Genomic DNA, 72089 nt, shown 5'->3' with positions numbered 1-72089 from the left:
GACAATCACAAGTCCGCCTGCACCGCCAGCATGACCGATTTTATTATTATCTATGCCAGCTTCAGGAAATAAAGCACCTTCAACAATGTCCTTCACCTTTTGTCTATAACCTGGAAAAGGTTCATTGCTTCAAGATTAGCAACAATAGTATGCAAGAAACTATGTGAATCAAACACGCAAAACAAGAGAGCAAATTATTGGAAGAGAATAATAATTATTGGGCTGATATGTTAGGCAAAAAACAAAGAAACAGAAACAAGAGAAAGAAATCGGATGCTAAACCATTCCTCTTTATCTCTCACTTAAATACATCGATCGAACTGCTCACTTAACATTAAGAGCCAATGCTCAACACAGGGTACAAAAAGAAATGCGTCTAGCAACAGCATTGATTAGATTGAACTACCCTGTTGATCGAATATTTTCGTAAAGAAGAAGAACAAATGACTAGTTTCCTCAGAACATCTCTCCATGCACTAATCACATACTATGATTATCCAATAAATCACACGAATTTCCTTGACTACAATCAAATTTTTCATCTCAATTTAAAATATTCAAACTTCCCTAAAATGGTTAAAAGATTAATAAGTAGTACCTATATACATCCCACTAACATGAACAACTTCCTATCCAATTTAGATATTGAACCATACACAATTCTATTCCGCAGGAAAGTTGAAAAACTATACAACAACAACCAAGCCTTATCCCACTAAGTGGGGTCAGCTACATGGATCAAACGAAACCATAATGTTCTAATCATATACTATATTTCTGTCCAACTCATTAATCTCTAGATAAAGTTGACAAAGTATAACTCCCATTAAAAAAAAAACATCAATGCTTAATTCAAAACATTACAATCCAACTACTTGAAAGAAATCTTATACCAAATTTTTAAACAAATAACTAATATGCTAAGTTGTTAACTAAACATATCTCATAAGAGAAACATCAACAAAACTACAATGATTCATATATCAAATCATATTTACTACAAACTTCAAAAGACCAAACAAAAATCATTAGTGTTCAACCTCTAGTTCCTTCACGTAGAGCCTTTGCAACACGATGTGGTGTCTTCCTAAGACCTTCCCTATTAATATCTTCACCAAGACCCAACAAAAGAATCCTCACAGCATCTTCAATAGCAGCTTTATTAGCCTCATCTTCAACCTCACTACACCCAAACAAACTCACTCCATTTTCAAGCTCACCATTGTAACACACCTCATCAAAACACCCCATTGAAATCACACCCAAAAAATAGCAAAAATTAAGATTGACCCAGATTTGCAGAAAGTATCAAACTTTCCAATAAAGGGTCCAAAAGGGTGATAGAAAAAATTCTCAGAACAACATAAAATGAATCAAAAACATGAACACACGTAAATCACATATTAAAAAAACATAACGAACATTGGATTAAGGTTGATGTTGGAATGTGTGGATCCTAAGGTTTCTCTGTAATGTATTCTAAGAATCAGAATAATAGTAAAAGAGGACCCCAGAATCCATAAAAGAAGAAGATTATGGCATTTGTGGGGAGGATGTTATTGTCGGCCACATAGATATGCTCTATCTCAATAGAGCATCCCTAATTTTCCAACACTAAAATGTCCTCATAATTTTGACATCAAAAAAAGGGACTTAAATGTGTAAAAAGATTAATTCAGGAACCAATCACACCGTACATTAACGAATATATAATTGAATGTGTAATTTACTAAACTCATTCATTGTAGTCAATAAAAGCTAGTAGTCATGCATTTAAAATAATCTAGATCGTTTGATTTTGATCAGACAATTTAGAATATTTGTATATTTATTTATTTATTTAACTATTTAAAATATTTGGATTGAATCTGGACTGTCCAATCAAGAAACAATGATTCCCAATCTTCAATTATGTGATTGTGGGTTCTTGTTGACAGCATGAAATTGAAATCAAGAATCACACATGAAAGAGTAAAATGTGATTTATCATTACTAGTATAGTGACCGTGCCAAGCACGGAAATAAAAAACTTTTTGATCAAATGTATAGATTTTATATTATGTTATCTTAAAGTTATAAGTGTGGTTATAATTTAAATTTGATATGGAAAAAAATATCATCTTAATTTTGTATATATTTTGAAATATCTAAACATTGCACATAACGATTAAAGTATTTGGATTTATACTTATACTAATTATTTGTCGTATAAGATGTACTCATTGTTAAACTTAGCATATGTAATATTTTTGCAAAAATACGCCGACGTACCGTATATTATTATTTGTTGACATAATGTATTTTATTAATCATAAAAACTAAAAAATTTGTATTTTTTTATATAATAGTCGATTGTCGGATGTATACACATAGTTTGTGAATGCAAATGTTAATTTTTTTACGGGTGTGTATAAATATAGTTTGGGCGGCGAAACGTCGATTGTTATTTGTTTATATTTTTTACAAAATCAATGATCTAATGTAAATATTGTATTTTAGGGTAACAACGATGTAAAAAAGAAAGTTTCGCGTCTTGTTATACCCGAAAAGTGCATCAATTAAAACTTAAAAGTCAATGGCGTAAGGATCCGCTTATATAGAAATTGCATGTCCGTAATGACCAAGACGCCTTACAAAGAAATTAAAAAAAAAAACGACTTCCAAACAATACACAACTTTAGTTTTCTAAATTATAGCAACAACAATTCTAAAACATAACCAATGATCATACTTTTTGAAAAACTTCACGACACACAACATTTGTGATCTCCTTGCAAACATTATTATCTTCATCCAAGATGACCAAACTTCAAACCTTTTCTAGAAGTAACTCGAGAGACGGCGACATAGAGTTGTCCATGCGTGAACACCGGCTTAGGAAGATAAACTCCCACTCGAGATAAAGATTGACCCCGACTTTTATTTATTGTCAATGCAAAACAAAGCTTCAATGGAAATTGCATGCGCCCGAATTTGAAGGGTAGTCCCGGATCACTCGGAATAAGATTCATCCCGGGAATGAATACCCCGGTACCGCCCTTTTTCTGTAATTACGGTAGCGGCTATCGTGCTCTTCCCTAGATGTGTAACTGTCGGCCTCGTACCATGACACAATCCATTGACCCGATCGATGTTTCTCATCGGCATAACCGGACATCCCACCCTTAGTTTCAACCGGTGATTTAGAATTCCAAAGCTCTTAATACCATTAAGAAATTCCGCCGTGAACCACTCGCTCTAGACATCGAATTTTCACCCGATCGACAAACAATCGAGCTTAAATACTCTTTCTCTTCACCTGGAATCGGTTGACATCATATATTCGTTAACATGCTCAACCGAATCAAGAGTTGGTGCGAGTATTCCCCTTTCTTGGAAAAATAATGGGTCACCAAGGTTATCATTCAAATCGGGATACACAAAGTCTATAAGTGACATCAACGGATTTGTTGTGTCCGATATGAGCAAATCATCGGGAATTTCTACCTTGATTTCACCATTCTCATCTAAAGCGTCGTTGTCGTCTCCAATTGAGAGTATCCACTTGCCAAAATTAGCAATTTCTTCCCGCTTCCGCAGTACCGAAGATGCACCCAATCTCATATTAACAAGAAGCCTCAACACATTACAATAAGCCCATATCTTTGATGTATTATTGAGGCATCAACAATATCCCGCCTCGTTCCTTTTCGGACAACAGTAATATCCGCCCGAAATCACCACCTAAAACTACCGTCATTCCACCAAAAGGTCTAAACTCGTTTAGGGGATCATTCTTGGACATGATATCACGTATTGATCGGTCAATCGCCTCAAAACACCATCGGTGCATCATTGGAGCCTCATCCCAAATTATCAACTTTTGCGGCACGCACCAGTCTACCCTAGGACTATCCGTTTCCATCTTAAGCGATGATGCCTCATTAATCTCAATAGGGACCGTCGCCGTCAAGTGCGCGGTTCTTCCACCTGGTAATAGAAAAGTTGCTATACCGCCGGATGCGGCATTCAATACAATTAACACCTTCGATCTAACGGCGGCCGACATTGTTGAAAAAGAAACCACCGTCGTCGTAACCAACCGACTCCATGATCTTGTCATGCACACATTTGTTCATCGACCAACATCGGTAACATATCGGCGTGTGTCTTTTCCAGCTCATCTCGTTGTAATTTAGCTCATCAACGATAAGCTTGTTTATGAAAGTTGTCATGTCCGCGGCGTTTGGCACAGGCGTAGATTTGAAGTCAATAAGCGACCGTCCGTTTTCTGAAGCGACATTTCAATTTCAATCAAACACAGTTCTTCAAGTCATCGTCACCGATACGCAGATCTGCATATTAAATGTAAAGTCACGAAATTAATATTAACACCATTGCATGCTTATGCGTGCACGTTGAAGAGAGAGAAAAATATTAGCTTTATATGAGAATCCTTGATATTTAAACATATCATCCTAAAAAGTGTGGAAAATACTGAATGGTATCGTAGAGTTAGTAACTCTTAGTTTGTTCTTTACTATATCCTAAAAAAAGTACCTCTTAACTATACTTAAACTACTCTAATCAGCCTTTACTATATCCTAAAAAACACACCTCGAAAACAACCTTGTCATCAAGGTTGGAATGTGCTAAATTTCTTAATGTGTAATAGTCTTCAAATGTATCACTCTTATCCCTATTTTTTATTAGCGAAGTATCTTGTTTTTCTTCACATCTTCAACAATAACATGAGTAGTTTCTCTCCACTTCCTTTGCATGAGCTTTTCATTTTGAGAAAATGAAAGATAACTGATCTCGTAACCATTTGAAATAAATTATTTGTCTAAGAAACTTTTATAAAAATAATTGCCTCGTCTATGTCATATGCACCCCGATGCTAAAATTGTCATCCCATAATTCCAAGCAAGATTTGACTTGTGTTGCTTCAAAAACAACAACAAAGAAGTACGCAAAGAGAAGTGCAAAGTGGAGACAACACTAACAAAGCATATCTCAGTGGAGACATGTTTCTAGTATGATACCCGTGCTAAGTACGGGGAATTAAGTACTTATAAAATTTCGATAAAAATTATTATTTTATATTAAATTTATTGAAAGTTAATTTATTCAAGCACACTTCACCGTCTCCCACTACCACTCTCCACCAAAAATTTAAATCGCTTATCACCGGTGTAACCATGACTTTATGCCGGTGTGATCGACCGTTAGGGTTGTGTCACCATCAAATCCCAATTTGAGTCGCTCGTCTAATGTTATGATGATGTCTCATTGTGTGACAATGTCATTTGTTGATTTGTATGTTCTCTACACATATTTGTGTATGTTGGTTGGTTCACACTCAATTTTTGTGTGAGAACATATCGTGTTAGTGTTATTCAATTTTTTCACTTTTTAGGTGTGATGTATCTCGCATCTAGGTTCATTGTGGTGTTTCTAGGTGTGGTGTTTCTCGCATATGGGTTATACTTATTGTTCGTTCTTCTAGGGGTTGTTGGCCACATATTTGCTTGTTCATTTAATTTAGTATACCCTTTTTCAATCCGAGTTTTGTTTATTTTGTGAATGCGGGTTTTTCTCGGTTTGTATTACTTCATAACCCGTTAAAGGTTTAGAGTGAAGCATCTTCATATCTACAAACCATATCACCATCTTCAGTGGGCTTTGTTTGATGGGATTGTAAGCTTTACGATATGGACGATTTAAGTCATGTTGTTGCTGTTTTGCTTTTCAATTCTTTGTTGTAGTTGTTGGGATCCTTTCTTCAAATTGGCTTATGAATCTTTGGCCCAAAATGGTTTTAGCTTTAATCTATGGTTTCTTTCACTTAAAAAAAAGACTTAAATGCACTTTTGCCTTCTTAACTTTTAAATAGTTGTGATTTTCGCCCCATAGAAAAAATAGCAATCTAGTCCCCCTAACTTTACAAAACACAAAAAAATAGAAATTTTGGTCCTCTGTTTTTAAAAATAAATACGCACTTTTGAATTCTCATCTTTAAAAAATTATGCACTTTTGAACCCTAATCTCTTAAACCTAAAACCTCTAAAAATAACATGGTTTATGTTCAATTAGATTAGATTTGGATTCTAATAGCAAGAATATATATATATAAACTTTTCTCCCTCCTTGATGTGTAAGGATTGGTATAACCCATCAAAAGCTTGTGTTTTTGCCGCGTTCAATGCCTTCTTGGATCCTTTCTTAGCTCTGTTATAATTTTCCTTAATATTTATACTTTTACACCTATACCACACTTTAAAACATTCTCTTTTGATTCTCATTTTAATTTGAACACTTTGGTTCTACCAAGATTATTTACTCGTAGCTAGGTCCAAAATCTATTAATTCTCCTAGTGTTTCTTTTGCTAATTTTCTAATCTCATATGTCATCTTGTTCCACATATCATTTTCGCTTCTTTGTATCTTCACATAACCTTCCTTTAATTTATTTTGTTTGTAAAAAACACTTTGTTTTTCATTCTTTAAATGCCACCATATTATCCTTGTACCACAACCGTGGCATCTCCTCACAACTCTTCTCTTAACCCTTACATCCATAACCAAATACTATAAGTTGGATAGTCAAACTCTCTCGAGATAAAACTTTAAATTCAAACAAATCTTTATGTCCGAATTCCTAATAAGAAATAAATCTATCCGAGAACATGACATTTCACCCTTGTATGTAATAAGATTCTATTTTCTTTTCCTAAAGTAAGATTAAAAGACAACAAAAAATCTAGGATGATCTTACCTTATGCATTTATCTCTCCAAGGCTATACAAGGGTGGCAAAAAAATCCGTGCCCGCGGGTATCCGCGGATAAAATCCGTCATGGGCACGGGGCAGGTAGCTAAACGGATACCCGCAGGTATAATAAATGGGTATTTAACTACCCGTTACTTTATGGACACGGACACGGATTTGATGATAGCCGTGCCCGCGGGTATCCGTACCCGTTAATAAAAAATATATATTAAAGAGTTTGTGAACTTTAAATTTAACTCAATCTTGGAAGATATGCATGGTGACATTGACATAAGTGGTGAATGACATTGTTAGTGAATGTTATGAGATTTTATTTCAAATATCATTGTTATGGCAATTTATTTGGATTTTTATGTGGAGGTTTTTATGCTTTTATTTTGGATATTTTGATTTTATTTCAACGGTTGCTTTTGGATTTTGGTATGAATTATGAAATTTGAAAGAAATATGTTATGCATGGATGTTTAAAAGTCAAAGTTTGTAGTAATTAAAAAAGTATTTTCTTTGTAAAATCAAAAATCAAATATCCATGGGTACCCGCGAATATCCGTAGGTATCTAAATACCAGTGGATTACCCGTTTAGAAATACCCGCACGGGTATGGGGACGGGTACGGGTACCATATTTATCCAACGGGGTGGGGACGGATATCATACTACCCGTACCCATGGATACCCATTGACATCCATTCACGCCTTCAAAACTTGTCAAACACTCCATACATGCCCATTTAGATCCACTCCTAAAAGAAACATGTTTTCCTTGTGGTATATCTTGAATTAAGCCTTTCAAATCATTCCAAAATTTTAGTTTAGGATATTCTTCCAACCCTACCTAAGGTGCGTAAACAAATTATAACATTAAAGATGTCTTATTTCCTTTCCAAAAAAAAAATAAAGATGTCTTATTCAACTACAAATTTGTGGGCTACAATCAAATTTCCTATCCTCTTTACATCCAAAATATTCTTTTTCCATTCCTTATCCACAATAATGCCTACACTATTTCTCGATCTAACTTTTTCAATGTACTAATACTTAAATCTAGAACTATCTAATTATTTCTCCTTTTCACCCATCCACTTAGTTTCTTGTTGGCATATAAAATTAATCTTCCTCCTAATCATATCGTCAACTATTTCCATATATTTTCAAGAAAGGGTGCCTTTATTCCATGTTCTAAAACAGGTCATACTCTCATGAACTACCTTCTTTACCCACACTGTTCACAAATACGTAGGGACCCTTTCGATTTTTTACCGCATCCAAATGATGATGTATCCACCCTTGCTCATTTAACATTGTACTTGAGCTATATAACGTGTTTCGTGTAGGCACTAACCTAATATTCACACTATTATATACTCGGTCCATGTCATAGAGATTCAAAGTGTTTCAACTAAATTCAAGTGTTCAAATTTTAAACGGTAGAATTTAGTCTAAGTCTTGAAATTTTTATAATGTAGAATTTCATTTAATTATATATAATTTTAAGAACTTTTTTTAAAAGTAATATGTAATTATTTTTTGATCCAACCCGGTAAAACTTGATTGCATCGGGTAATAGATAACCGTGAAAACCGACCTATGTAGGCGTAGATGCAAAAGTGAGTATAACAACACCAAGTATATATAATCACAAATGGTTTGACCAATTTTTTATACTTGCAATTCTACACTTAGTTTGCATGCATTTAAATATCACTTATTCCAATTAGATTATATAGAGCATCCCTAATAGTGATGTTCTAGCTATTTTTCTCTGGGTCAAATAGACACTCTCACCGTGGAATCAAATAATTGAAAGCTTATATAGAATAGTTGCTATGGAAGATCTCTCTCTCTCTCTCTCTCTCTCTCTCTCTCTCTCTCTCTCTCTCTCTCTCTCTCTCTCTCTCTCTCTCTCTCTCTCTCTCTCTCTCATATTAAGTTATTAGGGGACTCATTTTGTAAAAATAACTTGAGGTGCTTAGTTGGAGAGATAGAGTTGTAATTATATAATTCAACACAAACACATATGAGCGAATCCAGGACTATTTGCTTTGTGTGGCTAAAAATTTGTCCAATGAAATTAAAGTTTTAGTAGTTTTATTTGAACTAATTTTAATAACTCATGTCCATTTGTAACCCTAACAATGATTAATTGGAACAAAATCGTAGTCAACTTCTTCTAGCATTTCTTTCTCATAGACATCTTTCACATGTAAGTATATTTTTAGGAAAAATTTGGAGTGACTATAGTTACACCAAACCATATGGTGCATCCGCCCGTAGAAATACACATTCATAAGAATCATCATAAAAAAAAATTAAAATCAACAAATAAATATTAATATTAATGTAATACATTTGTAAACGTTTGGTGTAGTGGTAAAAAGACAGATCTTGGATGTTATAGACAAATCAACAAATTATATTAACCTTAGATAAAATGAAATGGATTGGTTTTCCCTTTGTATTTTAATAATACTTATCAGTTTAATCCATTCAAGTATAATCATAGTTATACAAACTTGTCAAAAAATATTATAGGTATACAAAATTGATTTTTTTATTTATTCTTATAATTATAATTATTAAAATTTGATGGTAAGGAGAACATCCTCGTTAATTTTATTTTCTTATATATTACGATGAGATCACTTATTTGAAAAACCTCATTACTCATTAAGGAGAATACACATTAAAATTAATATTTATTAAAAATATTACGATTTGATAACTTATTTAAAATGTTTGTATCACAATAATACCATTTAAACTGCTTCTAATTCTCTTATATATTTATCTTCATTCATTAGTTTTTATTAATACGAAGAAAAAAATTAGAGTGAATTTACACTCTTCGTCTCTAAGAGAAGCTTGAATTACACTTCTCTCTCCTCTTATGTTAAAATATACACTGATATATTTCTATTCATTTGCAAGTTTCTATTAATACAAAATAAAAATTAGAGTAAATTACACTCCCCTCCCCTAAGAGAAGCTTGAATTACACTCCACTTCCCTCTTATGTTAAATGTATATTCTCCTCTCCAATGAGATGCTTGAATCACAACCATCATCCTTTATAATTAAATACACACTACACTTCAATCTATTTTAACATAAATAAATTTAATTCAAGTGTTGAATTCTTTTAAAAATAAAAGAAATAAAAAATCATAATGGTACTTGACCAAAAAAAATCATAATGGTATAATTGAGGATATTCGGTCGTATTAAAATATTGAATTATTTCTCTAGCACACTACTAACAACACAACACTAAGCTCTATACATCTTTTTTATGCCTAAATCTATGATGGAAAAATAAAAACCAAACATTACAGCAATAAGGATGCATTAATTTGAATAATAATAATAATAAAGAATGAGAATAATTCCTTCAAAAAAAAAAGAATGAGAATAATGAAATTAAGAAATAAAAAATATAAAGAGGTGGAGATTTTTAACAAAAAAAAAGAAGCCAGAAGTTTGTGATTTTTAGTTTTCATCAAACAACGTACCTTATATATAGAAAATAATTGCATTGAATACATAGATACTCCTATTGAATGTTTGATTTTGATTTAATGCAAGATTATAGGAGTATTTGAATTCAAAAATTATTTCAGTGAACGTTTGATTTCCACAGCATGATTAATATTTAAAATATTTAAAACTAATATGTCGGTGGAAATGATGAATTCTTTCGCATTCAATTGTCTTCGTATGTTTGACTAACACCATTAAAATATGATACTCAATTATTTTAATTACTCTCCATTAATTATTTTCATATAATTTGAATTTGAATTTAATTAGTCCAGCATTCAATGCGATATTGTACCACCGAAAAAGAAAATGTGATATTGTGAATAAAAATATATATCCAAGGTGTTATCTCGTTTGGCATAAAGGTATCACACTTGATTGGAGCAAACATTTGAATTAGCTTACTTAGTTTAACATTTATGATCATTGAGAAAATAACATTTTATGATTCAAATGCTTACTTGCATCTAATTTTTCTTCTTCTTTTGAGCGGATAAAGAAATTACATTGTTACTACAAATTTAAACGAAAAATATCTAAAAAAACCAACCAACGTGATATCATATTCGATTGAGCCAAAAAATTATAAAAATAAACAAACAGACGAACAAAAAAAACGATCTACTACAAAAACGGATATAAAAAGATAACAAAATGGTGTCAAACAACCTTATTTTCCATTAAAACCATTTCCAATGATTAAGGCAGATTTTCCTTGTTCAAATCTATCACAAACCAAAGTCGAACGACTCGAACCATGATATTCTAATTTTCTTTCGAATGGGATATATCGGAAACAAAATTGATGTCGGAGCCATTTGGATTGTAAAAGGAGAAATGAAGAAGACGTATAGGAAAAGAAACGAAATAGAAAGAAAGACAAATGGAGATCTGAAGCCGTGATGCGAAGAAACCGTTAGCCAATAGATTTAATTTATAGTATATTTTACAGATAATTTTGTAAAATAACAACATTTAACTTGACCAATCATATTTGAGTTCATATCTTAGCCATTAAGCAATACATATTAATGTTTTGTTTTTGTTATAAAGCATATGATTACGTTTTTTTTAGCAAATTGGTCAAAACAATCAATTGAAATTAACATTATGATATGTTTCGATTATATGGCATCAATTCCGTTTTCTTTATCGTCATTGACCAACAAAGTATATTTTTACCACTATAGATATTATTATTATTTGTAACAAAACTATTATTATTATTATTATTATTATTATTATTACTACTACTACTACTACTACTACTACTAAACCGAACATGAAAATCAAGTACATGTCTCATCCTTGTTAAGGAAACCTAAAAAAAATGGAAACTTTTTTTTTTGACACAAATTTTTGTAAACTTAGCCACTAAAATAAAAATATTGTATTTAAAATTATTACGAAACTAAAATAAAATCTCAAAACTTTAGTTAAGATATTTTCTATTGAATGTATTGATGTGTTGACCTGCATTTTTTTGTAGACAAAAAAAACTCATTTAAAGTACATATTAATGTACGGATTCTCACAAACCAAAGACGAACTATTCGAACCCCGATATTCCAACTTTCTTTGGAAGGGGATACATCAGAAACCAACTCGATCTTTGGGGCCATTTTGATTTGATAGAGAGATACGAAGTTGACACAAAGAAAAAGAAATAAAATAGAAAAACAACTCGACGTTTTCTTGATAAACTAATTGTGGTATACTTTTTAGTCCAATAAAAATAGTCAATATTAATTTACGTATCCGACATTAACAAAATAATCTTATTTTTTTTCGGTGCCAATAAAAACGGTTCTATTTCCTTAAAAAAAATGGTTCTATTTGAAAGTAACTAATGCACCTATTAAATTTAGAAAAAAATTTAGGTACAATTTCTTAAGTGCTTTTCGTATGGTTCTTAACTAAATTCACTTTGATTTTCTTAAATTCATAATTTTCTCAGAGAAATTTTTTGTAGTTTTAGTTAAGAACCATACCAAAAGCACCAAAAGAATTGTACCTAAGTTTTCCGCGGGCTTCTTCGATTTGTAGTAAAAAAATCTTTTTTCTAAGAATGTCTAACAAACTTGTTGCCGTCACAAAAAATTAAAAATATTCAATCCATTTAATGTCATTATTAATAATATCTTAAACAACCATTATAAGATGACTATTTATTCTCAATCTCCATTTATAACTTAATTAACATATTTTTTATAATATAAATTATAATATAAATGATATATATGGTTACAAATATAAATATAGAAAGTTATTGAAATCCAAATGCTTGAGAATGCTTGGTTTCTCATGAGTGTTTTTCAAGAGTGCCACGTGTCAATGTCATATTGAAACTTGAAAAAAGGGTCCTAAATTTATATAATACTAGTATGTGGACCCGTGCCAAGCACGGGTTAGAATTTTGTCATACTTAAGGTAGAGAATATTGTGATTTATCAAGTGCCACCTAAAGCTCAACAATGGATAAAAGAGTGGAAGTCGAACCAAAATCAAGCGAAAAAACTCATACCTAAGCCTTAAAATTTTGGATAAGACGGTGCATCATTCTCACTTGTGTGTTTTCTCTTTCTTCAACGTGTCGATCCACAACAGTGTTGACTCCTCAAGAAGGCCCAACAGTTGTATCATATCCCGGTTCAACATTGTGGGGGAGCAGAGTGGTTCTTGGTGGTGGACCACACACACGGAGAGTTCAACACTTAGCGGAGAGATGTTAATGTGTCGAGTTAAAATTTTAAATTGGATGCAAGATTAGATGTTGCGCAAAATGTAAGTAAGATGACCCATATATCTTTTAAGACTTTGAAAATGAGATGATCCATATACCTAATGTTTTAAGACCGTGAATAATGATGTAATGGCTATCTCACTTACGTGGTTACTCTTAACCGAATATGATGATGCAATTCAATGTATGCTCCCACATAAATCTCAATATTATGATGATTTATGGTTAGTTTTTAGGTATCATTAGTTTAATTTTCTATCTTAAATTTTAGTTTTTGGATATCATTCATTTTAATTCAACTTCTATTATTTTGAATTTTTTTACCGTCGATCTTTGGTAGGATCAGACAATGAAAAAATATATGATTATTATCCTTAAAAAATATATAGTTATTAGACATTTTAAATCGATCTAGCATTTTCTAAATGAGTATGATATTTTGGTAACATAATTACCCAATAATCTCCAATGATCCTTCAACACATTCATAAAATTAACAGAAACTCATTATTCCATATACTATCATAGGTAAAATACACACCCCTTTAATTATTCCCTTATCATTGATATCATGTTCAAATTACTTTTTCATTTTCTTTCTTTTTTTAATTTATTTTCTCTCTTTGCAAGAACAAATGGAACAAAAATATCCCTATATGATGAAACCCACCAACCCATAATTTTTATCATGTTGTTTCTTTGATCTTATTTGGCTATTTCATCTGATCACGTACACAAAGAGTCACACAATTAAGATAAAGATGTTAATGTGTCATGTGTGAGTTAAACATCTACATTTGATGCAGTAGTAGAAATTGTGCAACATATAAGTGAGATTTCCAATACACTTAATGTCTTAATGTTTTGGGTGAATATATGATGTTAATTTCACTTGTGGGGTTTCTATTATTTAAGTGTGGTGATCCATTTACTTAATATATGGATGTCATTTGCTAAAAAAATATATTAAATATAAGTTTTTGGATGTCGTTCGCTTTCATGCAATTTTTTTATCCAACCTCCATGTTTTAAATATCTTCACTTTTGATCTTTGGTGGGGTCAATGAAAAAATGTAGATATTTTATGCTGAATTGATAAAGTACATGCTAATTAGACATTTTTAAAATCGGTAATGCTAAATAGTACGGAGCTTTGCATACAAAAAAAGACGAAACTCATAGGTGTTTCACGCCGGGAGAATTATAATTCCGTATTGGATGGAATAAAGGCAGTATGGGGGTAAAAAATTGGCTGCCACATAATGCATTTTCTTCCCTTAGCTTTTCGTTCCGTACTAAGAAGCATTTCTCTTTTAAAATAACGTGGCATTTTTTAATTAAGTCTATTTTTTAATAAAATAATTAATCATAAATTTCCAACTCCTTCAACTAACTTACAAAATTACCAGTAACTCATTCTATTTTTGATACTTCCTTTTGCTCTTTTCATGAAGGATAGGAACATAAACCTACCTCTATCAAACCATCATTAACCCACATTTTTTTTACCATATTAGGCCTCCGCTTGACCTTATTTGACTATGTCACCAAATCACAAACGTAGATAGTCTCACACTAAGAAAGATATGTTAAAAAAAATTACCAATGAAAAAGAAAAAACAAATTATATAGATTGATTAATTTGTTGATGCAAATTTTTGCAAAAGTAAAATTTTGTTGTAACTTGATAATTTTCCACATTTATAACTTTTTGTTGATCATCGCTCACTCGTTCCCTGAAATCAACATCTTATTTGTTGTCTTTTGAGGCGAATTCCTAATTTCAAAAGACCTTTTATTTGTGAAAAAGAATCTAGAAGAAGTCAAATATACATGAAGGGATTATCATATAGGATTATAAAATTGACACACAACTTAACATTATCCGATAAATACAAACCTTCTTTTAGACCAACTTACTCTGAATAAAAAGGAAATCCCAAAAAAAATGTGGATTCAAAACCAAATCCATTAAGCTACTAATTTAAACTAAAAATATACACTATTAAACAAATTAAAAATAAAATATCTCAAAATCATCATACACATGTAAGTTAATAGTGAACTGAGAAAAAAATTCAACCAATCCTATAATGAAGAACAAAACAGTTGGTTGGAAGTGTCATTTCCTATTAAAAATATATGTTGCTCCTTAACATGTAAAAGAGAACAATTGTTCAAGAAAACATGAACACTTAGTAATATTCTCCTTCTCATAAGGTGTGAACTTTATTTAAATTGTTTGTGTAAAAAAGGTATAGATAACGAAGAATAATCGGAAGAGATAAAAACATATGAGAATGAATCTCTTTTATTTTTTGGTAGAAGAATGAATCTCTTTTTTTTATATAAAAGAAAGAATAAATCAACATAAAAAAAGGTAAATATGACAACAAAATATATTTTAGAAAAAAAAGGTATAGAAAGTAAATATGAATTTTTTTTGAATTTTGACTTGAATACATGTTAATGCTTTTTAATGACATCTATGAGAGAATTATTGTGTGAACATAAAGAATTAGACACTTCATTTGATATCACATACATAAAAAGAACAAAAATAATAGAAAAATAATAATTAAAGAATCATTAGTTTTTAAATGATTATATCATAAGCATTGTTTGTGTGCGACCAAACGAAGTGTCTAAATCCTTGTGACCATCCACGAACTTTTTCATCAATGATACATTATAATGCTTTGAAAAAAAGAAGTAAAAGAAGTAGAAGAACAAATGCTAGAAAAAACAAATATTTATTCATATCCTTTAACCCAGTACTGAGGTAGAAATTTCTAATCGAAATTCATTCCATATTTGTGAATGTAAGACCATCCACAACAGAGCACCCAACATTGGGTGCTTAAGTGGGTCCCCTATGTCCATATCACCAATTTTACGGTAATAATTAATAAGCGCCAATTTTCTCCAACCTAGCACCTCAAAAGGAATTATTAAATAGGCCCTTACAAATAACTCTATCATTACATTTTTAACAAAATTTATTCATTTTACTAAGATTTATTAAATGGAACCCCATGAAAAATGAAGAGAGAGAGAGAGGGTGCTTCCATAACCACCCTCCTCCATAAGCACCCATATGTTTTTTTTTTTTTTTTGAAATTAAGCACCCATATGTTATACTCCACAATGAGGGTGCCTATTTAATGTGGTGCTAAATAGGTGAAGCACCCACCATTGTGGATGGTCTAAGAGCCTTCGCATGGATATGTATATTATCAAAAGATAGTAGAATAACCTTAAAAGAATTTATTGATGAAATGAATAATAAATTTACATGAATTTTGTAATAAAAAACGATGTATAGAGAAATATGATAGGCATTCAAATATTGCTTGTATAGTTGAAAAACAAAGTGTTAATTTCATCATTACTCGTATCAATCGTTTGTGGTCATTCTTCTTATGAAACAATTGAACATAGGGGAAAAACCAAAATAAATTGATTCAATACACACAAAAAGTTGAACGAAAAAAATATGAGACACACACACGGGCTTAAGAATCAAGCACAACATGAATCAAAACAAACCTAAGAAGCTAATGTGTGGTTGAATCGGTTGCGAGTGAACGCCGATAAGTGGCCGAATCTATCGTGTAGTGAATGATTCAACACTAAGAGAATAAGAAAAGTTATCAAAACATTTTCCAAGATTAAAAAAATATACTTAATAATGTGTAAGAAAAATAATTTTGCATATTTTATTTAATTCGCATATGTCATGAATATAAAAATTGTTTTTATAAGTGTACTCCATGTTTCGTACCTATAAAAAAATTGTAAATTAAAAATAAAAATTCGTTGGATGTGTGTGAAGAGAGACTAAGTAAAGAAAAAGTACAGAAATAATTCGAGTAACGTGAGTATATATAGTGAAGACATGACTATAAATTTGAATACAAAATAGGTACCCAAAATCAATACAAAATTATTGTCGGACGTTTTTATTTGCATTCAATACGTTTAATGTGAAAAGGGAAGACATTAAAAAAATTGCATTGACTTCGACAACTTCTATAAAATATTAGTACCAAAGATATCATTACCAAAAAAGAAATAGACCACTAAAGCAATAGAGACATGAACAAATGGTAGCAATTAGAAAAAAACAATTGAAAGCAACTAATGATAGAAAGCAAGATTATGTGCAACATGTACTTTGAAACTCTTGTAAGTTAGATGTATATTATAAAATAGACGGCGTATACATTTAAGATCCACCTAGGTACATAAAATGGGATTTCTATTGTGGATCTTCTTTGTAAAATGTGTTCACTCCCCGAAAAATTGTGTACACCATGAAAGAGTCCGAGATCGAATATCAATCATAACATCCGATGAAACAATTTTAACATTTTTATTATTTGAGTTAGGAATTTTTAGGACTAATTTTCTCAAACTATAAAATTGTTTTAAATATATCTATTCACACCGGTTTTGTTTAAGAAGCAAAAACGAAATTGGGACAACAACATGTACTTGGGAAACCGCCGTATAGAACCCGCTCAAGGGGTGCTTCATATCCAAGTGTCCAATGATTGTCCTATATTGGAGTGCTTAAGGTATTGGCAACTCGGACACAGGAGTTGCTTTCCGTCTCATAAACCATTGTTAATTATTATTGCGGAATCTTTGATTTTCGCGGTGTCGAACAGTTCCGAATGTTTTTTGATGATTTTGGTGGATTTGATGAAAATCAAAGCCATGTTGCTGGTGATGTTGACTTTTTGCAATTCCGTAGACTCGTGCTAAAAGTTTAACGTAAATTGTTGCCCTTTTATTTTTATTCTCTTTTATTTTCAGCTTTTGAGGGTTTTGGCTTAGTCCCCCTCTTGTGTATATATTTTCCCCTTTTTTTAATATTTTTTTGAGTTTGGCGGCATAGGATACGGGATGCGAACCTAGTTGAGATGCCGTTGTTTCCTCTTGATATTTGTCCTTTCTCCCGGCTTACAAAAAAAAAATACTTGAAAAATGTAAAGTTACTAAAATACACCCAACCGGTAGGCACCATTGTTGGATGACAACTTTTTAATGTTCCAAACATACAACAATGTTTATAGTAACTACCATTCATGGAAATTAATCAAGCAAGTATTGACTATTTTTTTTACCGTGTATCCTTTAAGCGTAAATGGAGTCGAGTAAGACCACAATGAATGGGAAAGGTTTCTCTTAGGAGATTTAACATTGTTGTATATTTTAGACTATATTTGAACATATGATTTTTGATGAAGCTTAAGAAAATCTCTTACCATCCCATCCAAATACCCTTGAATAACAGGTATAAATTTTTTATAATTGGAAATGAGTCAATCACAAATAAAGTGTATAAAATTTTGAAAACTGTAAGGATGATTATAGACGGGTAACCAAACATGTCATTAAAAAATGAGTAAATTGTATAAAATTTTGGAACCTACACATTTACCTATAGTAAAAAATGTCACGATCTATAAGTAATTGTATTTTGATTTGGCACAATAAGCAAATGTATTTATTAGGGAAAAATATAAGCAAACATTATACCGTTGTCTTTTTTACAGAGAAAATCATACAAAAAAAAGTTATGTTTATACCGTATGAATTTACAAATTTAACATCAATTTTTTTTTTTGGAAATAAATATAAGTGAATTGGATTCTTAGAACGCTTACAAAAGTAATTTTCAACCATCTGTCAATTACTTACCAATTGAGTCAACTTTCATGGCTAAGAGATTATTTAACTTAGTAATTTTGATTTTTTTGGATTGATGAAAAAGAAATTACCTTAATTTTCCCCTTAATGATTAGGTCCGTATACGTGCATTTTGAATAATTTTGATACACGTTCTGAATTGGTTTTAATTTTGAATGCTTATGATTCATGTTTTATTTTTACCGGAACTTATGATTCATGTTTTAATTAGCGCATTAATAATTTGCGCTGAACAATTTGATTCAGTTTTGAGTAGAAAAAGTGTATAATATTTCATAAATGTTAAGATTGTCTTTTTATGCAACATAAAGATTAAGAATTGATGGACATTTAAAATATATAATCTCATTGACAAATTTGAATGTGTGATGAAGAATATGTTTTGCTAAAGATAAGAAGAATAGGGGATAAAAAAAGATAAAAAGAATACCATTTGTGTTTAATGTGCGTATTAATGGTCATATTAATTTGTGAATAATTTTTTTTTACGTAAGCAGTTAATTAGGGAGAAACAATACACATGTACTTTTGCATATTTAGTTTCATTAAATTAAAAAAAAACATATTAAAAAATAAATGTGAAATTATGAAAAGGTAGCTTATGACCTTATGTTTACAAACATATTAATAAATAAATTTAAAAACATATTTGAACAAAAAAAATTAAAAACTTATTAATAAATAAATGAGAAACTTCCTTAAAAAAATAAATGAGAAACTTATGACATTATGTTTACAAACATTGATTACAGATTTTATTTTGAACAAATACATTAATGATTTTTTATTATGATATTTCTAAATATAAATCAATATAAAAGTGTTAACTTCAATCAAAAACACATATGTGACCAAAATAAAAAGGCAATATACATAAGTTTTACATTAATGATTTTTTATTATGATATTTCTAAATATAAATCAATATAAAAGTGTTAACTTCAATCAAAAACACATAAGTGACCAAAAAAAGGAAATATACATAAGTTTTTTTTTTGTGTAAAAATATAATAAAATTTAGATAATATATATTTTTCAAATTGTTTTGTAATTATATAAGTTCCTCTTTTAAACAATATCATCATTCAATTTGTAAAATAATAATTCGAGTAATATGATAAAACAATATTTTTTTTTGAGGAAATATGATAAAACAATATTGAAATCAAATAAACAAATAAACTAAATTGACCACAAAAGTTTATAAGGTAAATATTTATTTTAAGGTAAGCATTTTTTAAAATAAACAAATATATTGAATTGGTTAAATAATAAATAATAATACAAAACATTATGTACAAAAGAGTTTTGATGTTTATAAAGATGACACTCGTTTCTCTAACATGATATGAAAAAACAAAGTGTATCTAACACATATTAAAAAAAACAAAATATAGCTACAAACTACAACATGTAAAGCAAACAAATGAATTGGATCCTTCAAAAAAATGAATTGGTTGAATATGAAAATAGATGACAACTAAAATACAAATGTATAATCTTCCATTACGGTGTCGTTAATCTTCTCATCCTAACTCTGTATCTTATCATACCATGAGAGTTCTCTAACAGTGACATGGATTTTCTCAAAAAAATAAATAAAACACAATAGTTAGAAAAATAGTTATAATCATTAAGACACAAAAAAACACAACAATACGGAAACTACTATAATAACGATTATTACTAAAGATCATATTTTTTCAAAAATAAATAAATTGCATAAACAATCAAATATTGTTTGGCAAACAAAATATTTCTCATTCACACAAAAAAAAAATTAGCAACCAACGATTGACAAAAAAAAGAAGCAAAGAAACTAATAAGAAAAAGAGAATACATGGAAGAAGCGAGTGTAATTTGCAATGGTCTTTCGAATATCATTTATATAGACAATTTTGCAAGGGTATTTTAGTATTTTTGTTTCATACCAAGCACATTCAAAAAGGAGTCTTTATAACGAAATCAGTAGAAATCTTTTTCTTTTAATTTTGTAACCTCTCTTTAATTCCATCAAGCATTTATATTGATATTGTTCATCATCCTTTTTAATAAACTTCTAAAGCAAACTATTTTTTTTATTCTCTATTTTGGTTTTTTTTTAAATTACAAAAAAATATAAGAAAGTAATTTTTTAAAAAAAATGTAAGGATTCATATTTTTTATAAGTTTTATACATTAAAACAAATTCAATAATTGTTGTGCATATAGACACTTGATATCTAAATAATGTTATAACGATAAATCATCATCATTATTATTATTATTATTATTATTATTATTATTATTATTATTTTTATTTCTATTCAAAATTACAAAAATAATATCAAAGTCATACCTTAAAACAATTTAAATGAAATTAATTTTTTTAATGGTCGCATTGTCATTACCTATTTCACTAAGCCTTGAAATTTGAATTTCAAATGGAACATCAAGTTGAAATTTGAAGTTTTAGGTGTATTAGAGCATTAATTAGAGCATTAATGATGATTAACAATTTAGAGTGCCACGTGTACTTTTACAATTTTTCAAGGCAAATATATATAATAGAGATAGATTCATCAAGAGAGAGAAATAAATTGGGAATTTAGATAAAATGAAATTGGACGGTGAAAAATTACACAATAGTCTCTCATGTGTAAATTATAAAGAACTCATTTCTCACACAATTGAAGCCAAATAATATCCCTATATGGATTAGTCCAACCCATGAATTATTTGCACATTGATGATTTAAATATAAACTCTTGACAATTCGGTTTATTTCGAAATGCAAATAGTTATGTTCAGAAATCATATTCAACTTCCACATTAGATAAAACAATTGTATTTTGTTTCTTGCTTCTCCATGAAATCATATTTCCTCTTGTAAGAACACAGTATCCAGTAAATGGACTCATATCTAAGGGTGGGAATAGGCCGAGGCTGTGCCAAGCTTTGATAGGCATGAGTCCGGCCTACGAAAATTTTTACAGTCCGAGCTCGGCCTATGACCTATCATAGGCCGTTTTTCTTGGTCCGGCTCGGCCTATTTAAAAGCTCGGATCGGCTCGAAAGCCTACTTGCGAGGCCTACTTTATATTAAGGTCATCAAATAGTTCATTTAGCCTACTAAATAAGCTAAACAGCCTTAAAGCCTACTTAAAAAGCCTATTTAACTACAAGTAAATTTTAACTAGATTAAAGCCTACTTAAAAGCCTATAACAACAAAGCCTATTAAGGAACTAATAGATAGAGAAGAAGATATTTATATTTTTAATGTATGCAATTATTTTAATATAAAAAAACATTTTTTAATAAATAGTATTAATAGGCCGCCTATTAGGCTTAACGAGCTTTTCCGAAAGCCTAAGCTCGACCTATTTAACTAAAGAGGCTTTTTAAAAAGCCTAAGCCTAGACCTATCTACTAAACAGCCAAAGCCAGCCAAAACAGCCAGCCGTAGGCCCCTGTAGGCCGGCCGGCCTATTCCCAACCCTACTAGTCATATCCATAACCGTTTATTGTATGGATTGACTTATTTTAATGCTTATGCAAAAGAGTTTATATATTAAATAGGCCAAATACCATTTGCAATCCTTTAAGTTACATGATTATAACAAGTTAGTCTTTTAAGTTTTTTTAGTTACAAATTGGTCTTTTAAGTCATAAAATATTTGCACCATTATCCTAATTTCATCAAACTCAATCAAGAAGTGTTTTGTGGATGTTTAATGTTAAGTTGGTTTGTCCAAATTTATTGCTCTCAAAACTAGAGTTCATATATGTGTTATTCGGTCTTGATTCAAAACAAAATTGACCGATTACTTGATTTATAAATTTGTTGATCAAATACTTATCTCTAAAATTAGGTTTCAAATTCAAAAACAAGAAGAAGAAAATGTGTATAAGTAATCATGTTTGATATCATAAGCACTTTTGGACCTACCATCTTAATGTTAAATGGTCTATAAACACTTTTTAACGATGTTGGCTGAAAAGAGAGATGACAGTGTAAATATTTTACGACTTAAATGACCAATTTGTAACAAAAAATAACTTAAATGACCAATTGGTAACCAAAAAACTTAAAAGGATCAATCCGTTATAAATATATAACTTAAAGGACCATAGGAGGTATTTGACCCAATAAATAAGCTTTTATGTATTATTTACAAGTTTGTTAATGTGGTTCATGTAAAAAGTAAAAACATCTCATGCGAGATATAATTTTCGTTAGCCGTAATTTATAAATTAACATAAAAGCTTATTTATTTGCATAAGTTATTTTTCATATCACAAAATAAGCTAAATCCAAACGGCACATGATTTTATAAAAAAATATTAGGATTAGTAATTTTATAAGAACTTAAATAAAAAAAATGATATGCTTATTTTTGAATAAAAAAATTGATATGTTGTTTTCCTTAAAAGAAAAAATTAATATATTTTATAGAGATTAAGTTTTTTTAAATATTTGTCCCGTGAGTATAACTCAATTGGTAGAACAACGCATTATTATATATAAGGGTCGGGTTCAAACCCCGTACACCCCATTTATTCGATTTATAAGATGAATTCTACCCACTGTATTACATGACCCAAAAAAAAAGTTTTTTTTTTAAATATTTGGCTTATATTAAAAATATATTTCATAAATAGAGGGTTAAACTATTAACCCAAAATAAACACACTTTCTTGTTCGAATCTTGAATGGCTTCTTCTTCTTCTTCCCATGGATGCTCCCGCCCTCATCATAATCACAGTCATCAGCATCAACACCACTGCCCACACTGTCCCCTCCGCCGTCATTGCCACCACTGCCCACTCCACAACAACAACCCTAACCCTCCTCATCTTCTTCCTCAAACTCATTCTCAAAATATCTTTCCTCTCAATCAACCTATTACTTCTTCTCCTGCACAGTAAGTTCCTTTCATTTTTCTCTTTTTTGGTATCAATTAGCGTTTTATGTTTTGATTCCGTCTCTGCAAATTCAAAAAATTGTTGCTTTTTAGTCCCCATGTCAGCACTGTGATTTTAGGGTTTAAAATCATATTTAAACCTTGATTTTATGAAATTAATTAGTATATTCTAACATTGTACCAGAGATTTTATGAAATTGAATTGAAATTCCCTTGATAGTAAGTAAATAAGATGTTACAACTTCATGTTTGGTGAAAAATCATGTAGTTTGTATGTATGACCAAAATTAAATAAAAAAAAACAAATAGTTTGAAACTTTAGATATCTAGTGTTGTCAACTGTAGATCGTTGGTAATAGCCGCTATTTGACCACGCTTCGTACTATATAGCGAATTGCAGAACAATATTAAGGTTTTTTCAATTTCTGCTACGCTATAGTCGTTCTTTGACAGCACTGTCAATAAATTAAAAAAATTTAGGTTAAATCTTACTGAACTAAATTGAAGTTCCACATTTTAGGATTAGGATGCTTACACTATATACAGAACTGAAAGATATTTCAAGTAGCTGGAAATTCTAACAATGTGCCAATGATTTTATGAAATCGAGTTGAAGTTCCCATGACAGTAGTAAATAAGATACTAGAAGTTTAAGTTTGGCGAAAAATTATGTAGATTGTATGATCCAAGTGAGAGAAGAAAATAAATAACTTTGAAACTTTAGGTAATCAGTGTTATCATTCACAAATTGCCAAAAATCGCGGTTTGTTCAAATTACGCTAATTTTGTAGTGCTACAGAGCTGCTATAGCCGCTTCCGTTACGTTATAGCCACTATTTGAAAACAATGTTTAGAAGTTAAAAAAACGAAGTTTAAACTTCACTGAAACTAATTGAAGTTCCACAGATGGTTTTGTATAGGGAAATAAACAAATGCCACTAAATGCACTGTTTGCAAGTTTAGAAAAATATATAGAATCTGAATTTAACCATTGAAAGTAGATTGTGATTTCCACCATGAATTAAGGGAACGAGAATGGAACACTGTAAATTTTTAAAAGCAACTTGTTATGATTTAAGTGATTATGAAAGAAATTGCATATAAAATATAAATGTATTTAGGATTTTTTCGATTAATTGCCTTAACAAGAGTTCCCTTATCTTATCTCAAACCAACAATATATTAACATTTCCTCAAAGGTTTTTCTTTTGATGACTGGCCTGGTTAGTTTGATTTTCTAATATTGCTCAATGTAGCATTATTTTCTGTCGCATTTCATTAGATTCTGGATATTGTGCAGTCCTAGTTAGCCTAGTTTCTAACTGTACATCTCGTAATGTGCATGGTTCGATCTATGTCATAAAGATTCAATTAAGTTTTATGTTTGCTGTCGACTCCCTAACACAGCGCCCTCTCGTAATTCTTTTATCTGGGTTTGGGGTAGCAAGGCTAACTATAAGAGAAATTGTTAGGAAAGACCTAGAGATTAATGAGTTGGATGGACATATGATATGTGATAGAATATTATGGCGTCATTTGATCCATGTAGCTGATCCTACTTAATGAGATAAGGCTTAATTGTTGTTGCATGGTTCCATCTGTTGCCTGATGTACTTTATTGTTATAATTAGAAACCTGTGACATTGATTGAGTCATAGGTTTCCGTAAGACTAATTCATCCATCCTCTTTATTTATTGTATATGAATGTAATCAATCTTATGACACTTTTGGATGACATCAGAATTTCACAAGAGCAGGAGCATATTGAGCTAGACGGTGACGAAGAGGATGATGAACCGATTTTTGTTCTCACCGATGAATGGAGAGAGTTCTTTGCGAAATCTGAAGCCAAGAGGAAACTAGGTAACTCTCATCATACATACTCTATTAATACTACATACAGCCACATAATGCTTTTATGTGTGCTTAATGTAATTTTTGATTCTCAACTGATCTTACTGTTGAAAAGTTGAGCATGTCATATACTGTTTGATTATGAATCTGGTTGGATTGGTTTATTTGAACTTATCTATATGCAAAAACACTTGTGAGACTCTTTGTTGGGCTATGGAAGCAGTTTATGTATGATATGTTCAAAAGCTGTTTTAGGATAGCAGATAGCTTATATGAAAAAAGTTTGAATTTGTTTTATCTTTTCTTATAGAGAAATAGCTTATACACAAGCACTTACTATATGATAAACATTTATGCTACAAACGTCTAATCAAGTTGTTTATCAAAACATGACTTACTTAGATTTGTCCAATCTGCTTTTAAGCCAATTCCGCTGACACTCAGAAAACATAATCAGTGTGATATATCTGAGTTTGAATGATCACAATAAGAAGTTTAGGGAAAAAGGAATTATCAATTACCTAACTCAGTTATGTGACTAATTTTAATATTCATTTTTGTACAAAATCATACAGAGAAGAAGCAGGCTAAGAAAGGAAAAAAGTAAAAGCAGAGAGGAATGTTTGTTGGCAAATTCTGAATGGGTATCAAGAAGAGGTTGTTCAAGGTTATTGACGACGATCCTGCTTTCGAGAACGTTATGTGTTTGCCATGTATGACAACTTTTGCCCCTGGGCTGCACATTTTAAAAGGATGATGAATTAACTACTAATATATGTGTACTTGTACAGATCATCTTTTGTTTTATAAAAAGTATTATTGTTATACATTTCGTAAGCTAAAGACTAATCCATATTATGACTTTTTAATGTTCTTCTCCTTGTGTGTTACCAGAGAAGAAGGCATTGAAGAAAAAAAAAGTTGAATAAAATCGCACTTGCAAAGGGTACATCCTTATTTTGTGTTTATAAAAGGCATTGAAAAGTTCTAAAGAATTTTAAATGCTAAGAATTTGAGCTGTATTAATTTAATGCACTTATGCAAAATTTATTTTTTGGAAAGTGTTCAATGAAATTAGTATTTTTAAGGAAATGGATCCTCTACCTTTACCGCGCCAAAAGTAGGGTGATTTTCATACATCCTTGTCTATCAGATCATTATAAAAATAAAGCTTAAACTAGATCGAAACGGATGAAACCCTATGGCCACCTCTCGTTGCAGCACAATTGGTTCCGCCTCAGCTGTTGCTTTAAACGCCACCACTCCAACTTCCACCAAAGTGTCTGTCAACTAAATGCATTGAAATTTGATGAAAACCCTTTACATCTGATTGGTAACTTCAAGGACAAAAATTCAAATGTCCTATATTTGCGAGGACGAAAGACCTATTTAAGTCAACTACCTTGCCCAATCATCACTTGCCACATGGGCACTACGTCGCTAATGACGAGCCACCTCAACAAAAAAACCTAATTAGGACCAAAAGTCAAATGATTAATATTTGCGGTGGCAGATTGGAAGGATTAGTAACTTCAAGGACGAAAATTCAAATGACCTATATTTGCGAAACGAAAGACCTATTTAAGCCTTTTTAATTTGATAATGAGACTAATCTCCATGTATGATACTTATATCACAATTTAAAGTTGTTTGTCCCTTTTAAAAAATGAGTTATGTAAAGATCAAACCATAGTAGTCAATGGCGGCCGCGCGGTGCGGTGCGGTGCCGAAGCGCTACGCAACAAGCCATAGTGTTGCGGTGTGAGATAGCGCCGCTATAGCGGCGCAACGCCGCATAGCGGTTTTGTGGGTGGGTTGCGCTTAAAACCGCTATTAAATTTTAAGAGAAAATCACAAAATTGTCTTTGTTTTTTTTAAAAAAAAGGGTATTTTTGACATTTTCTTCAAAACCTAAAAAGTTCAGCTTCTCTTTTCTTTTATTCTTACGCAAAACGGCATTTAACTCCAAAACACAAAACGCAAAAGGCCTTTTGTTATCCTCTTAATTTTTTGTTTAACAATCTCAAACTTTGTTGTCCTGTTACTTTTTTGTTCTAATTTTCTTTGTTATTATTGATTCCAAACTTCATTCTGCTCTCTCTATTTCTGTTTGTACAAACAATCCTCTCGTTTTGTTCATATAAAACTCTTTTCTCGCTCTCTATGTTTCCATATTTTTGTTGTTTTTGTGGACAACACGGCCATGGCGACATCGTGTTACGGTGTACAAAAAGTTATGAAATAGCGGTCATAGCGCTATGCGCTATCCCGCTATAGCATTTTTGGGGTCGGCCGCTACGCGTCGCTATCGGCCTATTAACTACTATGGATCAAACCACCATCATTCACCTACAAACTCAACATTGTCTAACCAATTGAACTATACCTATTAAGTTGAAAAAAATTATTTATTCAAAATTTACTTTGATATATTAAACTTCTTTTTTATTAGATATTTTGATATATAAACTTAAAATATAAATTATCAGATGAAATTTGTGCAACACAATCTTTGTTCTAAATGTTTTCAATAAAAACGGTTCAATGCATATAGTTCTCTTGACCTAGATATCAAATTTCACTAAATATATGGATTTGATGTGTCGGGAATGGAAGACCATAAGATGGGGCGACAATGACTAATCTCTATGTGAAACCAAATTATTGGTTGTTGAAATAATATCGAGCTCCTTAGCAAATAACCTGAACCAAATGACTAAGATATTTTGTTTTTCTTTTTTGGTAAAGACACAATTTGTGTAAGGAAAATGCTGCACCACACATATATGGAAAACACTTGGGTGATATTGGGGTGTCAATGTCATGTGACATTGACCAACCTCAATGTTACAAGTGTACAAAATGACAAAAATTTCTTGTAAGTGAGAGAGAAGAAAGCCATGATTTTTATTTTGTACACTTGTGACATTGTGGTTGGCCAATGTCACATGACATTGACACCCCAATGTCACTCAAGTGCTACCCACACATATGTGGTCACAAGCGCACGAAAATCTTCCATCTTGCTATTATTAGTTGGTATGGTCATATATGTTGCTTCCTGTCTTAAATCTAATTCAATCGGAAATCATGTTGTTCCTCATCACCTAAAAAGTCATACCTCGATAAATAGTCGTCACTTCTTTAGGTTTATGTACACGTTGATATCGTTATTAAAGTGGAGATTTAGACTTTCACATGTAATTTAAACGAGTCATGTTTGAAATTCCTTAATTGTTATTTAAATGAACAAATTTCAAACATGAAGCGTAGAAGTTAACCACATACCCTAATTATCTCTAATTGATTAAAGAAATTAGAACAAAGTTCACATGCAATGGTTCATACTCGAGCTAGTCATAAGCTTCCAACCCTAATCTATGGTTAAATCGCACATGCTAGGCATGTCACACTTCCTAGTGCGTGAAGGCAATAAAAAGTATGAAACATCTGAAAATTAAACATAACTCATATCATAACTAAATAAAAGACTTGCATTCAACAAATAAATAGAAATTCATCTTAGAATCTTAATCAATAAATTTTTAATTACTAATGGTAACAAAAAGACATAATACGAAAGAAATGAAACATATTCTTATGACAAAACGGAGGATGATTGAGGCTCCCACGTGATGCTCATAACGATTGCCCTCCTCTTAAACCACCAAGTTTTGAATGAATGTTATTGTGCGGAAGACCCTCTATTTATAAGCATATTGTAAAGTGTTGCCACATTGATTAATAAGATATGACACATAATGTATTTAATTCATTAATAATGTGTCAACACATCATTGAATGTATCTATAATATTTTTTTATATTGACATTGTATATAAATTAAACTCTATAAGAGTTTAGGGTCTAGTTACAAACATACTATGCGATTTTGATCTTTCGTTGAAGAAGAGAAATGGAAAGAAGAAAGAGGAAGAATATGAATTTTAGTTTAGGGAATTTAATAAATATTTTCAGGGACAAAATTGTCTCCAAATATTATTATTGTGGGTCCTAAATGTCCTTGAATAGTTTGAAATAGGTGGAATATCGTACAAACATGTAACATTTTTTATTTTTTTGGTACAATGCTTGTAACATATTTGAAATAAAAATGATGTATCCAATATTTTTTGTATGGGATCTAAAAGTTGATGTTTATTTTCTCATGTTCAACCTGATTTCGTGTTTTATTTTTTGGTACAATGCTTGTAACATATTTGAAATAAAAATGATGTATCCAATATTTTTTGTATGGGATCTAAAAGTTGATGTTTATTTTCTCATGTTCAACCTGATTTCGTGTTTTTTTCAAAATGAATATGTGCATTCTTTACTACTCCCTCCATTTCTTTTCTTTGGATGTTTTAGCTCTTGACACAAGTTTTAAGGAGTAATTAAAGTATATAAATATTTGTGTGTTTTTGACTAATATGTCCTTATTTATCATTAAATTCACATGTGATAACCAAATGTCATAACTACTATAATAGTTTATGGTGTTTTCTAAAATGGGTAAACTTGAGAAAACAATAATACTCCATACAAAAAATACGAAAAAAAACACGAGGTGTGTACTATTTAAGTTTTGGAATATAGTTGAAGTTCTAAAACATAGAAAAAAAATGGAGGGAGTATATTTTTCCAAAAGAAAGACTAGGTGTGTACTATTTAAGACCAAAAACAACATAATTTTAATGCAAACCTCGTATAATGCCATAACCACATTCAATGATCTTATAAAACTTCTATATATATGGTTGTTAATGAAAAGGAGTGGTAACGATCCATGCCTGCCCTACCTTAGGTTCTCTCTTAATATTGACCACATATGACTTACTTCACAAAAATGAAGATAATATGATATGATAAATAATAAAAAAAGATAAAAATGATTTTACTAATTGGCCACATATTAACTAATGGCAAAACGTCATCGTGAGCCTTAATTCGGTTGGTAGAGAAAATGCATAATATATGTAAGGTCCGGAGTTCAAACCCCGACCACCACAAAAAAAACTAATGGCAAAACTATACGAGACTTTTATATTTTTTTTTATAATATTTAGGGGCTTTATCTTTTAAAGTATGAGAAATGCTAATGAGTGTTCAAAAGGCACTCTTTACCAACCTTAAATAGTAAGTTTTTATAGAAATTGATGAATTTAATGCATCAGAAATTGAATTAATTGATTTTTTCAATAAACATTTTCTTAATTAGAAATCCTTAAAGAGTTCCCTTAAAAATATGATGAGTTGCCTTGCCACATAAGATTATTAATAATAATTTTATTCTTACACAATTTATTTTATCAAATTCCCCTAGAAAAAATACAACATTCATAATCTTCATCATTATCTACATCTTCAATCTTTGTCATCGACCTTCATCAGACAAATCATAATCTTTTTTGTTGTTGGATTTTTTGGAAAAAAGATGAAGATTATTGATTTTTATGGGTTTGAAATTTGAGGAAAACGATGATGAATATAAGAAAAATGATGTTTTTTTCTTGGTTTATTTTATTTAAAAAAAATTATATAAAGATAACATTATTATTATTAATAATCCTTTGTGATAAGTGAACTCATAATTTTTTGAATAATAAATGTAAAATAGGATTAACTTGTATACTCTTTAAATAATAAATGACTTAAATGTTAAAAACAAAGAAGATAAATGACCTAAGTATTACAAATAAATACTAGTGATACAAAATGATCTAACTTGTATACACTTTAAATGATAAATGTCTTAAATGTTAAAAAAAGAAGATAAATGACCTTAAGATAAATGATCTAAGATAAAGGGCCCAATATAATTTTGCCTTAACTAATTAACTATTGGTACAAAATGGAGAATATAATAATTTAGAAGTTATGCACATAGCTTATTGCCTTAACTAATTCTTTTGGTGTGCAAATGTGACGCTTATTGGCAGGGGCGGTTTTACCACCAAACTAGTCCGGGCATACGTCTAGGCTCGACCCATATACTCGGTAGCGGATCTGTTTAGGGACACATGGTAACCATGGTATTTCCTAGAGAACCATGGTATTTCCTAGATAATCTATAAATACTATATTAGCTGTTGTGTATCATATGTTTCTATGCGGTACTGTGTAGGGACACATGGTAACCATGGTATTTCCTAGAGAACCATGGTATTTCCTAGATAATCTATAAATACTATATTAGCTGTTGTGTATCATATGTTTCTATGCGGTACTGTGGAAAGTGAAGTATTTTCTCTCAACTAAAAAACGTTTAATGAGACTCGAACCAAGAACCACACGGTGCATTCATGCAAACTCAACCAATTGAACTACTTACAATTTGTGTATTCTGTATGTAACAATTTATATATATTCTATATATTTGGCACCCCAAAAATATCAGCCCATATCCGCCACGACCCATACATTCTTGATGTCACATGTAAATTTACGGTCAAAATTTTGTCCAAGCTCTACAAAATTTATGGCTCCGCCACTGCTTATTGCAAGACAAAGAATACTTACTAAAATATAAAAAGACGTTTTTCATAATGTTAATATTGGAAAACGTTTTCCATATCGTGAACTTCATGACTTTTCTACCTACATAGTACTCGTTTTCAATAATGCTAGAGAATTCAGATGCTATAAATAGATGTGAAGTATTTATGGCTACTGCATCCTCTCAAGCCAACAAGTCTCCATGGATCTTCCTTTTTATTTTCAAATTATTGCATCCATCTTAGCCTTATTGATTGTACAACTTCGGTTTAGATCTATTAGATCACCTAATAGACGTAAAGAAACAATACTCAGCAAAAATCACACCAAAATACCCGAACCATGTTGTGCCTTACCTTTCATAGGCCACCTTCATCTTCTAAGCACTAAAGAGCCATATTTTAGAACCTTTTCAACCATGGCTGAGAAATATGGTTCAATCTTCTCCCTTAGGCTTGGTTGCAACCAAACCTTAGTGGTGAATAGTAGGGAAATTGCCAAGGAATGTCTCACAAAAAATGACAAAGTTTTTGCCTCAAGACCTAATGTAGCAGCAGGGAGATACCTAGGTTACAACAATGCTATTTTAGCTCTTGCCCCATATGGAGATTATTGGCGAAACATGAGAAAAATTTCAACCCTTGAACTTTTATCAAGTCATAGGCTTGAAAAGCTAAAGCATGTTAGAGATTTTGAGATATATTCTCTAGTAAAAAATTTGTACACATTTGTTAAAAAATCAAATGGTTCAATTGAAGTACCTATGAGCAAGTTTTTAGATCATATGACATTTAATATAATTGTGAAGATGATAGCTGGTAAGAGATTTAGTGGTGAAACAATAAATCAAGAAGATAGTGAGGCATGGAGATTAAGGATAATTAAAGATACTACATATCTATCTGGTGTTTTTGTTATGGCTGATGCTATTCCTAACCTAAGTTGGTTTGATTTTCAAGGCCGCGTTGGTTTCATGAAGAGGACTGCTAAGGAAATGGATTTCATTCTTGATAAGTGGTTGAGTGAACATTATAAAAAGAGACATGAGGTACCAAGTGGTAAATGTGAAGATGATTTCATGGATGTATTGATATCAATGTTTGAAGAAGATGATGAAATTTGTGGCCACAAACGGGAGACAGTTATCAAAGCAACTACCTTGGTACGTTTTCCTTCATGCTTAGCAACAGCCATATATTCATATCATACTTTATTTTTTATTTTTTTATTATAGTGTGATATATATTGCAATATTAATCTATTATTTGATGGTTTAATTTTTTTTAATAATACTCTTAGTATAATTTAATCTGTTTTTTCTTCTATTTCACATGTTCCAAACATAATCGATTATTGTCATTCATTAATGTTGACATTTAGTATATTATATGTTATATTTTGCATCAAGTATATTACTTTACTGTGTTTTTATAATATTCATAAAAAGTCCTCGTGAACATAGCTCAATTGGTAGGGACAACGCATAATATATGCAAGGTTGGGATTCGAACCTTGACCACCACAAAAAAAAAAAAAATTCATAAAAAAATTTATAATTTTAATTTAGATATCCAAAAATCGATTCAAATTAAACCACAATGAATTGGATCAAATTTTTTAAAGGACTCGTCCAGATATATTGACTGAACGATACTTTGCTTCAAAATCGATCTAGACCAACCGCAAACACCCTTTGTTGAATTTTGAACTGCAGTAACTAACAATCAAAATATTTTTCATTCGTTGTTTAGGCCTAAATGAACTCTTAATATACATATGTTATTTGTTTCACTATTTAAGTCCTTCTATCTCTAAATACGAAAATATACTTCATCAGTTTTGAACGTTTCAATTATTTTTACCATTAAATATCATACTTATTTTTACTAATGTATCATCTTGAATAAATGAGTTGTACACACGGGTTGAAATTGAGACTTAGATTTAATATTAATATATTATAATATAACTAGTTATCACCTTTCAATTAAATAAATATATGAGAATCAATCGTTTTCATTATATATAAGAAGTCTCTAATATTCAGTAAAAAAGATGTTTCTGATATATTTTATGTAATTAAACTTTAAAATAGGCATAGCTTGGATATGATCATAGCCCTAAATATTTTGTGGTAATTCTTTCTAAAATTACGAAGGAGTACGTGCACAATTACAAATGATAAAAGGAAAATGATCTATGTATACCCATGTTCTCACATACAACTTGAGAGAGAAAAATAGAAAAAATGATGCGACGAAAGCGAGACACAGAGAAAATGAGGTATTAAATGAGTATCAATGAACTATATCTATAAAAAAACTTCACCTATATAAATAAAATGGTTAAATATGTTTTTGCAAACACTTAACCCTAAAAATTTCCCTCTAAAACCAATGCATTAATTGTTGTTAGTGCTAACCCTAAAAACTCCTCTCAAAATTCCACTATCTGAATTTTTTCAAAGTGTTTGGCTGTTTGAATTTCAAATTATTTTATTGGAACTAATTGGCATTTACCAATATACGTTATTAATAGTGATATTTTCCAAAGCAAAAATTTGACCAAGCCACTCAAACATATCACCACTCCCTCTTTTCCTCACTCTCTCTCACGTAACATCATGCCCTTTTCTTCTTCTTCTTAGCATATCTTTTGGTTTCCCACACATGTACCACACATCCAAACGCTCTCTCTTATTTTCTCTCCATCGCTGCTCATCTCTCTCAGTCAATCTCAGCCAATCCATCTCTTTCTCTCATGAGAACAAATATCATCCTTATAACAGCTCCTGCAATTTATGCTTTCTACTTCTCTATTTCCTCCTTTAATTTGATTGTTGCCATAACCAATTTTCCCTGTTACGACGGCGTCGACATATCAAGCTTTCCCGACAGTTTGAATCCCACACTACAATCTTCTTCTTCAAAACAAAATTTCTAAACCCTAACGCTTTGCTGATGGACCGGCGTCCATGGTTTAGCCTTCGTCGCTCGCTCGGTGGTATGTTTCTGATTATTTGCTCTGGTTTGAATAGTTGTCATACCTTCAAAAATTATTTGCTTTCTCTATTATGTTTTGGGTTATTATATTTTCACTCACATGTTCATATCTTTTGGGGTCTAATTTTTGTTTTTCCATAGATGATTTAATTGAAAAGTTGAAACAGTTGCATTTATGTACATTAGGAAGATGACGCCAAGGGGTTTGAAAAATCAGTATGTGGGAGCGGGTTTATTGGTGGTATGGTAGAACCGTTTTGATTTTTTTCTATGAATAATTGCTCCATTGGACGTTTGTCTTTAATTTTTTCTGTTACTCAGAATCATCATATTAGTGTGTGTTTTTCGTCACTGCTACTTCCTCTTCCGATGTTGCATTGTTGCCCTTGCTGCCAGTATCAATTTCGTTCAATGTCTCTCCAATTCATCCGACAGGTATATCTGGCAGCGAAAATTATGATTCAATTTTGAACTTAAGTTTGTTGAATTGAACGCATGGCCTGTTTGGATTGAGATTTGTTATTTAAATTGGTGCAACCCACATGAACCAATGCGCCGACGCCTGAATTCTGCATAATCAAGCTTGAATGTTACACACAGTCATAATTGAGATTCAATGTACCTGCATTTACTTACTGCTCCTCATTTTTTGATTTACTCATATAAAACCAGCCTATATATTCATAGGACTTAATTCATAGCATTGTATTAGAATTTCCATAATTGATGTTGACGAGGAGCATCTATTTGATGTTTTTGTTTTGATTTGTAGTGTTTCACAATAATTTATCTATCAAACTATTATGGCAGCAGCTGATGTTCTACTCAACTCTTAAGCATTTTGGTGTTGGACCCATCTTTGTTTTTCCGTAGTTATATACTATTATTTTCTGAATGCAATTCGAGCTATCATTGTCATGTTTTTGTCAAGTTCACTCCTATGTCAATGGAATGCTTTTATTTGTTTATAACCATTAACCGGTAGATGTCAATTGCAAAAATGATGCTATGCAGTTTTGGTGTATCAATAGTTCGATATGCTTCCATAATTTGAGGAAATTGTTGTCTATTATACAGTAAGGGAAACTATACATTTAATGTGTCAAAATCATTATATGATCAAAGATGTGTTCTTAAGGATGGGGACTAATACTTTGTCAATTTATTAAGTGTAACAAATCCTGACTCTATTATAGCAGAAATCATACATTATAGTAGTGAGGTTTTTTTTTTAATCAGCAATTATAGTAGTGAGGTTTGGGTTAGAGAAACAAAGCTCTGTATGTCATCAAAGCAAGATGGCAACATTGGGAGAAATATTTCAAAGGAGGATTTTACATTAAACCATTTAGCATTGATCGCACCAGTAAGCTGCCAAAAAATCCTCCTCCTTATTTGTTTTGCCTTAGAGTTGGTAGTTACAAATGATTTATATTTATTGCCTCAAGATATCTTAACCATGATTGGCGCAAGATATATTTCCCACTGTTGTATTTTTTGCAGTCAACTGTGTAATTTGTAGGTACAATTTGCTGATGAGTAAATGTACGACCTAGCTAATATTTACCTGAGTTTTGATATCAGAAATCTCAATTACTATTTATCAAATAATGAGTAGCGACATCATAATGCCCATGAGTAGAAATTCTGCTGTCTAATTTAAAATGCATGTGCCTTCTATTGAAACTAAACATCTTATGTGCAAGTTATAATGTTACGGTGGTTTGCAAGTTAGAATTAGAGTACATATTATTATACCCTTCAAAATATGTAGAACACAAGGTGTAAACAAAATCTAATAGAGATAATTTTAATAGATATAATCTAATAGATATAATTTTGATAGAAATTAACATGTGGTAGTTTAATTTATCTACCATCGCCTGTTTTTTTTCATGGTCAATTGTATGTGGTATTGTCAAGAGTTACTTCAAGAGAAGGTTTGAAGATTTTAATATCTAATGACGATGGTGAAGACGATTGTGTAACGTCTAATGTAGTTTATAGAGAAGTTTTTCGTAATCTTTCTTAATCTGTGTCATTTGTATGATTGAACAGATTTATAGTCTTTTTTATTTGTATGAATGATGTAATACACTATCTTTATTATCATACTAATGACTTATTTTTATGAAGACTTATACATATTTCTATATTATTGTCAGTTTCTACAATCTATATGACCCGTGCGGCGCACGGGTCGACGTTCTAGTTCTTTCTAAAATTACGAAGGAGTACGTGCACAATTACAAATGATAAAAGGAAAATGATCTATGTATACCCATGTTCTCACATACAACTTGAGAGAGAAAAATAGAAAAAATGATGCGACGAGAAAGCGAGACACGAGAGAAAATGAGGTATTAAATGAGTATCAATGAACTATATCTATAAAAAAACTTCACCTATATAAATAAAATGGTTAAATATGTTTTTGGTCCCCCTAACTTCTATCTTTAGTCATTACTTAATTTTAATAGCTTTTTTTAGTCTCTACAAAAAAATTTACTTCTAATTTTAGTCCCCGCTAAAACAAAGTTTGTTTAATTATCCTTAAATTCTTAAATTTTTGAATGATTTTTTTAGACAAGTTTAGAACACTATGAAAGGTTCATTTACTAAAATTTAGAATTTTTTAACATGAAACGAATTAAATATGAATTTTTTAAAACGATAAAAGTAAAAGATAAAAGTAATAAAATCCGGACGTAAACATCAAATTTTGCGATAATTTTTTGCGGAGGAACTTTTAGTAATGTTCTTAACACGGATACAAATTTGAATTGGTCAAGGACTAATGCTGAGTGCATATTTTTTTTGTAGGGACTATAAATACTATTAAAATTAAATAAGGACTAAACTTAAAATGTCTCAATTTTATAGGGACTAAACATATTTAGCCCAAAAATAGACGAGACCATACTTTCGACATCCATATATACATTTGCTTGGTCCAATACAAGACTTTAATTAAATATGCCTGTTCTAATAACTCAAGTCTAGTTAGTTATCTATCAAATACTCTAAATTTTAGGTCCTAATTTGCCTTTTTTTTGAAGCTTGCAAGTGCTACTACTATATACTCCAATAAGTGGTACATGAAGACCAATATATAATTTTTTTCTCTCTCTTCTAACTACTATTTTGCTTGCAGATTCTTATCCTTACAGCCTCAGGAAGTACAGCAATAACATTAGGATGGGCTCTTTCCCTACTTATAAACCACCCAACAGTCCTAAAACAAGCACAACAAGAGTTGGACACAAACATAGGAAAAGACAAATGGGTCCAAGAATGTGACATCAAAAACCTAAAATATCTTCATGCCATTATCAAAGAGACACTTCGGTTAAACCCACCAGCACCCTTGACAGGAATAAGAGAAGCCACTGATGATTGCCACGTGGCAGGCTACCATATCACAAAAGGCACTCGTTTGCTTATTAACCTATGGAAATTGCAAAGGGACCCACAAGTATGGTCCAACCCTAATGAATTTCAACCTGAGAGGTTTTTCAATATTCATGATCACATTGATAATTTTCAGAATCAGGACTTTGGATATGTGCCATTTAGCTATGGAAGAAGGTCATGTGCTGGTACAACATTTGGGTTGCAAGTGTTGCATTTGACTTTGGCTAGGTTGATTCAAGGGTTTGATATAAACACAAAAGAAGGTGGTCCAGTTGATATGATTGAAGGAGTAGGATTGGCATTGCCTAAGGAAAATCCACTTGAAGTTATGCTCCAACCACGTCTCCCATTGGAGCTTTATGAAAGCCTTTGATATTTGTATCAAGTGTCAAAGAAAATATAGAATATAGTATTTTTTTTTGTGTGTGTGATAAAATATATTGTTTGAATAATATGATATGAGATGGAGCTCAAAATAATCATATCATTCTCCCTTTTGGGTTATGGGCGTGCATGTATTACAACTAGGATTTCCACCCGTGCAACGCACGGCGAACAACTTTATTGTGGCGTTGTCAAAATATTTCAATAAAAGTAACACAGAAAAAAACCATATAATGCACTATTATGAGAAATCAGGTGTTGTCATCATCAAAATAAATATTTCATCATTTGACATATGTTTAGAAAAAAACTAAAATTACGACCAAAATAAACACATATAATGCACTTTTTAGAAAGTACTATCATATGGTTTGCATTGCATAATCCCTTCCTCTTCGATATATTTATTATTTGCTACTGCTACGACACAAACTTACAATATGCCACAGTAATAATAACATATTTATTGTCAATGTGTTAAAGTAACCAATATTGCACAACCAAACTTTCGAATATGAGCAATGATATTCTAACAACCAAAAATCAACAACTTTTGTGACAACCACCAATTTTCAAAGGAAAAGTAGATAGTGAAACGGAAACCAAAGCAATAGAGAGAGAAAGTAAAAAGATAATGTGAGTATGAGAGATAAAGTTGTCACATAGGTTGTCACAAAATGGTTGTTAGAATATCATTTCTCTTCGAATATATCCATTACAAAATGACATTCAATTGAAAAGAGGTGTAGCAACATAAATTAAAAGAAATATTATTATTAATCGTAGTAGTAGTAGTAATAATAATAATAATAATAATAATAATAATAATAATAATAATAATAATAATATTTATACCTACAATATAAATAGAAACAAAAGCCAAATACATAAAGCTCCCAGATTTGAGAAATATACAACTTTGGACTTAATCCAATACCTATAGCCCCCCATGTTGAACTTAAATCAAATACATATAGCCGCCCGTATTTGAGAAATATTTCATGAAAAATATTCCAAATTCTAATAATTGTCTTTAAAAAATACAAAAACCTAAATTTCTATTATGCCTAAATAACTACTTATTTGCAGAAGTCGAGTGTTACGTCAGTGCTCCATGAACCTATGAAATGAAACATGTTGCACTTTCACTCCTAGTTCCTGCAATTACAATCAACTTTTTAATTGCTAAAAAAAATTAATTACAATCATATACAATATTTGAGTTTTTGTGATGAACTCAGTGGTAATAGCATTGCACCCAATTAAACCTTGTCTTCATTGCCATAAGTCGTTTTCACCAACATCACTAACCAAAATGCATCATAACAATTACCAATTTCTGATATAACTTGTTTGTTTCTTTCCAATTTTTAGGTAAGTGTCTTTAGGAAGACTTTTAGATATATGCTATGCACCAATTTGAGAGAATAAACAATGCTATTCACCAATTTGAGAGAATAAACATAGTGCTAAAAATTAATATAGATTTATGAACTCAATACTGCATAGCACAAATTTCTAAACTCAATACGTTATTGGGTGCATCTAAAATATGGCAAACTTCACATAGGTGAAGAAAATGCATTTGAATAAAGAAACAAAAAAACAAATTCAAAAGAAGATCAACTACACAAATTCAAAAGAAAATCTATATAACAATAAAAAAAAACAACTTTTTATATCTATTATATCACTAAAAAATAAAAAAAATAGAAAAAAAAAGAGAAGGTAAAGAAAAACTGAACACACCAATAAGTGGAGCCTCCAGCAAGTGACATAGTACCAATCTTAGCCCCTTTGTTTTGGATCATAGCAGTGGTCGTAAAGCTTGTCGTAAATCCAAGCTCTTGGTATGAAGATCTCTCAATGGCCCTATATTCACAAACAAAAGAAAAGCATGACCTTAGAAAAAAGCACCAAGAACAACAATTGATTCTCTTTAAAGGATATCCAAGAATTGCCCAATTGTGCTTTTCTTTCCAACAAAAATTTTAGCTACTAAGTAGAACCGATAAAAGGAAAATTGTGAATTTCAAGTATATATAGTTTACACATTGACATATCATATGCATATACAATTCTATGCAAGATAGCTAGTAAACCTAGTTTACCCTCATTAACCATGTCATTATATTTCTGTGTTAATGATTGTTTGGACCATTTTTCTCTGTCATTACTTATTTAAAAAACTGATCTTTTTTTAGGGCTAAAGTGTTGGATCTTATTTCGATTGGATTTGTTCGACTCATTATTGTCTCTATTGTTTTTTGTGTGACATGTGTGATGTAAGAATTGTGTGCAGCATGTGTGATGTCAGCATGTCTTTTAGTGGATATATGTTTGAATTTCAAAATGATAGTGGAGGAAGAAATTGAAATTTGAATTCGTTAGTACCAAGAATTGCTTTTTAATAATAAAATCTGAAGGAAAAAAATGTACTAATAACATCAAAAGATGATAAAAGAGATCGAATGCATGTGCAACCAATGAGTAAGCGTAAATGAAGTAAGAATTTCCATATAGAGTAAGCAATTTCGAATCTTTATGCAAGTATAAGCCTAATCAAGTTTGCAAGGGATTAAAACATAGATTATTCATCCTGCAATCCTTTCCAAGTGATTTTGTCCATAATAATAATAATAATAAGAAAACTTTGCAAACTCTGGCTATTTCAAAAATTATATGCATGTGACATTTTCTTACTTGCATGTGAGGACTGATTGTCACAAGCTTTTTGCATTGCTTATGTCTATGTTGTTAGGATAATATGAAAACTTTGCAAACTCGGCTATTGCAAATATTGTCGATAATAGATGCATGTGAGAAAGAAAGGAACTTTTGCCTTAAAACAAAGAGTAAATCTGATACACATGCCAAACTTACATGGAACGTAGACATTTTATCCATCGAAATATTGTTGAGTCACAGAGAAAATAACAATGGAAATTGGATGAGAAATATTTGACTATTCAATTCTAAAATCTTATTCATCCATGGTTGACATAGTCATAAAATTTGCAGAACAGTAATTTCTATTTATCCTAATAACGGGAAACAACTTATATGGGTTGAAACAAATTGAGAACATAAGCAATGCAAAAAGCTTGTTGAGAATATAGCCCATAGACCAATAAATCACTATCCTAAACCACATCATAATAAACAAAACAACACAACCCAGGGACCAATCTAATAAGATCAATGAAGCTTAAAAACACGACACTAAAAGCTACAAAACAATAACAACAACTATGCAGAAAAACCAGCCCCCAATGTCTGCAAAACCAAAGTCAAAACCAGAATAATAAAAAATCCTCAAGAATTCAAACCAAGAAAACCAGAGCAGCAAGGATGATTCAGAACATTAAATCATGAAACAATAATCGAATTAGGTACCATAAAAATGTCAGTTAAAGGATACAAAGCAAAATTGAAAAATACATGTAATTGATTCTTAAATAACAAACTTCAGCTTTGGTATATTTAGTTTGCAAATTTCCATATAGAATACAAATTTTAGTAACTAAATCAACTTGATGGTATATCTCATGATCATTAATGCCAAAAAAGTAGTTAAGAATGAACCACTATAACAACATAATGAAAGGCTTGAAATTTTCTAACATAGTTCATTCTTACTAAACCAGTATGAAAACATATAAAACCATTATTCACATATTCTAGTAACTTTCATATTAAGTTTAGTCATGAGAGCTATTAAATTAACATCAATTGCAACTCATATTAACAAAAAGTTACTCTCTAAATATATCTTGTCCCTGCCACACTAAAGACTTACTGAAACATTTGTTAATGACAATCAAAATTAATATAATTGAGATTAAAATAAAATTTAATGAGTGTATGTAACAAATAAATTTATAAAAAACTAAGATTGATACAAAGTCAATGGAAGGGAAAAAATAGGCAGTTACTCAAACACCATGTGAGTGCTCAACTTCACAATAAAACATGCTACTTCAAAAGTCAGACCATTAAACTATAAGAAGATGTCGTGGGAAAATAATGAAAGTAGAAAACTCATTGTTGTAGATTATAGCATAATCGGCGATTTAAAAGACTTCGACGCAGTGGTCTTGTTTAAAAGGCTTCAACAATACAAAACAAATGTCCAAATAAACTAAAAAGGGTTATCTCATAATAGATCTTCTAATTTCTCCTTACACAATCAGCAAGAAAATAATCTAAAAATTACTCATTCAACAGAAAATCTTTAAAAGTAAATATATACCAAATTGAAAGAAGGTACAAATAATAACAATCAAACTGAAAGACCAAATACAAAGACCAATTGAAAGAAAGGAGAATCACTAATAACAAAAAAATAAATCTAAAATAAGAAATGAAGTTACCTCATGGTCATTATCTCAAATACAAATCTTGATCTCTAATATGTAACGCTTCAAAATCTGCCAAAACATTGAAATAAGAGTGCACTGAATGAATAACTAATAAGACCTAATTAAGTTGACACCAATACTTATTTCAGCTCTAAAAATCTGAAGCATGATTTTATTATATAAATTACATGATTACAAATAAAATCATTTAAGCTAAAATCATTCATGTCACCTGCATGTTGAATTGTCCCATTGACTTGCCATATCCCAAATCAAACCTCAAACAACAACATCCTAATCCATGGGAAAAGTGAAACAAAAATGATATCCTAATCAATTAATTTTCAGAACAATAAATTAAAAATGAAGACTGATTTAAATAAATTTTAAGATGAAGTCAATACTCAATTAATCACCACTGCTGAACCCTCTAGAAACATGCTCCAAAAAACATACCATAGACAAATCTACACGCTAAAACATATAACTAAATCATGAAAAATAAAGAACAAAAAACGCAGACATTAAAATGAAAATAAGAAATTAAAAGTTCTATAAAGTTTGCAAACAACCATGTAAAACAAATTCATTTATCTATGTAATCTACAGTATACCAAACAACATGATTAAAGCCCTCATTCATTTTCATTTAAAAATTCAGGGCTATGAATCTTTCATATTTCTCCATTACTATAACTTCTTTTAATTGGGATTAAATTTAAACCTCGTGAAAATAAATTAAGAATCACAAAAACCAAACACTTAAAGCAAACCTTGAAGACATATCAATAAGTGTAATTAAAAAAATGATATTTAGAAAAAAAATCCAAAACCCAAATACAGATGATAAAATAAATCAATCGTCATTGCATAAGCTAAAAAACCAAGTAACAATTCAAAATCACATTAATTTATGTAAAACAAAAATGGGACTTGATTTATTGATACAAAAAAGCTTAGTTAAGTGTATATAGGGAGTTAACAAACGGGTGAATTACCAAAAAGATAGAATGAAATCCACTATTAAAATCATGAATGATTAAAAAAACTAAAATTAATTAATAGAAATAACAAAAATTAGTAATAATCAGAGATTTACCTTCAAACGACTCAAGTTGTGTTGGTGGTCTCAACACCATTTTGTTCATCTTCTTCAACGTGTTGTGCGTTTCCGCTGAATCAACCACAAAATCAAGTTTTCAAAAACCAAAAAACGATTTGCAGTGATTGTGATAAAATAAATTTAGGGATTTCAAGTTAGTTACCTTTCGACGTGCTTGAATGATTGGACGAAAATAGCTTCAACAGTGAATCCACAGTAAACTTGGGGTTTGACGTATGACGACGATTTCGGATTCGACGGCGGTAGTGTTTGATTACAGTGAGCGAATTTGGGAGAGAGGGAGAAGGGTTGAGTTTTAGTTCTGTGATTCAGATAGGAGAAATGTTGGAGAGGCAAATGAGAGTGGAAAGAGGAAGAAAGATTTCTCTCATTTTTTGATTGATGAGAGAGAGCGAAGGGTGAGAATGAGAAAAAAGAGAGAGTGAATTCAATTGAATTTGAATTTGAATTTGAGTGTGTTAAAAGCCATTTTACTTGGTGATGCTTCAGAAAAGAGATGGGTGGTACAGAGAGCTTGTTTGTCTCATAGCTTGCAATCAGGTTGGGTGGTTTGCTTTTGAGCGTGAGAACAGGGAAACATTCCCTTTATGTTTTTTTTGCATTTATTGTTTTTGAAAAAAGCTGAAATAGTGTTGGGTTTGAGTGTTGGGCTTAATATTATTGGACCTCATTTCAAATGTGAAATTTTGTTTTTTTTCTTAATAACACACCTGAAAATGACATTTCTTATAACTTAATACATTCAAATTTTTATGATCTAAATTGAATTTTGATGTTTTTTATTGTGTAAATTTGAAATTGTTATAGTGTTGTGGTCCCTATTACTATTCTTGATGATAAAACGAGCTTTTGAGAAGTGATGATTTGGCATTGGGTGCTTAGAATTGTGACACATTGGATTGGAGGTCTATAACATGCTTCATGTTTGTATATTATTAAGATTAAGATTAAGATACAATAATGTAATGTACTTTTTATTTTGGAAATGTGCCAAGATCCACATGAATGCTAGAAATTATATAATACACTATGTAAACATGTTTGGTGTTTAACAAGTGTCGACACACCCCGACACGACATCGACAAATCTAGATACATTAAATCACATATCTCTTTTATAAATTAGTATAACTATGTATGAGTCAATGTCGTGTATGTATTTGTTAGGGGGTGTGAGAATATGTCAGGTTGAGCGACATGGATCTATAATTGACTAACGTTAGATTCGGTTTTGTCCGTTTAATAAAAAAATTAGGTTCAAACATTTGAAAAAGTCTATTTATTTAAATAGTTCAGATATTTTAAAAACCAATTAGATATGTCAGACTAACAGAAGGAACTACACGACAACAATGCTTGCAATGTTTTGAAGAAATATTTTTCCCCAAACACATTTGGATTATAGAATACCAAAAGGAAACAATATATTGCACTAGCAAACAACACATGTATTCAAAATCATGTACAAATATATTTTATAAAAGAATTTAAATGTATTTAAATATATTTTACAAAAGAATTATATATATATATATATATATATATATATATATATATATATATATATATATATATATATATATAAACAGGGCTAATGAACCCATAAACACTACATAAACAGATTAGCACCCTCAGTATGTAAAAGAAAAGTTATGCTTAGTACATAATATTTTTTTTGGTAACTCTTATGTCTTCACTTGAACAGATATTTTGGGAATCAAACAGATAAATGGGTATCCAAATGCAAGAAATAATTAAAGAAATAAAGGTCCAAGTTGCAGTTGGTATTTATACTTTTTTGGTAGTGAAAAAAAAAGTATAAATACCAACTGCAAGAAACAATAAAGTAGTTCAAGCATGGTTAATTTTCCTAGCTTAGTGAAATACGTGGTAGGGTAGTTTGGAACATATATGGCCATTTTTCTCCGTCCATTTCCAAAAGCAAATTACTCTCATTGGTTTAAAGTCACATCCAAGAACAAGTATACGACTAAAAAAATGCCATACTCATATATAGTAGTTGTTTTCTATCCTTGTCCTTTTGTTTAATCAAATATCTTCTACACCATTTTAATTTTTAATGCATTAATTCTTGAAACCGCTAAAAGAAAACAATGATAGTTATCTTCTCAAAAATCATGTAACACATCTTTACTCCCACAAATATGGATAATTTCTTTTCACAACCAGCAACTATAGTACTAGCTATACTATTAGTGCTTCTATACAACATATGGAGGGTAAAAAAACCTAGTAACAAATTCAAAAAGGGTATGAAACCACCAGAACCATCATATGCTTTACCTTTAATAGGTCACCTTCATCTACTAGGAAACCAAATACCTCTTGCAAGAATCTTTGCTTCATTTTCTGACAAATATGGTGCTATCTTCCAGATCCGTTTAGGAGCATACCCTGCACTTATCATTTCCAACCAAGAAGCAATCAAGGAATGTTTCACCACAAATGACAAAATCTTAGCCTCAAGACCAAAGTCAAGTCATGGAATTCACCTAGGTTATAACTATGCTGGCTTTGGTTTTGCACCTTATGGCCCATATTGGACTAAGCTAAGAAAATTAACCATGCTTGAACTGCTTTTGTCTCGCCGCCTTGAATCGTTGAGACATGTTTATGAATCGGAGATCGATACTTTGATTAAGGATTTATCACTGTATGTTAAGGTTGGAAAGGTTAAGGTTGTGATAAGTGAATGGTTGGAAAGGTTAACATTTAATTCAATGACAAAGATGATTTGTGGGAAAAGGTATTTTGAGTATTTGAAAGATGTGGATGATGTTGAAGCACATGGGAATATTGTGAAACTTATAAAAGAATTTATGCATATTTCTGGTGAGTTTGTTCCTAAGGATTTGATTCCAATTCTTGGTTGGTTTGGTTTTGAAGGAAAAGTGCTAAAATCTATGAAAAGAATTGCTAGAGATTTGGATGCAGTTGTTGGAAGCTGGGTTGAAGAGCATGATGTTGAGATTGAGAGTCAAATGAGAAATATGATTTCATTGATGTTATGCTTTCTGCGATTGAAGATGATTCTGCTTCTGGTCATAACCGTGATACTATCATCAAGGCAAATGTTATGGTATGCATTTTCTCTTTGTTTTGAATTTTGCAATGTTTTTATTTAGAAATTAATTTTTACAAGTAAATTGAATTTGTTAAAATTAAACTCAGAACAATTATTTACAAGCAAATAACTAAATTTAACACACAACTTAGTCTAAGAAAGACTTGTTTCATATTTGGTGTAAACCGAATATCTCTACACGTAGCTACAAAGTCTAATCATTTGAACTGAGTAGAATTACAATGAACGACAAAGTTTTCTCAATCATTTTAACGTCATTGTGTTCTTATATCTGTATTTCTGTCAATTTAATCTTTTAAATTTTCTAGCCAACAAGTTATTATTATTATTTGAACAAATTATTATTATTAGTGAACAAGTCAACTTTTTATATTCAGAATCTTATGTTAGCTGGGTCAGACACAACATCAACTACAATGACATGGATCCTAGCCATATTGTTGAATAATGTGAATGCTTTAAAACATGCACAAGATGAGATTGACTATCACATAGGTAGGGACAGAAGGGTGGAATTGTCAGACATAAAAAACCTAGTTTATTTACAAGCAATTGTGAAAGAAACTTTAAGGTTATACCCACCAGGTCCACTATTAGTACCCCATGAAGCAACACAAGATTGTTACATTCAAGACTATTATGTACCAAAAGGGACACGTGTGTTTGCAAATGTGTGGAAATTACATAGAGATCCAAGTATTTGGTTAGAGCCTGAAAAGTTTTTACCTGAAAGGTTTATTAATAAGAATGGAGAAATTGATCATGAAAGTCATCATTTTGAGTACCTTCCTTTTGGATTAGGGAGAAGAGCTTGTCCTGGATCTTTGTTTGCTACACAAGTTATTCTCATTACACTTGCACGTTTGCTCCATGGGTTTGATTTGGAAGTGCCAATTGATGAAGTTGTTGATATGAGAGAAGGTTTGGGTATCACCTTGCCCAAGTTAACTCCATTGCAAGTTCTTTTGACCCCACGATTATCATGTGAACTCTATCAATAATACACACTTTTCTTTTCATGTGTTTATTATTAGTATTATTATCTTGTTACCGGAGTATCTTCCATGTACAATTGTATAGACCGATCATTCAAGAGAGATAAGATCACAACAAGTAGCAAAGTACTCTATGACAGTTTTACGAATAATTAGCTTAGATTCCAAAATTTCTTTTTAAGTTAGAGGAGACTCAAACCATATCATCAAAGCACACGCATGCTTGGGTTTGTGTTTCTTATATGCATGTGCCTCATTGTGTATTTTCTCTTTTTACTCATTCCTTGTGTATTGCTAAGCATATCTTATTGCATGTAATATATAAGCAATATTTGATGCTATCATTTTACAATCTAGTCAAACTTTACCATTACATGGATTTAGTTATCAGTAGGGTCATAATAAAAATAGCATAGGCAGAATTATGACCTTGCCGAAGGAATTTTTTAATTTTATAATCCGAATCAGGTATAAGAGTGAAAAAAGAAACTATCTTTTTAAAATATCGAATAAAAGTAACTAGACCTAACACCTATTTCGTATTTCACTTTTTAAGTTCATTGAGTAAATGATGTATTTGATCTAGATCAATACAATTTATACACTAGTTATTCAATAAATCTAAGTTTTTTCTTCTTCTTATAATTGAGACCAAATAGAATATATAGAATCATTATTGTTATCTTTACCCTTTGGTATGCGCCAACGGCCAAACCACCAAACTTCATCCACCAAATTATCTCTTTGTTTGAACAAAAACTTATCATCACATTGCCTTTTCTGCGATGTAAGAGTCTCACTAACTCTTATGATTAATTTAAACCTCAATTGCTATTGATTGTGTGTTTACCATTCTTAACCCCTTTGTCATATTTACATTCTCTTTCACTAATAAGCAAATAACCTTCAATCTTTAATTTTCATTTATTTAATATTCAGAATGCTTCACTAGGAAGCTATATGGTCATTTACTTTGTAAAAATGTTTTCTATTTTGATTTTCAAAATTCATGTTAATTATACATGCTAATAAGGAGATACAAGATTATTGAAGTGAACAATAGACAACATTTTTTTAAAACAATGAAAAAGTCCAAAGAATTGTTTTCGTTATTTCTTGAAAGGAGTGGGAAAGACCAATTAAAGGTATATGATTGAAAATCTCACCCCAAAATTTCTTTTACGGCAGGCCGACAGGTAACCCGTCGTTTTTTCAAAAACTATTAATTAATATATTGACAAAAACAATGTAAAACATGTAATAAAAATTAAGTATAAAGACAATTTTAGGAAACTAAAATATATATCATGTAATTAACGAACGAGTACAATAAAAATATGAAAATTATTATTCATGCATCAATGTTAGCATGAACTTTGAAACGGATGGAGTATAACAAGTCAACAAGACAACCAAAATAAAACGTTCATGAACTCATCAATTAACAAACTATTAGAAACATGAGGTTAAAATCGTAAAATAAAAGTAATTAAATTTAATGACTTTTTCTCTCTACTCCATGGAAGAGAAAATTAGGAAACCGATTGTGACTTATAAATAAAAACAAGTGTAAAAAAGAGTTTTTTAAACTCGACGGACCAAACCACCCTACCCCATTTTACACCAGATTAGGCGGGGAGGAAAAACTATTAATGGCGAGTTTAAAATCTCAACTCAACCCGCCAAAGAGACGTGTTAATCATTAGCTAACATTTAATCTTCTCTTCACCACAATCATTCTCACATCTTCTTATTGGTAAGTTTATTGGTAAGTTTAATAAGTTAAAATGAATTTATATTTTTGAGAATAGTAATAAAAAAAAATGTTTTCATAGAATAAACAAACTCTTAACTTCACGAAACCTTTCTACTTTTTTTATACTATATAAGTCACACACATAGATTTGAGGTAGCAGCACTTGGCTGCTCCTCCTTTTGGTTTAAAAAAAAAAAGTCACACACATAGATAATTTATATAGTATAACATAGATATAATTTTAATATTTATTTTGCCCCTTTACTCCTAAAAAATATATTTATTTTGCCGCATTTATTTATATACAAAGAGGCTGTATAAAATCTTGTAATAACCTTTTACAAATACATAAGATAAGTTACTTGAATTCTAAAATTATAGTTAAAATTTTGAGGGCGTTACACTCCCGGTACAACCAAGTATATATTTATCGTTTCTCTAATCTCTACTACTACTTGCTCCATCTAATTTTTAACCACTGTCAAATTTTGTGTGAACACAAATACAAACTCAAGCAAAAATACCCATATTTGGTAGTGGAATATTATTATTTTTTTGGATAGAAAATGGGATCAAAGAGGGATTCACCAGTAAATGTTATGTTTGGATGGCTGAGGAAAAGATCAATGAAAGTGAAGATCTTTTTGGGAATAATGCTTGCTTTTTGTGCCTTGGTGGCTCTAAAGTTTACTATTAGAGAACCAAATTTTTTCTTCAAAGCTTCTGAAACAGTCCATATTATTGGCCTTATTGTCCTCATATACAAGCTCTATGTTCACAAGAGTTGTTCTGGTAAATTTCTTAATTTCTCATCATCAATTCCATATTGTCTTTTTTTCTTTTTGTCTTTCCTTGAGGATCAATTGGTCCGTAGAGACATAGAGCAATCTATATTTCATCGAAAGATAATTAACATCTATCTCTTTAGATGAAACACATTAACTAAACCATTTGCGTCTACTTTGGTAAATAAAAATAAAAAATTGTGTCCAACATTGCCTTGATTAAATTTCTATATATATACCCAAATATATATATATATATATATATATATATATATATATATATATATATATAAATTGAGAACTTATTGTAAAAAATAATTGAAAACTTATATTTTTAGGTTTATCCCTCAAGAGCCAAGAGCTTACAGCTTTGTTTCTAGCGACAAGATTAGTGGGTAGAGCCTACGTAATGGCAAACCTCCACAGTGTGTTGGATCTTATACTTCTCCTATCAACATTACTGGTTATTTGGTTGATGAGATTCAAGCTGAAATCATCCTATATCAAGGAGTTTGACAACATGTGGTTATCTCTGTTGGTAAATATTTCTCTTTGTTATGTAATACTTTTTTTTTAAATAATATTTCAACTCATCAAACCCATCAACATCAACACTTGTTATAATCATATTAACAACATACAAGGAGAGTAGAACACCGCCACAATATGCGGTTTTGAGAGATAAGTCACTATCATGATCACTAGAGCGAAAAACAAGAGATGTAGTTGTAAAGGAGAACTTCTCAAACCAAGCTTGTAAAGCTTGTGTCCGACATAAAGAATCTTATTCAACTTACACACTTCTCCTTGATTATGAGAAGTGCCTAGGGGACGTACGATACATTCTCCTTGATTATGAGAAGTGCCTAGGGGACGTACGATACAAACGTCCTCTAGAAGATTGACATTTAGAAAGACATTTTTAACATCCATTTGATAAATATGTGACTGACAAACAAATGCGACAATAATATGAACAAATATTAGTCATCTTGGTCTGATAAATAAAGGTTTCTTCACAATCCATCCATATATCTATTGAGAGAATCCATTAGCCAAAATTGATCCTTTTCACCATACAAAACTTTTGTATTGTGTTTTGTCCAACTTGCAAGCACATGATTGTGTGGGCTCTCAGCAACCCTTCATAGAAGGGGTAGAGTTTTGCTTACTTTGATGTTGGGTTTGGACCTTTATCTATAAAATTTTAATGGGAAATGTTAACGAGTGCTCCCGGGGCACTCTTTAAACACTTTAAATAGCAAGTTTTTAATGAAAAGCTGTGTATTGAATGCATTGGAAATTGTAACAATTGACTTTTCAAAAGAATAATTACTAATTTTAGGATTCTTAAAGAGTGCCCGGAGGCACTCGTTAACAAGACCCAATTTTAATTATTGAAAAAAATAATACCGATCCTTTAAGCATGCTCTTCATAGAAAATAACCGATTTTTTTTGAAACGGCAAAATATTATTAACCGACAAGCCCGTGCGAGAAGCACTAATAAGCTCGGGTGGAGAAAAAAAATACAATAAGGGGAAATTGGTTGCCATGCAATCACCAGGCTCGAACAAAAACCCCTTTAAAAAACACCCAAAAACAAAAGGATCATACCATAAAGTAATGACGCAAGAGTATACATTTGACGAATCACATGCATACCTCTCGCGTCAACACCAAAAAACCACCATAACAAAACGAAGCTAGCTGATCCTCAACCGATAGCATATACTCTATCCTCCGCTAAAATCCTCCCATACGGTAGAAAAATGCCAAAACGCAGAAGAGAAACCACCGTTGAAGCGAGAGAACTAGCAATATCGCCGTCGCTCTCCCAACTACAAATGCTAAAACACCGAGTGATGAACCAAAGAAAAATGTACCGCACACAAAGAAGCAGCCTCCCACCCGCCAACCCGAGCACCTCCTAATCGGCCGGCCCGGCCCAATAACCAACAACATTGGTCAGCCCCTCAAGCAAAAGCGAGGGTTCCAACACCATTCGTAAAACAAACAAGTCACAATTTTCAAACGGGACAAACTCCATTGCCATGACAACACCTTGATTTGGTCCACCAATTCCTCTACCTCCGTGTAGATGTCATTAAAAATCTTGTTATTTCTAGCCGTCCAAATCACCCAAACCACCGCATGCCAAATCAACCAAGCCCCTCTTCTAAGCTTCTTCGCTCCCACTTCTCTAGTCCAACAAAGAGCATGAATAAATAAATTAGGAGGCATAATAAAACTAAAATTCAACCAACACATCACCTTCCTCCACACCTTCGATACCCATTCACAATGGATAAAAAGATGTGTCGCCGATTCATCTCCTCTATCACAAAAGACACACCTTTTGGATACGTCCTCCCCAAAAGGCTTCGCTTAGCAAGATTAATTTTAGTTGGAATTCTATCAAGCAACATAGACCACGAGAACGCCAAGACCTTAGCCGGTGCCTTTGATCTCCAAATTTCCCAAAAAATACCTTTTCCACATCAAATAATGGTGCCTCGACATGAAAAAGATCTTGTAGTAAAGTATAACAAGACTTAACGGAAAAACCACCCTCCCCGTCCGGTTTCCAAAGCCACACATCCGGTCTAACCCCCAAAACCCTCCCATCCAACCTAACCAAAAGCTCATTCACTAGTTCTTCCTCCCAAACAAACAACTCCCTCCTCCACTCAAACCTCCACATCACCCCCTACCTCCGAGGCACACAAATCCCCCACCACCACATCTTGATTAATAGCCAAAGAAAAAAGCCGCGGATAAACCTCCATCAAAGGCATGTTTCCCATCCACACATCCTTCCAAAAGAATATCCGCAAACCATCCCCTACACCTCTCTCCAACTCCCTCCTAAACCACCGGACGTCCCCTACCTCCTCCAACCCCATTAAATCTTTCCACCAATGCGAAGAATGAGGCCCCCACACCTCTCCCTCCCTACGACTTCTAAAACTCACCGAAGGCCCATAAATGTCATCAAGGACCTCCCTCCACAAAGCCGGTTCATCTTCAAGTAACCTCCACTTCCATTTAGCCAAAAGGCTTAAGTTTACCAATTTAATATCTCTCACCCCAAGCCCCCCTTTGCTTTTAGGTTGACAAATTTTCCTCCACTTGACCCAACAAATCTTGTTAGGCCCCCCAACACCTCCCCATAGGAACCTTCTTTGAATACCTTCCACCTTTTTAATCACTCTTACCGGCATCTTAAGATAAGAGAGATAGAAAATAGGTATAGAATTAAGCACCGAATTCAAGAGGACAATCCGCCCTCCTAAACTAATGTATCTATTCCTCCAAGAGCTAAACTTAGCACTAATCCGCTCCAAAACCGGTTCCCAAGTTGACAACTTCTTCGGATTAGCTCCCACCGGTAACCCCAAATACATAAATGGAATCAACCCCACTTTACAATTAAGAAAAGTAGAAGCCATCACCAAGAATTCCTCCGACACATTCACCCCCATAAGACAACTCTTGTGGAAATTCACTCTTAGCCCGGACACCATCTCAAACCCCCTTAACAAAGCCTTAAGAGTCCATAAATTCTCAATAGAAGCTTCTCATATGCAAAGAGTATCATCCGTATATTGTAAGTGAGAGATGACCGACCCACCCCTCTTAACCTCAAACCCCTTAAAAAGATTTTGATTAACCGCATTTTCCATAAGACCACTCAAACCCTCCGCCACTAAAAGAAAAAGGAAAGGCGTTAACGGATCACCTTGCTTGAGTCCCCTTTTAATGTCAATCTCTTCGGTTGGGCTCCCATTCACAAGAATCGACATACCGCCTCCACAAACGCACGCCTTCATCCAAGAGATCCACTTTCCGCAAAACCTATCCTCCTAAGAATGTACTCCAAAAACCCCAATCCACCAAATCATATGCCTTTTCAAAATCCACCTTGAGAATTAAACACTCACGGTTACGAGACCTAGCCATCTCCACCACCTCATTCACAATCATCACACCATCCACCAAATGTCTACCTTTCAAGAAAGCCGATTGGGACTTAGAAATCACCGAATTCATCACTTTAGACAACCTTCCGGCCAACACCTTCGCAAGAATCTTATACACACTTCCCAATAAAGAAATAGGTCTAAAATCCTTAAGAGAGGAAGGGCCTTTCACCTTAGGAATAAGCGTAACAAAGTAAGATAAAAGACACCTTGGGAGCACCTCATTGGCATGGAATTGATCAAAAAAGATTCGTACTTCATATTTCATGGGATACCAAAATTGCTTAAAGAAAGCAAAATTGAAACCATCCGGACCGGGACTCTTATTCCCATCACTTTCCTTAATAACCAACTCAATCTCCTCCATGGAAAAAGGCGAAACTAGGAAAATATTTTCTCTATCGGAGATAGAGGCAAAATTCACCCCATCCAACTTTGGTATTTCCCACTCGGAGCAAGCGACATGAATTTTAAAATAATCCACCACCACCTTTCTAATCTCATTCACACCCAACACCCATTCATTGTCAACTTTAAGCGCTTTAATCCCATTAACATGCATTCTACTCTTCACACAACTATGAAAAAACTTGGAATTTGCATCCCTTTCTTTAAGCCAATTGGATCTAGAACGTTGAAAAAGCAAAAACTCTTTACTTTTCCAAAGCCTCCAAAGTTCCTCAAACTTTTCCTTTCTAACCTCCACCTCATGGTTAGATAAGAAACCACCATCACACTTCACATCAAGCTCCTCTATCTCCTCCCTCAACAAAGCTAACCGCATCTCAACATTACCATACTCCAACTTACTCCAATCTCTAATATCACCCTTTAAATCTTTCAATTTCGACTTTAAAACAAAACCCATCCAACCGCTTCCCCTATACTTCCTCCACGCCTCCTCGACCACCCCCTTGAATTTTTTATTATCCAACCAATGATTTTTAAACCGAAAAGGTTTAGGACCCCAATCAATTGAATCTCCCTTAAGCACCAACGGACAATGATCGGAGACATCTCTTGGCATCGGCCACAAGGTCACACTTCCCCAATATTCCCCCATTCCTCCGAAATCAAGGCCCTATCAATTCGACTCATAGCAATACCATTGGAATTGTACCACGTATATTTTCGCCCCACAAGATTCACATCCTCAACTTCTAAGTTTTCAACCACCTCGTTAAAAAGCTCGATTTCGCTCCTATACATCCCCCTCGGCCCATCATACACACCTCTTTTTTCATCTTGATGAAGCACGACATTGAAATCACCAATAAAACACCAAGCTCCCACCCCCAAAGAGTTTCTAATCAACAGTAGTTTCTCCCACAATCGTTGTTTTCCCACCAAATCGCATTTAGAATACACATTCACAATCAAACATCTCCTTCTCAAGGGTCCCCACTCCAAACAAACCCCCACAAGACCCTCGCACACAAAAGAATAAATAAACTTTGAAATGGATTTACGCCAAATAGATAGAATACCTCCACCATTGCCTACCGACGGTAAGAAAGCCCAATGATAATCATCATCCCCCCATAATTGTCGGCACAAAACTTCGAAATCACCTCCTTTTTAGTTTCTTGAATTGCTAAAAAGTCCACCCTTTGATCTTTAACCAAATCTCTTATCTTCTTCCTTTTTAACACTCCCCCCAACCCTCTAGCATTAAAGGATAACACTATCATTAAAAACCTTCTCTCCTCTCCCTATTTTCTCTATTTTCGACATCCACATCTTCTAAAACAACCAATCTATCCACTACCGTGCCATCCGCCATTGTGAAAGTAATACCGTCTTCTTTATCTACCTTCAACAAATGCTCCGCATCCGTCCTTTTCCTATGTAAATACCCCATCGGCTCCTTTGGAGTCTCCGGCACCCCCGAACCATCCTCTTCAAAAAAGCTTGAACACCGGACACCATAGCTTGAAAGTTTACCTCCTCCGAAATCCTTTGATCAACCTCCACACCCTTCCCTTTATTCTTTTTACGCTTACCATCCAGTTTACTCTCATTAGAGGCCATATCTTTTAAATTCATACACCTAGCCGATCCCAATACAAGGCCTCCCTTCTTAGGCTTTTTAACATACTTCGCCCCTTTTTAACTATTAAGACCTCCTCTTGACCTCCCTCTTTTGAGATAGCAGAATTACCAACAAAAGCCACCTCGGGCCCATTAAGGCTCGGCCCAACAGCAGAGAAGTATCAACTCGGATCACTACCCACTTCTACCAACCCCGGTTCGGCGGCGGCCACCGACGGGTCCCGATCGTTTTATCTTGGTTTTCGGGTGTCAAACATTGATTAAGTTTGAACCTTTTTAAACCGGTGATATCTTATTTTTTCTTGGGAAGGGAAAACGTAAGCAAAACCCTTGAGAATCGAGGTCCGGGAGTTGTTTTCGCTACGGGAAGGTGTTAGGCACCCATAACGACTATAGTACCCTATAGGAACCGTCTTTAATTTCTACGCGCGCGCTTTATTTTTAAATGCTATTTTGAAAGATGATATTAAACCTAAGAATTTTCTAAGTGAAGAATTGGAGGGAGAAGAATGTTTTTGGATTTTTATTTTATTTGAATTGAAGGAATTTTGTTCCTTGCCTACGTACCCGTTTAAGGGATCAAATCCACCGTAGTTCTCTTCCAAAGATGTTTTTGTTTTTGTTGGTTGATTTTAAGTTTGAAAAATGAAATTTTGAAGAATGAGAAGGAGGCCTTAAAGGCATGAGAATTTAAGAAAAGGTGAGGTTTGATTAGTCATTTGCAAAAAAAAGTCAAGTATGATTATTTTTCCATTGAAATTTGATTAAGAAAATGAAAAAGGAAAATTCAATGGGATTTTGATCCCAAGGTTTATTTTGAGAATGATTTGAGTGAAGTTTGTTCATATTTTTTGGAAAATGATTTTTTCTAAGTATAAAGCCTAAACATTCATCTAAACATACAATCCTAAACATACATCTAAACATGCATATTCTAGCTATATACCTAAAGTGGTGTGTGTGCATGTGTCGGTGCTTGTGTCGGTGTACATCATTAGAGTCCATTGTCCTTATTACATCATGCCCTAGATACATTCTATGGTCTTGCAAGAAATTTAAATTGCATAAAAGTAAAGTACACCACCCTAGGTTTTACATTCTAAGTTTTGTCATGAGAATTAAAGTGTAAGAAATGAAACTAAAATGGAAGAATGAAGTATGCTTATGGAGTGTATGAAACATGAGATGAAAATGTTAGTAGCACAAGATATAAAGCAAGTAAAAGTTATCATAACCAAAAGTAAGAAAAATTGACATAAGAAGCAAGCAAAAATAATGTGAAATAGCCCTAAAATCTCATCATCAATGCAAGGCTTGAGTATGACCTATAATCCTCACAATTCAACATACTTTCAAAGCATGAAAATCCAGGTTTTAAAATGAGAATCCAAGTGTCATTATAAACTTTGCATTTTTATGTGAATTTAGACCTATTTGCACTATTTATCCACAAAACAAAACTTGCCAAGCAAGCAACCAATCATCACATGCACATGTCCAAGTAAAAACACCTTCAAACAGTAGTAAAAAACTTCATAAAATCATACATCATGAACCACCAACATTTATCAAGGATTGGAATTAAGTCATGCAATTTTTATGGATTTTTTAACATGAAATTCAAGTAATAAAGCAAGAAAATGTCACAATATTTTTTATCAAGCTTTTCGGTATAAAATCAACACAAAGATATCACAAAAATACTAAGAAAACTCTATAAATCTTTCTAAGATTTTCCAAAACATTTCAAGCATGCCGAGAGGTGCAAATATCAAAGACGGTGTAGGAAATAGCAAAAATAGAAGGAAAAACGAGGTGCGGGGACACAAGGCCCAAACCCAAACCCATGGATGGATCTGGATCATCCAAGAGCCTCGCAGGCGTTGGATTGATCCAGATCTTCCAAAACCTAGATACGACGGCTCCTAAGCCTACAACGCGTGGCAAGTAGACACGTACACACAAGATGATCAAATCCCGGCCGCACATCACATCATCCAAGAAATCCAACGGCCGAAACACATAGGGAGCATGGGAAGCATGATAGAACGGCACGCACATGATCAACACAGTATAAAAGCATGAAACAAAGGGGAGATCCTCACAATTCTCACTCCTTTCTCTCTCTACAAAGCTCTTAGAGAGAGAGAGTCCGCAGACTCTCTCTTCTCCGACCTAACGCCGGTCATCTTCCTCACTTCTCCGACGCGGTGGCCGGCGGTGGCGCCGCCGCGTCGGAACCCCAAACGGAAACCTAATTACATGTTCTTGATGCTCATGAGCCCCTTTCTTCGATTCGAAGCTCGTTTTTTCAAAAGACTTACGAATCAACGTAGATCGGAGAAAAGCTAAACGCTACGTTGATGTTTTTTGTTCTTAAACTCTTTTTAAACGGCGTTTTGGAGAAAGATCTCCTAAAACCTCCTATCTACGTTGATTTGCGAAGAAACAACATGGATATGAGATAAACTAACATGATTTGCAAAGGAAGAAAACGAAGAAAGGACGGGAAGGAAGATTCGGTACTGGACGAAAGAGAGGATGAACTTCTTCGAATGTTCTTCTTCTTTTGACTTCGTGAACCGTTTGATTCTTGATCTGCTTCTTTTCTCTGTGTCTTTACGTTGATGCTTCGGTTCTTGATTCGAAACCCTAGGGTTTCAAATTTTGCCGTGATTCTGCCGGTTTCTCCGATCTTCTTCTCCTCTAATTCGCTTCGAATTCGATCTGTTTTCTTCTCTTCTCTCTCAAACTCTTTCTTGTGATCGCCTTGTGGTTCGAATTGCGGGAAGGAGACGGAGATTCGATGATGATGATTCCCTATGGAATCCGAGAATCTACGAAATTCGAACCGATCTTGTGAATTTGTTGCCGGATTTGATCTCGTTTGTGATGAAACCGACACGAATTTGAAGAATTGATGTTGATTTGAGTTCAAGAAATTCGGTTAGGGTTTGAAGGTGGATGAACATTCATGGTGTTCATGTGATTTTCTGGGTTTTTTGGGATTTTTGATCGAAAAAGCTTGGGAGAGAGAAAGTGGAATGTGTTTATTGAGTTGGCGAGAAAATGAATGGTGATCTTGACCATTGATCGTACTGGGCTATTTATAGGCGATGTGTATATTTGTTGGACCAATACGAACATGACATGTGGCATACCTTTGTAACAAACTTTTGTGGACAAATAAGACTCGACACGTGTACGGAATGGATGACTTGGACAAAAGAGGACTAAACTGCAAAATAATAAAAAATAAGGACCAAAATGAAAGGAAAAAAAGACACAAAGGACTAAAATGCAAAAATTAATAAAAATTGGATAAAAAATGTAATTTGAAATAAACGTAAAGTGAAACGATTAAAATTGACAAAACGGACTAAAACGAACCAATGGCCTAAATGAGGTACTTTAAAGTAACCTCTCTCTCGCCGAAATTTCGTGTGAAATGACCAAAATGCCCCCGGGCTAAAATGACCGAAAATGACTCGGATACAAATTTTAAAATGGATTTTTATCAAGAAGTTAAAGCAAGAACTTATACACACAAAATTAACAGACTCAGAGACAATCTTTAGAATTTAAACAGGGCTTAGACACATGAAAAGACTAAAATGCCCCTAGGGGCAAAACCGACTCAAAATGACTTCAAATGCAATTTTGAAAATGGATTTTGACATAGAATGAAATGAAGACTTATTCAAACTATTTGAAAGGACTCAAACAAATTTTTAAAGGTTGAAAGAGATTTTATCATGGGAAATGACTAAAATGCCCCTAGGGGCTAAACTAACTAAAAATGACTCAACCGATATTTTTTGGAATGGACTTTGACATGAGATTGAAACAAGGACTTATACAAACCAGTTTAAAAGACTCAAACAATTTTCAAGCATCAAAATGAGTTGAATGCAGGAAATGACTAAAATACCCTTCTATGTGAATTTTACAAATAACATTGAAATAGAATGGAGAGAAAGATGTAATTGATCGAAGACATATCAAATGCTTTGAAATACAAGAAAAGAAGAATTGAGTTAGTATTTTTAGGTCCAAAATTAGGGTATAACACCGACCAAAAACCTTCAACCCAATATCCACTTCCAATTCAAATTTCAAATCCGTTGACAAACCATTTTCCTCGGACCCCACCATCGTTGTCAAATCCTTATCACCCTCTCGCAATACATCCACGTGTCTCGCTCCCTCCGGGCCGAGAAGTCAAATTATCCTCCAATGAAACAGCTTTGCATCGTAGGGCCAAAAAGGCTACGAAGGATAGTTTCCCTCCTCACCCATTCGGCGAGACGACACCTCATCTCCCTTGTCCCCAAGACCAAGGCGGCATCCGAAAGGGACTTGATGTGGGACCCCTCTTCTTCCCCTTCGTTTCCGAACATGAAGCAGCTACGATCCTCTCTTCACCGGAATCCTCATCTCCGGAGCAATCGAAACCGTTCGATACCTCGCCGGTGATTCCGTAAAGCGAGTCTCCTCCTCCTCCCAACACCCTCCCCGGTCCTCCCTAACACCTTCCTCCTTCAAATCCTCCCCTTGAGACCGAGAGATGTCCTCCACCACCCATACCTCAAAACCAGCTCCCATGACTTTCAACCGCAGCCTTTTGATTGATGAAAGAGAGCTGGTCTGTTGAAATTAATAACCTTACCACATCCAATCTATTTTTCTCACCGTTGCTATATCAAAGTCTATGAACTCTCCAAACAGTTGCCTATCTTCTTGAAACAGTTCTCCTCCCATACATGCAAAGTGGAACTCCTCTACACTTGACCCACACTCTTCTCTTCTTAGCCACCATATTCGGTGACCACGGTTTGACCATAGCAAAGTTAGCATCCCACCACCGTTTCTTCTTTCCTCTAGCAGCCTTCAAAGCCTCCTTCCTTCTTAAAGTGCAAGAAGCACCAAATTATCTCCCATGTTGGTTACGGTTACTCCATCGATACCTTCCATAAACAGCCCCGCTTGGATCAATCTAGCCTCCCTTGGGTAGTGTAGGAAACCGACATAGCACCCCCTCACAAACCTCCTTACCCCGTGTCGGTATCGGCATCCGTTTAAAAGAAACTTCATTATTCACCAAAGTTGAAGACACCACAGCCTTCAAACCACCTTTCCTCACTTCGGTACCACCTCCGAATCTCTTTTAAATCGGGAGAGATTCACCTTCAGCCTTCCTATCCCCACACCACACATCGCCCAACCTTCCTTCAAGAGCAACCGGATCTTCCACATCTTTGAACTTGACAAACCCAAAACGTCTCCCCCATTTGTTGAGCTTATTTGGGATGAAAACTTCACCCACCGGACCAAACTTAGCAAAAATCTGCCAAAGGACCCCTCTATCCACATCTTCATTGAAATTTGTAACAAAGTAAGATGTTGTAGATTGGTCCAAAAAGGGTAAGAGATCCGTCGGTGATTTTGCTTGCCGGAACTCTCACCTCTCTCATAGTGTGAATCCCTAAATGCCCCACTTGTTCCCTTTCCCCTCACACTCTCTCTCTCTAGATTCTCTCTCATCTCTCACTTTTTTCAATGGGTTTTCATTTAACTGATTTTATTGATTGTGTACAAGGTCGGATTTTGTGCAATTTTGGCAATAATAATCCACCCACTATTTACACATCATAGCTGGATTGCTCGAGTTTTTTGGGTGTTCCCTACGTATTTGGAAACTATTTCAATACTTCCCCAACTTCGTTATATGCAAAATGCAAAGGTAGAAAATCTCAAGCCTTTGTTTTACTATATATAACTTTTTTATGACTTAAGATAATATTGTAATTCTAAAACATGTTTTCAGATCGTTGAAACATTCACAGGATATTATGTATTTGCTCTTGGTGTCTCAAGATTTCTCTCATTGGCTTTTTGGATTATTCATGTGAGATTCATTCTCTTTTTTTACTTTTTTAAATAACTTATGCTATGGTTATTTACTATTATTATTAATATATTTTAGTTTTTTTTCCAAAATTACTAGTGCAAGCAAAAGTTTGTATAGCCATGGTAAATTTGAAACATATTAGGATTTGAACACATTGAATAATTTGAAATGCTTTATAATATTTTGTAGACTTATGATACTCGAGGGAAATATCTCTTTTTTTCGGCCATGGCTATTTCTGGATGCTATCCCTTTTTTTATCGGAGATAATTCAGTCTTTCATCTTGGCAGACTTTTGTTACTATTACATCAAGAGGTAGATTATTTTGTTCTCTCTTCTTAATATCTACTTTTTTTTTAATAACTATTTAAAAAATTACAAAGTGGGTGAGAAGGTCAGGGAGAAGAAATCACAAAACAATATAAAGGAAAAATAATTTTAACAAAATATCGGACTCTTACGAAAATACCTTTAGTTACTGTACATCCTTTTCTTCTTTGTTTGACACATTGCACATCTTTTTCTTGTACCTAACAAAATATTATGGGAAGAATACAAATAAATTTTCTTCTCTAAGGGTAACTTTTTAATAATAAAATTGTAAGGAATTTATTATTGCTATAAAATTTCTTATTTCATTTCAATTATATTGAATAGAGTTTCATAGTTTAGATGGTTCGAACATGTAGAACGGAATTATCTCAAACTTAATTGTGAGTTTTAGCTACTTAGGCTAATGCACAAATCACTAATGTAAAAGAAAACATATTATATGAATTTGGGACAGACTATGAGTTGAATGAAAAGCCATAATAAAATCCGTAATCCTTAGCTCTAAATTTGTCTCAATATCCCAAAGATCTAAACCCTTTCTCTGAAATGAAGTTGGCTTTTATAAATTTCATTCTATGACGTAAAAATCATGTCCCAATTTGCTAAACTGTGCCTCGATTTTTCATTAACTTTCAAATTTTAAATTCGAGGCTCTCTAAATTGTGTCATGATTTGTTCCTTTCACGCCATAGAGTAATGCAAATTGACATAGTCAAATTTTCCTCAAAATTGTGGCCCGATGTACCATTTTTGTGGCAAAATTTTTAATTTTCCTTGATTCTTGAATTTTGTCTTTTCCAACATAGAAACACCTCAAAACCTCTTAGAGCTCTACTAAATATCATGAAAATAACTAATTAAATATCATATGAAATAATGTCATCAATAGAAGTCTGCAAATCAATTTAAAAAAAAAGTACCTTCTTAATTCACATTATTTGGTCGACACACGAGGTTCCTAAGAAAGTAGTAATTAATAAAATAAGAAATGTTAAAAAAGAATGTTAGAGTGTTAGAAAAGAATGTTAGAGTGTTAGAAATTGAAATTGTGAATGAGAATTTTTTTTTTTTGTCTGTATTACTCCTCATTTTCATCTTGTTTTGTTTTCAGCTTCATGCAAGGGAAACTTTTGAGAAAGATGCCTGTTTAAGGATCTTGTTTTGAATTACAATGTATTGAAGAAGAGTTTACAACTGTAACTTCGTTTATGGATTTTATATATCATAATACTTAAAGGTGATATATAAACATTTTTTATTTTCTCCATTTAATCTATATTTATTCTATAAATGTATAATTATAGATATTTAATTTCTTCAAAAAAATTATAGATATTTAAAGTGATTTTTATTTTCACATGACTTAGTTGGTAGGGACATTGCACATATTATATGCAAGGGTCGGTTGTTTAAACCATGGACACCTCGGATTAATTTTTAGTAACTAGACTACTTAAAAAAAACGATTTTCATAATTAATTTTGAAAAAGAAATTCCCCACCAATACTAACCCACGAGCTTAAATATATAAGGGAAATGTTAACCGATGCCCCCGGGGGACCGGTTAAGGATTTAAGGATATGAAAAAAGAAATTTTATAGTAGTTAATGCATTGAAATTGTGTAATTAATCTATAATAAAGTCAAAAACGGTTTCCTTTTATGGTAATAATTCTCTTTTATGGTATGCTTAACCGGTGCCCCGGGGACACCGGTTAGCAGGACCCAATATATAAAGACTCTGGCTTATCAGCTTGGTGAGTAGTCGGGGTCCACCGAGACAAGAAGAGAGGCAACATGATTAAGGGATACTTATGGTTTGATAATATAGTTCTATCAAAAAGTGCATATTGAACTAGACTGTAAGTTAATGGGTGACAATATTGTTGATAGTTATAATAATCTATATCAATTTGATAATATCCTGGCTAATTGTAAAGTCTTGTTGTAACATTTTCCAAATTTAAGTTAAGTCTCTGTATGGAGATAAACAAATTTCGTCGTCCATGGTTTAGCAAGGGTGTCAAAATTACTCGTTCGTCACCAAATATTTGATTTGACTCTATCTTGTATTACTACTATGATGATGAATGAAATAAAATAAGTTTCTTTGGGTAAAAAAGCTTTGTGAGTATCATCATCATCGGCGTGACAAACATGAGCTTTATTTGTAGGGAACAAAATTTGACTCGTAAATATATGCTTACTAGGAACAAAATTTTAATTTTACACGTTTTGGTTGAAAAATCAAAATAATTAATTTGGCCTTTGTAGGAAAATAACTAGTGCAGAAAACACTTTTTAAATCAGGTGAATATGACTTTTTAAATCGGGTGAACATCCGATTTATAGGTAGCCGATTTAAAAAGTGGTTTTGATTTTAAGTCAGCCCCCTTTACCCGATTTAAAATCATTTAATTTAAATCGGTTGAACCGATCTAAAATCTTTTAATTTAAATCGGATGAACCCACTTAAAAAGTGTCAAAAGGGATAAAAAAAAATCGGTATCTTTTAATTTAAATCGGATGAACCCACTTAAAATGTCTCAAAAGGGATAAAAAAAAATCAGTATCATGCATTACTAAATTGAGCAAGCTCATCCAAAATCGCATTCATCGTGTATTGCATCTACAACGTTTGTACATACACATAATTAAGACAAGAAATTCTCAACGAACCAAACACACCCGGAAAAACAACCGGGCAATAGGAATGACCCCCTACACATACCACACCACAACATCAAACCCAGCCCCCAAACACTCCAACGCGCGCAATCCTGCACCACAGCCGGTAGCGGCAACAACCGGTGACAACGAGAAAACAACCAAGAAGAAGCAACTCAAACAAGAAGGCTGAGACCGCTATCAACACCAAAAAACCACACGAGACCGAAACGAAGACAACAACAATAAATTAAAAATATAATGTAATTGAAACTTCATTACAACATAAGAACAATGACGAGTAAATGCGAGAAAATCAACAACCATAATTTAATAGTATACTATTCACAATGAAATGTGCATTTGTTTAACTAATTAGAAATGACCATACGCCCGATCGGTCCACTTATTAATAGAACTTTGCAATGATCACTATTTTGAGGCGGAAATTTAAATAATTAATTAGCGAGAAGCACATTTAGTCCCATTCTCTAGTTACTAGAAAAATTTCTTTTGGGCATCATACGTACAATACTCTTTCGGTTTAATTATTTCCAAAATAGATGATTTAGTAACCGAATTTCGTACCGAAGACACCCATGTAGTGCTACGACGGGTAACTAAAATGACGAAGAGAAGTTTCGACTTTTGCATATTGTTGCCATGGGATCCTATGGCAGCTTCTTGAGTATCTTGGCTCCCAATTAGCTTGCATTGCCTGTTCAATTCTATATGATAAGATCTTCTCGTCACATCACCAATTTCATGATATTCTTTTCGTCAACAAAAGGGAACTAACTAGCTTACAAGCGTTTCATCCTTAGCTTTAGAGTCTAAAACAGCTTTGTACCACTTGTAAATAGGATCCTCGGATGAATCATCTTCATTTGCTTGTTTTTCGAATCATAAAAATAGTCCACAACAAGAATCGCATCATTATTTTCATCATCGGTTATATAGATTGATACAATAGAACCATAAAACCTTTTTTTTATCATTAACTATTACTAGTAATTTTCTTCATCGATTCTGTATTTTACCTTCTATAGAGTTGGCGAAGCTTTCAAGCTTTGATATGGTGGATTTATGAAGGTCTTCTCCCGACCGGTTGGAAATACAAATAGGGTCATCACAAGACAAATAGCAACGCCAATGCATATGGTAGAGACGTGATCTTTTGCCAAGCTCATAATATTATCTACGCGGTAACTTGATGCAATCATCAAATTAAAGGTCAAGAGAAATATCATAACACCATAGTCATAATTCTTCTTTATATAAGGAATGAACCTCACATAAGTAGCGAAGCTCCCGCAAAACCAACAATGATCCAATGGTTAAGCAAAACGTTAGGGAAGCTCCGGCCACAAGACAAAACTCAAAACATGATTAGAAAGTCTATTAAACCTGTATTATTAATGAAAGAGTTAAGTTTCTTTCATGATTTAATAAATAAATGCTTACCTAAAACAAAAACTGCAGCACCAATGAAAACCGCTCGAAAAATACGACCAGGTGCATCCGCAAGATACTCAATTAAAAATGCGAATAATCCCGCCGACAAAGTTCCTAATCCTCTATTAAGTCCTTTGCATAAGGTTCCACCTGCAATCATATTTAATACCCATGAGACTGTAATCTTAACACTTAATAATAATAATAATAATAATAATAATAATAATAATAATAATAATAATAATAATAATAATAATAATAATAATAATAATAATAATAATAATAATAATAATAATAATAATAATAATAATAATAATAATGAGAAATGAGAATTTCCTACCGTAAACTCCATGATGACAACCACAGTCATGACAGCCACAACAACATTTTTTCCTATCCCTTTGTACAATGGTTTCATTAGATACAACAATGAAACAAGTGTCAAAGCTAGACCAACTTTCAAAGAGACTAGATCGGTATCTCACACTCTAGAGTATAAACTTTTGGAAATCAAAATTCTAATGTGTTTTAAAAACATAAGTCATAGATCACTCATTAACAGAATTTGCTAGACTAGAAGTTAGCATGGAATAAAAGTGCAAACATAAAGGTATGGAGACTTTACGGATTTGTAATTCTTGCAGTATAGCAAGATTACAATTCACCCACTCCCATGGAGTTGGAACGCAAGGGTGGCCTTCATTCTTTGGGATAATTTCATCGGACGAGAGGAAAATGCATTTACAATTCACCCCAACTAATAACTTTGAAATCACAGCAAAAAAATTGTTTACTTAGCTTATTATTAAAAAAAAACATAATAAAATTGAAGGAAAAAAAACAGAAAATCAGGACCATCCTTAACAAAAAAAAAAAAGGAAGCTCAAAACTATCTTAACATATGTGACATATTTGAGATGATTTACCTATTCACGGTCTTCTCCAACAACTTTACCAATTTAGGCTACGAAGGTTCCACACTCCGTTCAAGTTCCTCTTATTCACGTTCCCGCAAAACCCATAACACAAGATCGATCAAAAACCACTAACAAAAACACAAAATCAATCAACACCCATTACCCATCATCGAATGTTAGAGTCGTCGACGGGATTGAGAGAAGGGTTCGATGGTGGATGCGATTGGGGGAATGAATCGGATCTGATTTTGTGTTTTGAGATTAAGAGTTCGATGTTTTATCTTGGTTTTCGGGTGTCAAATATTGATTACGTTTGAACCTTTCTAACCGGTGATATCTTATTTTTTCTTGGGAAGGGAAAAAGTAAGCAAAACCCTTGAGAATCGAGGTCCGGAGTTGTTTTCGCTGCAGAAGGTGTTAGGCACCCATAACGACTATAGTAACCTATAGGAACCGTCTTTAATTTCTACGCGCGCGCTTTATTTTAAATGCTATTTTGAAAATGTTTATTAAACCTAAGAATGTTCTAAGTGAAGAATTGGAGGGAGAAGAATGTGTTTGAATTTTTATTTTAATTGAATTGAAGGAATTTTGATTCCCCGCCTACGTACCCGTTTAAGGGATCAAATCCACCGTAGTTCTCTTCCAAAAAATGTTTTTGTTTTTGTTGATTGATTTTAAGTTTGAAAATGGATTTTGAAGAATGGAGATTGAGAGGCCTTAAAGGCATGAGAATTAAGAAAAAGTGGGGTTGGATTAGTGAATTGCAAAATATAGTCAAAGTATGATTATTTTCATTGAAATTTGATTAAGAAAATGGAAAAGAAAATACAATGGGATATTGGATCCCAAGGTTTATTTGGAAAAGGTTTGAGTGAAGTTGTTCACATTTGTTTGGAAAATTGGTTTTTTCTAAGTATAAATCCTAGGCATTCATCTAAGCATACAATCCTAAACATACATCTAAACATGCATATTCTAGCTATAGTGGTGTGTGTGCATGTGTCGGTGCTTGTGTCGGTGTACATCATTAGAGTCCATTGTCCTTTACATCATACCCTAGATACATTCTATGGCCTCTTTGCCAAGAAATTAAAATGACATGAAAATAACAAAAAAAGAATTACAAAGTCCTAACTTTACATTCTATTTGCTTACAAATGAAATATAGAAAGAAAAAGAAAAAAGGAAATATGCAAGGTGAATATGCAAGATGCTATGGAATATGAGACATGAAACAAAAAGAGTTAGTAGCACAAATGAAATAGAAACTTGTATTAAAAAGCATAGTAAAACTATTTGTAACTTGCAAGAAAAGTAAACTAACAATCTTAGCAAAAAAAGTGACGAAGGACTTGAAATCCAATATAATCCTAAAGCAAGCTCAAGACCTAGATCCTCACAATATTAAGACATTTCAAGTGATTCATTCCAAGAGAACAAATATGAGAACCAAGGGAAATTATCATGTCAAAAATTATAGGACTTTCAAGCTCTTTATGCACTTTTATTTCGCAAAAGAGTTTCACATTATTTACCAACATAAAATTCACACAAAACTAACTAAAAACAGCAAGCATGCACCACATTTAATAGGTAAACTCACTCCAAAAAAATTGCATGGTCAAGGCCACCTTTATGCACCAAAACTCAAGGATAGAATCACATCACCATTTTCACAAAATCATGCCAAAAAGGCGCACAAACTAACGAAGCTCAAACACATATATCTTTGAGGCAAGTTTCCACACATAATTGCATTCAAAAACAAGTATCAAGTGCCAAAAATGGATCACAACAACTTCACGAAACTTTAGAAATTTTTATCGAGACTTGAACAAAAATTAGCACATGGAATTAAAGCAAGGCTAAAATATTTTTCCACATATTGTGATCAATTTTTGACGTGCAAGATACATTAAAAAATTATCAAGAAAACGTAAAAAGACTACTAAATTTTTTGTGGAATTTTTGGGCATGAAAACAACACACGAGAGGGGGTGCAAAAACACTACGGGGGTACGCAAACGGTAAAGCGAGAAAGCAACAAGAAAGCCGGCAATTGGGCTTGGGTTATGAGCATGGAGCGGTTTAGGACCCATGGATCATGGGTCAAAAACGGGTTCCTTCTTCTTCATCTCTCAAACACGTGAAACACACACGGACACACAACCAAACTTCTTTCTCTCCCAAATCATTCTTTCATCCATAATCAAACGATAGCACTCCCCTCAATCGATTCTTGCCTTCTCTTCTCAACCATTCAAACGTACAAACATACAACAAAGATTATTCGTACAAATCAAAGATGCAAACCCCATGAAAAAAAGCTTCAAATCGAACTGTCCTTCCTCCTACACTAATATCCATACACTCTCTTCTTCTCTCTCAAAGTTTACTACTCTGTTTGATTTCAAAAACGATTCTCACAACACAACAACCAAATGGAGTAAATCGAAGGCTATATGCATGTAAAACAAGAACACGAACACGCAGATTTACCTCCTTCTCAGACGAATTCGATTCTCGCTTGAAAAGAAGACCGGTGCGGTGATACCTTGTTGAATTCGAACCTCATTCCTTGCTGTTTGGACTCGGCTTTGTCCTTGATTCCATTTCGAGTCCGAATCGGTTGCGTTCGGCTCGTGCAATCTGAATTCGCCGCCGTTGTCGTTATTGTTCTTGCAACCTCGAATCCCTTCCCTCTCTGTTTCGCTGATTGTAGCTTTGTTTACGGCGAGTCGCGAATTCGCGTTTGAACTCCTTCTTCTCGATTTCGATTCGCCTTTGCCTTGCGATGTACGGATTCTGCTTGGATCAAATCAGCTACGTATGCTTGTTGGAGCAGGAAGAGATTGCTTTGCGGTTTGTGTGGATTAGCGAAGCAAGAATCATGGAATTGGTGAATTTCTTGAAGGTTGATGATGGTGATTAACGTGAGGATGAAGGATTTGCGGGATTGGAGATGAATGAGGTTCGAAGTCTTTTGATGATGAAGGTTATGGTGATTGAATTTGAAGGTTGTTAGGGAGGAAGAAGGTGGTGGAGTGGTGGTGAAAAAGTAGTTACGGTGGTTGAAGGTGGAGGAATGGGTTTGTTATGGTGGTTGAAGGTGGAGGAAGTTAGTTAGAGATTGTTGAAGATGAGAGAGAAAATAATTATGAATTTTGGGATTTTTGTGAAAATGATTGAATTGAATCACACTTTGACTTGGACCTTTGACTTATATAGGTGATGTGGCAAGCTTGGACCAATGAAATAATGCCATGTGGCACTTGACTTGTAACAAACTTTTAAGAACCAATAACATTTGGACACGTGGCACTTGGACTCTAACAAACTAAAAAAGGATTAAAATGCAAATAACAAAAATACAAGGACCAAAATGGAAATTAAGACTAAAATTGAATTGAAAAAAGTAAATTGAAAATTAACGTAAAGCGAGACGATTAAAAACAACGAAGCAAACAGGAGTTTTTATGTGAAATGACCAAAACGCCCCTAGGGACTTAAAACGACTAAAAATGACTCAAATGCAATTTTAAAATGATTTTTTAACAAGGGATTAAAGCAAGAGTTTATACAAGCGAATTGAAAGACTCAGAGACAATTTTTATGATTTTAAACAGGGTTTTGACACATGAAAAGACTAAAATGCCCCTAGGGGCAAAACTGACTCAAAATAACTTCAAATGCGAATTTTGAAATGGATTTTGACATAGAATGAAACAGAGACTCATTCAAATCAAATGAAAAGACTCAAACAATTTTTTTTAAGGACTGAAAGAAATTTTAACATAGGAAATGACTAAAATGCCCCT

General features: G+C 32.6%; 3 protein-coding genes, 2 long non-coding RNA genes and 2 pseudogenes across 7 annotated transcripts in view; 5 read left to right on the top strand and 2 right to left on the bottom strand.

The window, feature by feature from the left end:
* LOC146896766 (GTP cyclohydrolase 1-like) overlaps window positions 1-1629 on the bottom strand; it is a 3281-nt gene extending 1652 nt beyond the window's left edge. Inside the window, exons 1-2 of the mRNA XM_085738413.1 lie at window positions 1041-1629; window positions 1-110 (exon numbers count right to left, since the gene is read on the bottom strand). The exon at window positions 1-110 is cut by the window's left edge and continues 1652 nt beyond it. Coding sequence (XP_085594539.1) covers window positions 1-110; window positions 1041-1251 — 321 coding nt within the window. The 5' untranslated portion in view covers window positions 1252-1629. The remainder of the gene's footprint in view (window positions 111-1040) is intronic.
* Window positions 1630-23416: 21787 nt separating this feature from the next.
* On the top strand, window positions 23417-26357 carry LOC146896765 (uncharacterized). Its single transcript, XM_085738678.1, has 3 exons — window positions 23417-23673; window positions 25416-25537; window positions 26104-26357. Exons 1-3 carry the CDS (start codon window positions 23462-23464, stop codon window positions 26133-26135), a joined length of 366 nt encoding a protein of 121 aa, XP_085594804.1. The 5' UTR covers window positions 23417-23461; the 3' UTR covers window positions 26136-26357.
* A 5687-nt stretch (window positions 26358-32044) lies between these two features.
* LOC146896763 (dimethylnonatriene synthase-like) lies at window positions 32045-38945 on the top strand. The gene is made up of 2 exons (XM_085738677.1): window positions 32045-33187; window positions 38182-38945. The coding sequence occupies exons 1-2, from the start codon at window positions 32228-32230 to the stop codon at window positions 38812-38814; spliced, it is 1593 nt and encodes a 530-aa protein (XP_085594803.1). The 5' UTR covers window positions 32045-32227; the 3' UTR covers window positions 38815-38945.
* Window positions 33194-35865, top strand: LOC146896764 (uncharacterized). The gene is made up of 2 exons (XR_015023943.1): window positions 33194-35028; window positions 35214-35865. It is a non-coding gene; the product is annotated as an uncharacterized LOC146896764 (long non-coding RNA).
* Window positions 38946-39635: 690 nt separating the features above from the next.
* On the bottom strand, window positions 39636-45397 carry LOC146896762 (uncharacterized). The gene is made up of 6 exons (XR_015023942.1): window positions 44452-45397; window positions 44286-44360; window positions 43419-43480; window positions 43199-43255; window positions 40575-40697; window positions 39636-39983 (listed from the first exon to the last, which is right to left on the bottom strand). It is a non-coding gene; the product is annotated as an uncharacterized LOC146896762 (long non-coding RNA).
* Window positions 45398-46422: 1025 nt separating this feature from the next.
* On the top strand, window positions 46423-48754 carry LOC146896761 (cytochrome P450 CYP82J17-like; annotated as a pseudogene). The gene is made up of 2 exons (XR_015023940.1): window positions 46423-47409; window positions 47793-48754. The product of XR_015023940.1 is annotated as a cytochrome P450 CYP82J17-like (transcript).
* A 1739-nt stretch (window positions 48755-50493) lies between these two features.
* Window positions 50494-64587, top strand: LOC146896760 (ER lumen protein-retaining receptor A-like; annotated as a pseudogene). The gene is made up of 6 exons (XR_015023941.1): window positions 50494-50958; window positions 51290-51489; window positions 62585-62728; window positions 62813-62893; window positions 63086-63212; window positions 64342-64587. The product of XR_015023941.1 is annotated as an ER lumen protein-retaining receptor A-like (transcript).
* The last annotated feature ends 7502 nt before the right edge of the window (window positions 64588-72089 follow it).

Source organism: Medicago sativa, chromosome 8 (assembly GCF_051527215.1).
Source record: "Medicago sativa cultivar Bolivia chromosome 8, Bolivia_mono, whole genome shotgun sequence".
Lineage (NCBI taxonomy): Eukaryota > Viridiplantae > Streptophyta > Magnoliopsida > Fabales > Fabaceae > Medicago > Medicago sativa.
Note: the sequence above shows the minus strand (reverse complement) of the source record. Positions and strands in the feature narration are given on the sequence as shown.

Bases quoted from the DNA above. Each gene is read 5' to 3' on its own strand.
- LOC146896765 (XM_085738678.1), top strand. From the start codon at position 23,462: ATGGCTTCTTCTTCTTCTTCCCATGGATGCTCCCGCCCTCATCATAAT. The intron at 23,674-25,415 runs GTAAGTTCCTTT...GGATGACATCAG, and splicing joins ATTACTTCTTCTCCTGCACA to AATTTCACAAGAGCAGGAGC. The intron at 25,538-26,103 runs GTAACTCTCATC...AAAATCATACAG, and splicing joins TGAAGCCAAGAGGAAACTAG to AGAAGAAGCAGGCTAAGAAA.
- LOC146896763 (XM_085738677.1), top strand. From the start codon at position 32,228: ATGGATCTTCCTTTTTATTTTCAAATTATTGCATCCATCTTAGCCTTA. The intron at 33,188-38,181 runs GTACGTTTTCCT...TTTTGCTTGCAG, and splicing joins TTATCAAAGCAACTACCTTG to ATTCTTATCCTTACAGCCTC.